At 34.5% G+C, this 54,983-nt stretch overlaps 1 protein-coding gene across 2 annotated transcripts; it reads left to right on the forward strand.

Moving 5' to 3' along the window:
• The first annotated feature begins 939 nt into the window (after positions 1 to 939).
• Positions 940 to 35,842, forward strand: cact (NF-kappa-B inhibitor cactus). 2 transcript variants are annotated; one of them, XM_073971549.1, is made up of 7 exons: positions 940 to 1,093; positions 1,680 to 2,458; positions 3,481 to 3,658; positions 5,294 to 5,498; positions 28,224 to 28,312; positions 29,998 to 30,258; positions 35,046 to 35,842. In XM_073971549.1, the coding sequence occupies exons 2-7, from the start codon at positions 1,764 to 1,766 to the stop codon at positions 35,118 to 35,120; spliced, it is 1,503 nt and encodes a 500-aa protein (XP_073827650.1). In that variant the 5' UTR covers positions 940 to 1,093; positions 1,680 to 1,763; the 3' UTR covers positions 35,121 to 35,842. The 2 variants fall into 2 exon arrangements, with proteins under 2 accessions (XP_073827650.1, XP_073827649.1); XM_073971548.1 differs by having other exon boundaries at positions 966 to 1,093; positions 1,677 to 2,458.
• Positions 35,843 to 54,983: the final 19,141 nt, after the last annotated feature.

Here is a 54,983-nt window from a genome sequence, read left to right on the forward strand (position 1 = left end):
CTGATACTGGACAAATGGTTTCCACTATTTTTGGCGAGTCGACTTTTAGGTAATATGATTAGTATTTGGAACTTTATACGAAGATGTTGATCTTTGGTTACATTAGAGTTGAAAACACCATAAACGTTTGAGTAAAGTTTTGCATCATTTCTGGTAAAAGAATAAAGACAAATTTGAACTCGTTTGACCTTTGCCTAAAGCTGAAAACACATCCAACGTTTGAGTAAAGTAAACATGAAAAGAAATCGATGATTTTCATTCATAATTTTACCACTGTTTTTGTAGTTGTCTGAAGATGTTATGAACTCAACTGTCCTGTCGTGTGTAAACGCAGGGTAACTAAAAGCATGCTTGACAGTAGAAATCGGGAGGATTTCGTAAATGTAAACTTACTATTATACAATGTTTACAATTACGAAATCCACTCGATTTCAACAGTCAATTCCATTGCTCAAACGTCAAATGAAATCGAATCGATTTCAGACGAGTTTTCATTTGACGTATACGCAAAGGAATTGAAGGCCTGGGTACATAAGCTGCCTCACCTGGTTGCCTTGCTTTCCTGCTTCATTTCTGACATAACAAAAATAAAAGAATAAAGGAGGCCGAGCAAATTTCGAACTGGGTTGCCCTTTCCTTTTTTATTCTTTTATCATAAGCAAGCAATGTAAACAGGCGAGGCAGCTTATGTACCCAGGTCTTTACAGTTGAAATCGAGTGGATTTCGTAAATGTAAACATAGTATTACAATTATTACATTAATTAGTTTTCGTAAATGTAAACATGTCGGACATGCTTTAATATTTATAGCACATTTACATCACACTTATTTATTTATAAATACACGTCAACTATGTCAACTCTTCCAATGGCATTGCCATCCACACACTACAGGAAAGAGAGAGAATGAAGGAACTTTAGAAATATTTGGGGCTGTGAGAAGAGGTTTATTGAAAACAAAATTCATTTGTAAATCAAAGTTTGCCGAGAAAAGAACGCAAAGCAAACATTTCGGGAGAAGTTTTGTGATAAAACAAATAGAAAACATATTAAGAAAATAAATTTTAACAAATGTTTTGTAAAACTTGATAAGGTATATGTTGTTGAGCGTATAAAAAACGCATTTTACATAAAATACAAATATCCGCAAAAGAAAAAAATAAAGAATAAAAATATAATAGGAAAAAATAGCAAATTAAATGTGTGCAACTAAAAAAAGAATAGCAATGGTGTATTAAAAATATTTTTATAACTTGTTGCTTACTCCACCAAACCTTGCTTTATCTCAATTTGTGTGATTTTTTTTGTATAGCAAATGTCTTGCATTTGTGTGTGTACGTGTAAATGAATAGTGAAAAGAAAAAAAACAAGTGTTTTGTTGTTTTTACGCAATTTCTTGTGGAATTAATAAAAAGCTTAGCTGGCAGTCTAAAGATTATGGGAAAGTGTTAATATATTTGTTAAGTTCGAGAAAGAAATATTGTGTTAATTTTTTATGTTTGATTTTTGTTATTTTTCACGATTTTTTAATGCCCACAAAATGCAACACTGCATTAATCATTCTCCCATTCTCAAAGTAGGGTTTTAAGTCTCTCCCTCTCTACCAGTACTCTTTATTCTGCCACTAGCTGTCAAATAGAGAGTTGCGTTATTAATTTTATGTTGTTTTCTTAAAGCAGGAATAAAACAATCATTGAACAAAAATAAAATTGCAACCAAGTAATAAACATTTATTAATAGACACAAAATAAAAATAAAACAAAATGTGGCAACCAACACCGTCAACACCATCATCAACAAGTGATCAGAAAAATAATGCCGATGATTGCAAATGCAGTGGCGATAGCCAACAAGCAACATCTCTAGAACACAAACCAACATTGTCTCCAGCAGATTCAGGAGCCGAACACAACAAAAAGTTATTGGAATCTACAACAGAGGAAGCAACAGATTCCGGATTTATATCGGGACCTCAATCGTCATCCGCCATCCACAGTAGCAGCAGCATCAGCGAAGTTGTCCCACAAAAAGGTGGTGAACAAAAATTGCAACAATCCGAAACAGTAAATTCGGATTCGGGTTACATTAACGATAACATAACTTCTGGTCCAATATCATCTGCAACAACAAACGAAGAAATGTTGCTAAAATATAATGTTGAAGCTGGAATGTCAGAGCGTTTGTGTAAGCTTAGCTTGCAAAATAATTCAAATTTAAATAATTTAGATGCACCCAGAAGTTCCACACAACAACAGAAACCAATAAATACACCTTCCTCCGCCTCATTACCATTAACATCTACACAATATGCTGCTGCAGCTGGATCATCGCAATCGTCTTCTGCTACAACAACTCAACAACACCAACAGAACACATCAAGTACATCAAGTGTACCACCCCACATAACACCGGCCAATGCATGGGAATATTATTATCAGCAAAACGATGAAGGAGATACGTAAGTACAACAAAGATAATTGGTTACTATGCTTTACTAAATGTTTTCGGTTTAGTTTAGAGTTTGTAGGGGAAACATTCGACAACTCTTGCAAATTTAATTAGCAATTATAGCAAATAGGAGGGGAGTGTATATATCAGGGTCAGTCACACAGAGCAGACAGCTATGTATTTAGGAAGAAAAACTATTTGGCTAAAAATTTCAGTTAGCAACTGTCAGAAATTTGATTTACTTAACTCCGTACTGCATACCAGTTTAAGAGCACTATTCACATTAATATTTTTAACAGCGGTATCTTTTATTGCAATGATTTCGATGTTAGTTATAGGTATGTGGACTTTTAGGGATTAAACAAGCAACGAATTTAAAAAAAGAATCAGTTTCCGTCTATTTACAATAAAATTAATTAATAATTTTGTTAAAATATTTCATAAACAAATCCATGTCGGTACCCATTAAATTAGCTTGTTCTTTTAGCTTAAGTAATATAAACCTGACCTGATCCATGATCAATTCCATACATTGGGCAAAAGCCTAATTCCTTTACATTCAAAAAGGCGGTTTTCCATTTAGATTATTTTCACGTTTCAATTCTTTCTTAGTACCTGCTTTAATGATAACCTCTAGTCAAAAATACCACAACAAGTAGACTGACTACCTGCCCAGTTTGTAATTAGACTTTGTGCCATAAATAAAATACCTGTTACATTGTAGAAATGCTGCTAAACCATAGGAATTCCCGAAAATACTTGTAAACAATAGAACAGGTCTTTAGGCACGTATTCAAATAATACACACAATTAAACTGAAACAAAAAGGGGCAAACACTAAACCACTATCATAAATCTAAAAAGGGCAGAAAGTTGTTAAAACGTGATGCACATTTGCCAAAACTGCAACAGGTGTTTTGCCTTTTGTTCTCAAATAGGCAGATGTTTTGCCTTAATGACATGACAGAAAGACTAAACCTTGACATGAGATTTAATATTTTGTTTTTGTTGTTTTTTCCTTTTTCATTTCAGACCTTTACACTTGGCATGTATTTCGGGCATGATCGAAGTTGTGGCTGCTTTAATACGTATGTCACCACATCCCTGCTTATTTAATATACAAAATGATCAAGCCCAGACACCTTTACATTTGGCCACATTAATAGCAAATCCAAAAATTATAAGAATGCTGTTAATAGCGGGAGCAGAGGTAAGAAAACACACAAATTTTCATAAAAACAATAAACAATATATTTTTTAAAAATTTAGTTTAGAATAAAAATCTTTACTCAAGTCTTTTTAGGAAATTGTGTGTATGATAAGAAGATGGGTGATGCATATAAAATAAGATCATATTCGTATAACACTAATTCGAGTTTGTACAGACAAAATTGGGGCACAGTTAAAACACATTTTAAAAAAGTCAAGTTTAAGGCTTCCTCGGGAATCTCTACCTTCGATAGATTACTCGTTGGGCCCTGATTACAACGATAACAATTTTTTGTTGGGGAATTTTCTTTGTTTTGAAAACCATCCAAGGCAATACTGTTATTATTGTAAAGCCTGTAAATAATAGACTCTTGGGCCCTGATTACAACGTTATCAATTTTTTGTTGGGGATGTCCATATCCCTAATTGAATATCATTTTTTTTGAAAGCCAACCAAGGCAATATTGGCATCATTGAAAAGCCTGTAAATAATAGATTCAAAGATCATACGCTTTCGTGGATGGGTAGTATTCGGCCGGGATTTTCTGGCGTTCCGCAACCCAAAATGTATATCTTTGTAATCAGATCCTCAAGGGTACATATGACAAGGTGATCCGCGAGGAGGCCTTAAACATTATTTATGCCCACTTTTTAGAAGCCGAAAATTGAAAAGATGTTTTTCACTCGAAACATTAGTAAGAATTGAGGAACTAAATAAAACGATGCCATTCCATTAATTTTCACTCTGATTCAAATGAAATTTAACCTTTTTCCTGGAAATTTATAATTTCCGATTAATGGACCCATCTGTACTAGCTTGTGTTAACTTTATACAAAATAACTAGGCATATGAGAATTGAAATAAATAAATAAAATAAATGTTAATTCGTAGTCGATTTTGGCATTTGTCCATAGAAGAAATTTTTATTTGGATACTTTAGTTTGAGTACGTTCCGCAGTCAGTTCCGTAGTACTGGACTCAGTTGAATTCAATTTCTATTTCTCGAGGTATAATAATAATATATGTAAATATATTTTGACGGGATCTAAACCCTAAAATATGTGAAAAGTGTTATAAATTTTAGATCGATTAAATACAAGAAGGATGACTAACTTAAGGACCAAGATTTTTTCGAAGAAATGTTCTTATCTCGAAAGTAGTATTTGCAAGTTCTCATGGTTCCAAGTCGAATACCAGCACGTATAGTATCATTGCTTTAACGGAATGATCATTGTCTGAACTACTTTCTCATCAGTCCATAGTGGATACTGAACATTTTCACCTACAACTACTAAAGTTAGGATTTTAGAACAAAAAATCATCACCTGGGCGTTAAACTTCTGATAAAAGAATAAAAAAGAAAAGGGCAACATAGTTCAAAATTTGCTCCGCCTTCTTTATTCTTTTATTTTTATTATGTCAGAAATGAAGCAGGAAAGCAAGCCAACCAGGCGAGGCAGCTTATGTACCCAGGCCTTTACTGCTGCAAACCTTTGATGATTGAATACCTTTTAACATTCTATTTTTATTACTTCAAAACTTTATTAATTTTTATTGCGGAATTCTCTCTTGCCCTGTTAATTCTTGATTTTATTATAATTATTTTTATTTTATTTGATTTGATTGTATTTACAGCCAACCATACGTGATCGTCATGGTAATACAGCTTTACATTTGGCCTGTATGTCTGGCGAAGAACAATGTGTACGGGCTTTGACCATTCCAATTGAACTGTATGAAGTTAATGAAGCTCATAGACAATACGGTCACCGTGCCAATGACAAATCCTATATCAAATGTGCCCATTTACCTTCAGGCTTGGAAATACGTAATTATGATGGTAAGTTGTTGAAATAAGAATGAAAGACCTTATCATTAATTGAAAATATATGAAAAATTATCAATTTGAAATGATGTCAGTGTACCCAATATAATAATACTATATATGCAGACGTCCCGACCGTATTATTATTATTGTCATATGTCGTTCTTGGCTAGCCATAGTCATAGACATTTTTTGCTTGCTTTTTTTCCTTCAAACAAAACAACAGCAACTGCGCTGGTATACTAGAAAATGATTTCGCCGATTTAAAAATAGCCATACATTTGTGTGTTTCGCCATAGAATTTTCCGCTTATTTGTCTGCTATTTTTTCTTGGGAAAATGTCTGCGGGTTTTCTTTTCAGGTTCTTTCTTTTGTGTGTAGTTTCTTTTTGCCAATACCACCAATACTTTTCTTTGTATATCTATTTAAATATTGTTTGTTTAATAGAGTTCATTTTGTTTATACATATTTTTTTGTTGGTGTGTATGTAAGGCCATAATACTTTGGCATTAAGATTTAATTTAGAATAAATATTTTCTTTGACGTCATTCGACTCGACATGTAGCAAGTAATTTGTATCAGTATTTTTGTATATTATTATTTTGGCACATGATTTTTAAATTGCATCAACGGGAACAAGAAAAATTTATTTTTTTCGAAGATTTTTTCTTTGTTGGTGGGGAGGCAAATTTTCCCCATTCCCAAAGCAAATCTATCTACTGACTGTTGGATGTGAAAAGTTGCCTTAGAACTAGTTATGTATAGAAAATAAATTGAGGATGAACAAGGAAATAAGAATAAGAAATAAGAAAATGAAGATTTGTAATCTGCAAATAGTGCCATGTTAGTTAGCTAAGTCAAGATTAATACGCATTTTTATAATGAAAACAAAAGTTTCTAAGTTCTGAAGCTTGCGGTTTACCCTGCCCATGAATAAAGTATTTTTAATTAATTTGTTCTTTTTTCTTCTTACTTTAAGAAACGCTTATCTTTGTTTTTTATTAAAAACACACGTTGTTTAAGTCCAGCCCTGACTTTGCTGATAAGGCAAATAATGTCTAAAAATATGATGTTGTAGGATTGAATTTGTCCATTACTTAATCTATGTTTAGAGTCGTCTAAACAGTGTTATAGGTCTTTATTTTTGTAGTCCACATTAACTTGGTCGGTTGGACATTTCTTCTTAAAAGATTAATGCAATTGAAGACCATCTGGCTTTGTTTGAAATTTTATTTCTATTGCACAAATTTTCATATTAGTCCACATTGTGCCGATTTGAATTCTAAGGGTTCCCGATATATTTGATAGCCTGAATTGCTGCATTGCTTAGGAAATCAGAGATAAAACTCGCTGATCCTGATTACGATGTTATTTTTATGTAGGAGAATTAAGTAAAAGTTTTCATAAAATTGTTAATTCAAAACAGCTTTTTGACAGCATGATTTTTTAAACTATTTGTATTTTTTTTAATTAAAGGAAGAGAAGAAGTTGATATAGGCGCCACTAATCTCAACTTCTTTTTTAATTTAACACATTTGGTGTGCTACAGAATCTGCAAGAATCTAATATTTTTTTATTTAATTTGAGTCTTTTGTTTTTTTTCGATCTCTTTTTTCCTAAATTTTATTGAAAAGTTTAACAACTTATTGTGTGTGAAAACTTACAATGCTGCTTTATTTCGGAACCTGCAAAAATTTACTTTTTTTATTTTTTTTTTATAACTTTTTTCATTATAATATAATTGCTCCACAAACGTCCCAGATGGGAAAAGGGAGTCTTCTCTCATATCAATGAGTGCAACCCGGTTCACATTAGCTCAATGATATGGGACCTACTGTTTATCACCGAGTCCAAACGGCGTGTCTCAAGACACCACTTGTAGAGAAGTTTTACATGGCTGAAATACTCAGGAAATGTCGCCAACATTACTGAGGTGTACTTTTGCCATTTTTGATGTGGGGAATCGAACCCACGTCCTTCAAATTCAAGGCCAAAGCCTTCGTATTCCCCGATAGCCGTTAGTTAGAGACCGCTCTATTCTTGAAGCCAGCAAAACTTTGGCAAATTACGATCGGTACATTACGATTTGACGTAAGGGTAAGATCTGATTGAGTTTTGACTTCCCGAGTCTAAAGCCATCTGTCAATATTGTATGTTATATGTGTGTGTAATGGGGATAACAGCAGTCCCCACATAAATTTACATTCAATTTGAGGTCTTATTTTGATTTTTATATATTATTATATATTAAGTTCGTCACTCCGTTTGTAACTACTCGAAATAATCATTGTAGACCCCACAAACTATATATTCTTGATCAGCTTGCAATTCTACATCGATATAGTCATGTCCGTCCGTCCGTCCGTCTGTCCGTCTGTGGAAATCAATCTAGCGTCCGAACGGATTGACGTAGGTGGATGAAATGTTGGGAAAATCTATTATATGTACGTAGGACTTTTGGTATTAAAATCGGGCTATGTAGGTCCACGCTTTGGTATAGCCCCCATACAAAATGACGCGTGACGCGTCGTCGTTTTAAGGAATTTTTAAGATATTTGTCCCATTTTACCACCGAATTGGTTGTAGTTTGGTATTTTGTGTCTCCAGAGGCATAAAAACATTCCTACCAAAGTTGGTTTATATAGGTCCACGTTTTGGTATAGCCCCCATATAACGCCCCATATAAAGTACGCGTCATTTTAATATATTTTGAATGTATTAGTCCCATTTGACAACAGAATCGGTTGTAACTTTGTATTTTGTGTTTCCAGAGACAAAGAAACATTTCTACCATAAATTGTTTATATAGGTCCACGTTTTTATATAGCCCCCATAGAACGGTACCTTCCGATTTTCGGTATTTTGAAGGCCACATTATTCCACCGAAATGACTGAAAATTGTGGTGGAGGGTATAAAAAGTTCGGCCCGACCGCTTTTCCTACTTGTTTTTATAAAAGTTATTTTTTCTTCATATCCTTCAAAGACCCAACATGATTGTGATTGTCAATGACTGTGGCTAATTGTTTCCCTTCCCCCCTCTCCTCTCTGCAACTATCCACAATTTTCATTTCGTTTTGTCATTACTACTACTCTCGTCGTTGTTGCTGTTGCTATTTTTGTTGACTCTTCACACAGTGTGTAAAATGTTCCGCCGTTGTCTCGTCGTTTTTCTACAGCCGTTTGTGCTGCTAAATATAAAAATATATTTTGGGTTTTTCCCAAAATACAAACATACATACACACATTAAATTCTCCCCATACATACGAACAAGTAAACATTGATGGTGGAGATGGGACCTACAAAGTAGTGGCAACAGAAGAAAGACGGGTGACGGGACGTTGATGAACGTTGGAACGAACAGTGGACAAGTCAATTCAACGATCCACTGTGAACAAGCATATTGTATACGTATGTATGTCTGACATTTATACTGTCATTATGTATGTACATTTGTTTTTAGTATTTTATCTTGTATGCAGAAATATTCCAGCAGTAACATCGGCGTCATACAAAATACCTTAAAAAAATCTTTATTTATTTTCAAAATCGTCATCATAATAATGTGTATTATAATTTGTGTGAAAACAAAAAGTGAATTTTAAAATGGGATTTATAATCGAATTGATTTGGCGATGATGATGTTTGCCTATTCAATTTTCATTTCGTTCAAACATTCAGTCGTCATTTGTATATATTTTGAGTTAATTTATTATAATGAATATATTATAAAAAATTAACTACAATGTTTGTGGAGAAATCTATTTGAAGTGGTGGGAAATTATGTGGAGTTGAGCAAAACGGCATTAAATTTTTAAATATTACACTAGTTTCCATGCCCAAAATCATCATTAATCTAATCTGTTACTATTTCCCACCCACGTCATAACATATTATCATATAAATAGAGAACAACAATTGTGGCTTTTCTACCAAATCACTCATGTATTGACACCCTTAAATAGTTGATAATACAACCAGCCCAACAACTAAGTCAGTCAGTCATTCATTTTTAACCAGTTCAGTACACCCCACACATTTTTAGCCAATTAAAATTATGTCTTATCACTGCCACTTGTTGAACGAACGAACCCCTCTAATATATATTGTTTATGGAATGCCTCTAGGGGTTTTCCTCGCACAATTTTTTATTGTACTAATAACAGCTGATTATTTCAAATTAATGTCGTCGTTGTACTTCTTTTTTTTTTGATAACGGTTACCAATGCTAATAACATTAATAATATCAAAACCATGGCCCCACTATAGGTAGTCTGTATTACCAAGGGTTTCAATCAATGTTTTTTTCCATTTTTTAATTAAATTTTCTTATCTTTTCCTTTGGCATATGTATAATTGTTATTAACATGGGTTTCCCCAAAGATAGCACCACCTTAGTAGAGTAGCAGTAATACAAAATGATAACAGCAAGTACAAATATTAGTTCATGTTGGAAACTTGGGATTTTTTGCAATAAAATATATTTGTCAAATGGTGAATTTTGGAACGTTGGAATAAATATAATAACCAATGTTATTTTTAATCTGTATTATAACCGCAAAGGGTAATTGTTGTCCAAGTAATGGGGATTTTTTTGCAATCTTATTCGCTTTTAAATTTCTTTTTATGAAACTGTACTAAAGTTTTTTCCATTTGTGGGGCCCAGTATGATGTAATATTCTATAACACATTTGCTACACATTGCTTGTTTTTTCTGTTTCATATTTTGCTCTATAATATTTCTATCTTTAGACGCGACGCCTTTTCTGAAAATTTGTACATATTTTTTCATTTGGCAATATGTATTTGAATATTTCTAAAAATATCTCAAGGAAAAAAGAGTATTGTAAATTTTTGGTTAATTACGAGCAGGTTTGTTTATACAACAAGTATATAGTTTTCATTTTAAATGGCAAAGTTAATTGAAATAGCCAGTGTTGAAAATAGTCTAGTTGAAAAATTTAAGTGTAAATGATGAACTTTGGAAATTATCTATATTGAATGTTAGCTAATAGTTTGAGTTATTTGAAATATTAATCTTAACAGGTTTAGCGGTTTAGCTCTCATTGAAATAGGGACAATCCCACGGCAAAAGATGCATATCATTAAATGCGATAACAAAGTCTACATGTGGTTACAATTTCATATTAATCCAGATGGTGCCCCTAATCTTAACACAAATAATTTGGGATCTGAAGAAGGTCAACGAATCTCAGGGTATTGAACCACAGTTTTATTCACAAACCCCATTTGCGACGTTTTTAAAATTTCATGGTAATCCATATGGTGCCCCATACTGCAGGCAGTTGAGATCTGAAAAAACGTCAGTGTGGTTGACAAAGAATCTCATTGGGTTTGGTCCATATTTTCATTCACAAACCCCACATTTCAATTCCATTTTCAAAATTTGAATTATTCCCAATTTTTTTCTCGATTATTAAGGGGTTTCTTCTTAATAAAACGAATATTGAATATTTTGTATTTCTTTTCTATAAACAATGCAAACTTAATTGCCATATAAAGTTATGGATTATTATTGCTGTTGTTGTTGTATGTATCATTGACAGTTTGGAATTTTGCGACTGTAATAGCTTTGTAATGCACAACACGAGTATTTATTTTTATATTGTTTTGTTTTTGTTTTTTTTTCTGCGATGTAAACATCTGTGTCAGTGCATGACTACTGACGTAAAGTCTTACGAAGTTATTAGTCAATTAACGGATTTCCCTACAATAACAGAAAAGATTAAAAACTGCAAAGCAAATTAAAAAAAAATAACTTTGGGGAAGATGATGATGGGCAGCAAATAATGATCAACAACAAATGATTCAGTTAGCGATGGGGGTAATCATGAATGACTGGTAAAGGTGTTTATTTGCAAAATATTTGCAATCATTGGGCCTGTTCCGACAAACCAAAAGTTTGGGCTTAAATGTCGTTTAGGGGCACCTCTCGGATCGTTCTGAAATATTTACAGTAGATAGCCCTTGGCATCCTGAATACAACGATATATAATTTTCCGGGGGAAGTCCATACTTCCCGAGACATGGGTCTTGACATTTCGGAAATTTTGGACTTTCACACCTTTACGTTGTTTATGGGCACCTCTCGGATCGGGCTGAAATTTTTATACTCGATAGCCCTTGGCATCCTTAATACAACGATATATCATTTTCCGGGGGAAAGTCCATACTTCCCGAGATATGGGTCTTGACATTCGGAAATTTCGTACTTTCACTCCTTTAGATTGTTTATGGGCACCTCTCGGATGGGGCTGAAATGTTTACTGTAGATAGCCCTTGGTGTCGTGAATACAACGATATATAATTTTCCGAGGGGGAAGTCCATCATTGCCGAGATAAGGGTCTTGACATTTTACAATTCTAACGTGGGCAATATGGGCATCGTTTTAAAGCTTATGGAGAGTACTTATATGCACGCGACCTATTTTTACACCTGTTTATAGGAGAATGTATTAAATTCCTGTTCAAAGCCGGCTTCTTTGGAAACTTTAAATTTAAAAGAAAGTTTTGTTTGCGTAGCCCACTTTTGTCATTGTCCATAGGAGAAAGTCTCAAATCCCCGGCCGAAGGCCGTCCACTTAAGAACACTTTCAATTTAAAAGAGAGTTTTGATCGCGTAGCCCACTTTTGTCCCTGTCCATAGGAGAAAGTCTTAAATCCCCGGCCGAAGGCCGGCTACTTAAGAACACTTTCAATTTAAAAGAGAGTTTTGATCGTGTAGCCCAATAATAACTTAATAAATTATTATTAGAAAATCTAATTACCATTATTAATTATTGGCGGCATTGGAAAGTACTCTTCGTGAGCTTTAAAACGAGTCCCATATTGCATAGGTTTTAAAAATAATGGTGATAAAAGTAAAAAAAGTCAAGACCCATATCTCGGGAAGTACGGACTTCCCCACGGAAAGCTAAAGGTGTTGCAAGTACGAAATCTCCGAAATGTCAAGACCCATATCTCAGGAAGTATGGACTCCCCCCCGGAATTTCGTTGTGTTCAGGGTCCCAAGGGCTACCTATGGTAAAAATTTCAGCCCGATCCCAGAGGTGCCCCTAAACGACACTTGTTCCAAAGTTTGTACAAATTTGTACAAACTTTTACAAAATGCTCAATAAAAGTGGAATAATAATTTATGGCCTGTTTCTCTAGACGATTCAATTTCAAAATAGTTCGAAATACTATCAAACTTCTGTGTTTTGAAAAATATTAGAATTCTTTCATTTTCAATCAAACGAACATTTCCTACAACAACGAGTTTGGTAGTAATTACAACGAATTTGAACTCTAAAGGCCTAGGTACATAAGCTACCCTGCCTCGCCTGCTTGCTTGCTTGCTTTTGATAAAAGAATAAAAAATAAAAGGAAAACCCAGTTCGAAATTTGCTCGTCCTTGGCAATTGTCAGTTTGTCGGCGAGAGAGGGTGTCGAGAGGGAAAGGGTTGTCATATGCCTCTCCTCTATCTCCCTCAAACTGACAATTGCCGCAAGAAAAATTGCCTAATATGAATATGGACCTACTTTATTCTTTTATTTTTATTATGTCAGAAATGAAGCAAGAAAGCAAGGCAAGCAGGCGAGGCAGCTTACATATGTACTCAGGCCTTTATAGCCTGTTTCTCTAAGACGAATCGAATTCAAATTCGTTTGAACTTCTACCAAACTCCTGTTATAGTAGAAATTATTTGTTTGATTGGAAACACAAATGAAGTAAATATTTTTCCAGAATTCGAATGAATTTGAATTCGAATCGTCTTAGTGAAACAGTAATTCTTGATTTTTTGTAGCATTTGAAACACCTTTGTTTCTAACCGTTTGTTAATTGTAAAGGTCTCATATTTCAGTTCATTGAAATCCAATTATTTATATATTTAATTTTTTTTTTGGAATAGAATATCTACTGCGTCATTTGAAATTCCAGATATGTTCTTTCATTCCTAAATTCCGTTGCAGAAAAAAAATTAATTTAAAATTTTAGCATTTTTGAAATCGTTTCTGTTATAATTTCTTTCTTCTTTTTTTTATAAATATTCTGGACCTTGCTAACAACGAGAATAATCAGGTTTATTGAGGGGTTTCCCAAATTATTGGCATTGGCATTTCGAGAATATTTTCTTCGGTTTTTTTTGTTTGTTATCTAATGGAGTTGTTTCATGAAACAAATTGGGAATTTGAAGAATAATGGAAAAAAATTCACAAATATTTTATTATTTTCTACAAAGTCATGCTACATTGTTGCACTGTGTCATTCACCACACATTGAGTAAAAATAATAATAATAATGATGACGAATATCTCTGTTCCATTCAGCCACAAATAATGATGATGTCTATAGATTTTTTACAACAATTTATTAAGAATTCATTGAGTAAAATCACTTACGTTACTTATTTGTTGTTGTTTCTTTTTTTTTTTTGCTTTCCTTGGGTTAATAGAAATTCAATATCAAAGGAAAATTACTAAATCTAAATTATATACATACCTAGATATTCGGTTGATTGGTTATGAGGATTCGGGGATGTAAAGTTTTTTATAAATTACCATCACTACCAACTATGGCTAACAATAAATTATTCCATCAAATAAAACAAACCAACAAAAAAATCATTATTGACATTTGTGGCATATTTTGGCCCATTGTTGTTTTTGTTGTTATTGTTCAGTTGTTTATGGCTCTAAATTGTTTTGTGTAGTTAATGGGGAAATCCATACGTCATGGCAAAGTTTAAAGTGTTTTATAATCATCATGGTAAACGATACGACAATGCGATATGTACAGACATACCTTTCTGTTGTCAAAGTATATGATAACAATAATGCATGTTATGAATGTTTTATTCAGGCCCCAGCCGCCGCCAGCCCCCACCAACAACTAAGTAAAAATGGTTTTGTTTTTTATGGCATGAGTTTGATAATTGTTTACGCACTTGACTTTTACTTTGATTAGCATTATGACCAGCAAAGGTTTAGGCGCCGGTTTTCTTGCACATGGCCAGCCAAACCTAAGAAGACGAAGAGGAGTCGTCTTAAACTAAATTTCCATTGCATTTTTGTTGTTTTCATCACTAAAGTTTACCAACAAAAAAAGAAAAAAACTTATGAATTGTTTGAGTGTGGTGTGATGATGATACTGGTTTTGCGGCTTAACAAAACAAAAGTTAAGCTCGAGCGTTCGCTTGCTCACACACAAAAAGACAAACGCAAATGTTTGGAAATACCCATCCAATATTAATTAAGGCACCGTCATCATCATCATCATCACCAACGCCATCATCTGCTTGATTATCATCTATATTTGATTTGATGTTTGGGTTTTTTGTTTAATTTTTATTATTATCTTCATGTCTAAAACCAAAGCAATCTTTTTTTAACATTAGCTCGTTTAAAAATATCTATCGATTGCAATAATAAATAAACAAAGAATTGCAGTTAAAGCCACAAAAATATCTAACCAGCCATGTACTAACGAACGGCCTATACAGTTTGACTTGAAAATCAAGGGTTTTACCCTTCTATATTCAACAAAAAAGTGTTCGACGACCTCCTTTCCTAACAAATCGACAAACAAAGCACTCTGGCTGGCAGTCAGTGGTGTTAACAACATATGCATGTGCTGTGTAAACTGTTTTTAGCGCGGGTTTTTTCATTGCCAAGTTTTCATTGGATTTTTACTGACTGACTGATTGGCTGGCTGACTTGTGACTGTGTGGTTGTTAGTCTCTCTGTCAGTTTGTCTGTCTATATAACAATAATAATGGGGGGAATTCACGTTGTGAAGTCACGCTTTAAATGAGCCACAGTATTTGGGAAAAATAAAAATTAAATTAAAAATGTGTAACACCTTTGGTAAACTTCAATTGACAGGTTTTCAGCTATTAAAAAACATTGAAATAAATTGAAGGTTTTAACAAGCTAATTTAAAAGCTAAAGGTGGTCCTCCCTTTAAACTAAAAAATTGATTTCAATATATTATTGATTAAAGGGTAAACACATTTGTTGGTGAATATAATGTATTGATTATTGGACCAAGGAATCCTTGGCCTTGGGTGGAGCGATTTGAACACCTTATTGGGCACTTCTCGTTTTTGATTACTGAGCAAAAAAGTCCACTAGACCCTATGTCTACGTTGAAAATCGAGCCTCCCAATTTTGATTTGAAGTTTTTTATCCACAAGGCCAAACCTGAAGAAGCATTTCAATGCTTTTGCGATGTACTAGAGAGTTCATAATTATTGTCTTGGCTACAATTTTTATACCCTCAGCCTTTAGGCTTTCATACGGGCAAAATGTGCCTCATCGAAATAATGGTTTTAGACCCCAAGTATGTTTGGACGAAATGTGTTTTAGACAATTTGGAGTCGATAGAGCAATGTCCGTCGGTTAAGTTCACTTTAAGACCTGCTCTTGAATCACTTTGATTTTTGTTGAAGCGATTTGCATTCGCTACCTCGACTACGATGGTAAAAGTTTTTTTCAGGGGCAAGTCCATATTTCTTGGGAAGACAGCCCGAAATGTGTAAAAAACCCCTATGTCACCATATGTGGCGGTCGGAGAGCACGATAATTCCCGATTTGGTCTTCGTCATATTATATCCAAACTTAGTTTCATGGGACAATACCGGTCCACAAATTCCTGTACTTCTCCCCAATATTTAAAATGTCACTAAAATGCTAGGACGATATCACTTGAATGGGGCAACCAATTTGGTGCAAACTTTGGATCTCTTAAAACTTAGTTTAACTTCTAAAATGACCCATATCGGTCCTCCCTAATGGTACCTCCCCCACAAAAGTGCAACATTTGTGTTTTAGTGCAGTTAATTCTTAATCCACATTTTTGTCGGCAAGTTCAAATGTCCAAAAAGGGCCACAATATTCTGAAGAGACCTTAAATACATTCAATCTGTCCATAGGTGAAAGTTCCACTTCACATTGGCTGAGGGTATAATCTGTCGGCAAAGCCTGACCTGACCCTTTTTACTTGTTATCTTAGTGTTTGATCGAAAATCTCAATGGTTTGACTGTTATATACCAAAATATCAAAAAAACGTGGATACTTCAAGGTGTTTTTCCTTCCATACAAATTGCATACAAATCGCCAAATTTGCATCTGTCCAAAGGCCTTCAACCCCATGAGAACTTAGTTTTATAAAATTGGGCGATATGCTTTATACCATTTGGGCTTTGTGACCATCGCCCAAAGTGAAATTGCACTTATGATTGCGGTCGAACGGTAATACGGAAAAACAATAGCGGTATTCCCTCATAGTGGTAGGTGTACTCTTGTATATATACTAGGATTTTTACAACGAAGTCTGAACCTCTTTTTTTGTGAATGTTGTAAACATCTTAACGTCGTCGTCAGTCTGTCTTTTAATTTCAGTTTTATTACACTTTTTTCATAAAAATTTGTTTTGTCTCCATTCTTTTCTTTTTATTTTTCCCATTTTTCTACCACAAAACAAAACTCCGACATGAAATAAAACTCACAACAATGTGTGGCGGCAAAACAATCAGCTGTTTTCTACACCCTTGTAAAGTACAGTGAAATGGTTACAATACTTTTAGGTCGAGTAAATTAACAACCCTGTGGTAAATTAAACATTCATGTATTTTGTTGTTGTGGTACTACAATATTAACAAGACGTACAAGATCTACAATGCCACTTTACCCCCATGAGTGAATACCGCTAATTTTTGGGTCTTATGGCCGTTCTGTCAGGTCGACTAAAAGGAGCATAGCCTACCTCTATTGCGAAGTAATACCAACTCTCTAATGCGTTCATCTCATCTTCATTCCTTTTTTATCCCTTACCAAATCTGTCATCACTGCACACTGTAATACATAAGTGTATATCAAAATACAGTGTAACACCCCTAGATTTTTTATTCCCATTTACGATGTGTCCATTTACATTGATTTCTTTATCAGTGCTGTTTCCATGGTCCAATGCCAAATAACAATTTTTGAATCCTGTTTTAATATATGGCTGACATCTTTTTTCCCCATTTCGAGTCACTGTTTCTCGATAACTTGTTGACTTAAATTTTCACTGTTATTATACTACGTGAACAGCAGCAACAACAACAACAAAAATAATACCTACAACCTCTGACAACCTGAACTCAATGAATTGTAGCTTGTTGCTTCCTTAAAACGTGATTATGCATTTCTTTTGTTTTAGTTATTATTGTTGTTGCTATTATCATTTTGGGGCCAAGTGAAAGAAAAAAAATAAGGAAAATCCCACAATATGTTTTGGCAGTTTAAACTTGAAATGTGCGAAAGTTGATGGTTTTCCCAAATGCACATACAAACCTAAAAAAAGCTAAGTAAATTTTATTGTGTGTGGCCCGGCCAACAACGACGCCAAGTGCGTTTGAAATTCCAAAAGATTCACGCAAAAACCCCCTCGTATTAAAAACAACAATGATGAGCGCGAATGAATGACCCACCACCATTAACTAGCCGCCATATGGTGTTGGACGCAAACATTTAACACTTTGGAATTTCTGCGTTTAATCATCATCGTTCATCATAGAGTTAATGGGAAGAGCTGCTGTTACACAAAACAAAGACCCATAGCAAAATTTCACTGAAAACAAAGTGGAGGGAATTAACATTTGTTTATTTTTATCTCCTATTTCAACACAAAAATGATTCTAAAATGTGTTGGAAAAAACACAATTCCGCACTTAAGTTCTAGCCGCAAACTTTTTTGTGGTTTTTATTACCCATTGAGTTTACAAAGAATTTGTCAGTATAAATGGCCTGTGGGGTTTTATGCAAAATTCGCAAATAATTTCCTTTCTATATTAGCTGATAATTCCAAGTATTTTGTTTTAGAATACCATGGGAATTTTAAAGTTATTTTCTCTTTTTTCTACAAATGTCCAATAATTGCTGAAATTAAATGGATTTATTTTGTTGTTGTGTAATAACCAAAACGCAACTTTTGTTTGATTTTAATTACTTTTATCAGCAACTAATTATATCAGCAAGTAATTATAAATCAATGAACTCAAAACTCTTTGATGAAGGACAATTTAAATATAAATATTGAAGTATAATACGCAATCACATTGTAGTGGATATTGAATTACCCACAACGAAAAACAACAACGGCAACGTAATCTTTAACAACTGTTAAAATATTATTAATAAATATCTAACTTTAGAGTTGAAAGTTCTTAATATCAATTTGGATTTTCCTTAAATATTTATTTTTGTTTGTTTTAATGTGAGTGTACGGAAATCCACACTTGACGACAACCACCTCAAATAACAAATACAGTCATCGTCGGTACATTAGCAAACAAATCACCGTGTATCAATCAAATACTTTGAAATATTTGAAATTTTTTGAAAAAGTTCAAGTGTCTTGAACCTCCTCCTGCTCAGTGTTGAGCTTTTATGGTAGTTCTTTGTTTAGATTTCTTAAAAAAAAGATTGACAGCTTGAGATAATCATAGCGATGGAATTTAATTGTTTAAGATGCTAAGATTTTTTAAGAACATTTTTTTTTTTTATTTTGAATAAAAATGATTTCCAATTCCACTCTTCTTGGAAATTATTTCCGGCTCAGTTATTTTAGGGCATTTTATTTTCAAAATTTCTTTGTTATATATCTATTATCCAATTAATGAAAAAGACGATAGGTTTTCAGTTTTATTACTCCGAACAGTGGTTCAGAATCGTTTTTATACCCTCAGCATTTATGCTAACGAGGGTATATACACTTTCATATGGGCAAAATGTGCCTCATCGAAATAATGGTTTTAGACCCTAAGTATGTTTGGACGAAATGTGTTTCAGACAATTTGGAATCGATTTAGCCATGTCCGTCCGTCTGTCTGGCTGGTGCGCACGATAACTCTCGAACGGATCAACCGATTCGGTCCAAAATTTGGCTTTCGTAATATTTTGTCCAAACTTAGTTTAAGTTCGGAAATGGGTTATATTCGTTCACTCCTTCCGGTACCTCCCCCACAAAACCACGGAAATGTTCGGAAAATTTGTGCGCACGATAACTCTTGAAGGGAGTAACCGATTTGGTCCTCTTTGCACATCGTGAAATTTCTACTGGACTTAGATAAGGTTTCAATATGGACCCAATCCGCCCACTCCTTCGGGTACCTCCCACACAAAATTTTGGAAAAGTTCACTTTAGGACCTGCTCTCGAATAATTTTGGTTTTTGTTGTAGCCACTTCTATTCACTGTCCTCTATATGACAGTACAACTTTCATCAGGGGCAAGTCCATACTTCCTGAGAAAATAGCCTGAATGGTGCAAAAAACCCCTATGACACCGTATTTAGTGGTTGGAGAGCAAGATAACTCTTGAACGAATCTGCCGACTCGGTTCAAATTTTGGCTTTCGTAATATTTTACCCAAACTTAGTTTAAGTTCGAAGATGGGATATATCGGTCCACTCCTTCCGGTACCTCCCCCACAAAAATTCCAAAATGTTCGGAAAATTTGTGTTTGCATGATAACTCTTGAAGGGAGTCACCGATTTGGTCCACTTAGATGAGGTTCCAATATGGACTCAATCGGTTCACTGCTTCGGATACATCCCACACAAAATTTCAGAAAAGGTCAGTTTAGGGCCATCTTTCGAATCGCTTTGATTTTTGTTTTAGCAACTTGTATTCACTGCCCTCCATACGACGGTACAAGTTTAATCAGGGGCAAGTCCATACTTCCTGAGAAAATAGCATGAAAGTTGCAAAAAAAAAAAAACTCTATGACACCGTGTGAGGTGGTTGGAGCGCAAGATAACTCTCGAACGGATCTGCCGATTCGGTCCAAAATATGGGCTTAGTAATATTTTGTCCAAACATAGTTTAAGTTTGAAAATAAGCCATATCGGTCCACTCCTTCCGGTACTTCCCCCACAAAAGTTCAAAAATGTTCGGAAAAATTGTGCGTACGATAACTCTTGAAGGGAGTGACCGATGTAATCCATACTTTGCACATCCTAATATATCTACCAGATATAGATCAGGTTCAAATATTCACTATATTTGTCTACTCTATCCGGTACCTCCCACACAAAATTTCGGATAAGTGCACTTTAAGACCTGCTCTCGAATCACTTTGATTTTTGTTGAAGCGATTCGCATTCGCTACCTCCATTACGACGGTAAAAGTTTTTCCAGGGGCAAGTCCATATTTCTTGGGAAAACAGCCCGAAAGGTGTAAAAAATCTCTATGTCACCATATGTGGCGGTCGGAGAGCACGATAACTCCCGATTTGGTCTTCGTCATATTATATCCAAACTTAGTTTCATGGGGCAATACCGGTCCACAACTTCCTGTACTTCTCCCCAATATTTAAAATGTCACTAAAATGCTAGGACGATATCACTTGAATGGGGCAACCAATTTGGTGCAAACTTTGGATCTCTTAATATTTTGTCAAAACTTAGTTTAAGTTCTAAAATGGCCCATATCAGTCCTCCCTAAGGGTACCTGCACTACAAAAGTTCAACATTTGTGTCTTAGTGCAGTTATTTCCTAATCCACATTTTTGCCGGCAAGTTCAAATGTCCAAAAAGGGCCACAAAATTCTGAAGAGACCTTAAATACATGCGATCTGTCCGGAGGTGAAAGTTTCGCTTCATATTGGCTGAGGGTATATATCTGTCGGCAAAGCCGACTGACTTTTTTTAATTGTTTTAATTAATTTCTCGTTGGAAATCGAGTTTAATGATCAATAATGCATCTGCGTTCGAGTTGTCGGTTTTCCTTTTTCAGATGCATTATTAATCATTAAGCTAAAAATGATCTTCGCCTAAAAAGTCAAAATTTTCAAATAAATATTTGTTATAGTTTCCGAGAAAAAGCTATTTCTTCCTCCTGAAATTTGTATAAATTAAATATTTTCCCAAATGGGGAACAATTCGTCTTAAGGAGCACGCCTCCACCCCATCTTCCAATATTTTTACCTATTTTTTTTTTTTTTTTGCTTTCCTTTGTTTTGATATGATTACTATAAAATCCCATATAGTAATTAACAATCTGTGACGATAAACAATTTTGGGTTTTTGGTCAGGAAAATCGATTTCTGAACCATTGTGCGCCCGCTTGCGTGTTTCTCACACCATGGATCTTAGAGATGGATGGAAAGGAAGAGTATCACAACAAAGAATCACTTGATTCTCTTCTTCACATAAAATGCATCAATGATGTAAGAATCTTCCCTTGTCCCTTTCGGGATATTTGCGGCAAATATTTCTGCCTTTATTGCAATCGGAGATTCAATGGGTTTCTTTTTCCACAACTGATTTATGTAATCCATAGCAATAAATCGTATGATATTTGTTTGATTTATACTTGAGTATTATTCAACTCAACTCAGTGATTGGTGGTGATGCCCTGAGTGTGCAAAATTTCTTATCAATTTGGAAAAACCAATTGGGAAAAGCCAAACTTATTGATGATATGCTTTTTTTGCAATTACTGCAACTGGCACACTAGAGATTTCTGCTTGGACTTTGTAAATTGGAAATTTTAACCAATACAAAGTAATCTATTTCTAAATCATTGAAATCCATTAAAGAGCTTAAAGTTTTTAGAAGCAAAACACTTGAAATAATAAGGAAATTCCATAGATAATTTGTTTGCGTGTTATTTTTGCAATTGCGGATGCAAACAACTGTCAATAAGCAATTGCTTTTTGAAAAGAACTCTTAAATTTTTGTACTTGAAATTCTGTTTATGCGCAATAACTACAAATACCAAACAAGCAACCTTTGCTGGGATGAAAGGTAGTAAAACCAAGTTCTGTTCTTTCAACACAAGTTCTGTTTTTTTCAACACATTTCTTTTAGATCAATACTAAAACAGATTCTTGTTTTGGCCATATTACTCACGGTTCTTTTCTCTGTTTTTTAAAGTGTGGTTCTTAGTTTTGTGTGTTTGTTTGCTGGCTATTGGGAAATCCCAAACATTGTTTTCATCTCATGAATTTCTATTGACAACAAACCTACAGACAGATCTGTAGCTTTTTGTTATTGTTTGTGGTTTGAGCAGCAGCGCTAATCTATTCATTCAAGTTTTCAAACGAATGCTATTTCTTTTCTTTTCTTCACCTCACCATCCATCCAATCATGTCATCATGTCCATCATCAAAACTTTCCAGTTTTCTATTTCTTCTACTTTGGAAATGTTATGTTTTGAATTAGTTTTAGAGAATATATTTTTATTAACATTAGTGTTTTATAAATAATTAATATGTTTCGGTTTTTATTATTGTATTCGGTATGAAATACTATATGGCATAAATATTAAACTTCATTCATGATTGTGGTGTCAATATAGAGTGGATTTGAATTTTTTAATGTTTGCCATATCATTTGCAACTCCCTTTGATTGGCTCATTAAAAATTTAAAATTTCCTATAATATTTTTAGGCTATTTTTGGCATGGTCAGAAATTTATGGAGGCTGCTTTATGGGATTTGGAGTGACCAACCAATCGTTAGCACACGTTTTACTTTTTTTTCACCAACCAGTTTTACCGTTTTGTTGTCAACACCTTTCTCAGATCTGCCTAGTTAATTGGCTAACCCAGTCATCATTCACTCACAGACAGCATCACATCTATTTTTATTATTGGTCATTGTAATTCTTATTAGTTGGCGAAACATCCACCACAACAACAACAACAATATTTGTTATAATTTGCATATAGTTATGCATACAACACGAGCCATAAATTGCTTATAGTTACCAAACGCTTATGGTAAACGTAAATCCGATCAAAACTGCAACAACAACTACAACAACACCAATAATCATCATAATGACAACATTGACTTTGCGGTTTGTTGCTGTTCGTTGTTCCACACACAAGAAAACAGGAATAACATGTAGTTGCAGTAATGCATGGCAGGCATTACAATGTCGGAGCGGCGGTATAACAGTGAGCGATCATGTTACCCGTGCTCTCCATTTATGGCACATAAAGAAATTGTGGGAAATCCCAATGTCAATGATGTATAATATTAGATTACTGGTTCATTTTAACCCTAAAATGGTAACCGTTAGATGATTTGGGACTTTATGGGGAAACAATTTTCAGATAGATTTTTTGTACTTTCAAATAAAGCGCATATACACTCTAAAACGATCGAAGGGATAGGATGCTTCTAATGATCCCTTCCAAAGGAAAGGGTGCTTCTAGAGACCCTTTCCAAAGGAAAAGGTGCTTCTAAAGACACTTTCCAAAGGAAAAGGTGCTTCTAAAGACACTTTCCAAAGGAAAAGGTGCTTCTAAAGACACTTTCCAAAGGAAAAGGCGCTTCTAAAAACACTTTCCAAAGGAAAAGGTGCTTCTAAAGACACTTTCCAAAGGAAAAGGTGCTTCTAAAGACACTTTCCAAAGGAAAAGGTGCTTCTAAAGACACTTTCCAAAGGAAAAGGCGCTTCTAAAAACACTTTCCAAAGGAAAAGGTGCTTCTAAAGACACTTTCCAAAGGAAAAGGTGCTTCTAAAGACACTTTCCAAAGGAAAAGGTGCTTCTAAATACACTTTACAAAGGAAAATGTGCATCTAAAGACACTTTCCAAAGGAAAAGGTGCTTCTAAAGACACTTTCCAAAGGAAAAGGTGCTTCTAAAGACACTTTCCAAAGGAAAAGGTGCTTCTAAAGACACTTTCCAAAGGAAAAGGTGCTTCTAAAGACACTTTCCAAAGGAAAAGGTGCTTCTAAAGACCCTCTCCAAAGGAAAAGGTGCTTCTAAATACACTTTCCAAAGGAAAAGGTGCTTCTAAAGACACTTTCCAAAGGAAAAGGTGCTTCTAAAGACACTTTCCAAAGGAAAAGGTGCTTCTAAAGGCACTTTCCAAAGGAAAAGGTGCTTCTAAAGGCACTTTCCAAAGGAAAAGGTGCTTCTAAAGACACTTTCCAAAGGAAAAGGTGCTTCTAAAAACACTTTCCAAAGGAAAAGGTGCTTCTAAAGACACTTTCCAAAGGAAAAGGTGCTTCTAAAGACACTTTCCAAAGGAAAAGGTGCTTCTAAATACACTTTACAAAGGAAAATGTGCATCTAAAGACACTTTCCAAAGGAAAAGGTGCTTCTAAAGACACTTTCCAAAGGAAAAGGTGCTTCTAAAGACACTTTCCAAAGGAAAAGGTGCTTCTAAAGACACTTTCCACAGGAAAAGGTGCTTCTATAGACACTTTCCAAAGGAAAAGGTGCCTCTAAAGACCCTCTCCAAAGGAAAAGGTGCTTCTAAAGACACTTTCCAAAGGAAAAGGTGCTTCTAAAGACACTTTCCAAAGGAAAAGGTGATTCTAAAGACACTTTCCAAAGGAAAAGGTTCTTCTAAAGACACTTTCCAAAGGAAAAGGTGCTTCTAAAGACACTTTCCAAAGGAAAAAGGTGCTTCTAAAGACACTTTCCAAAGGAAAAGGTGCTTCTAAAGACACTCTCCAAAGGAAAAGGTGCTTCTAAAGACACTTTCCAAAGGAAAAGGTGCTTCTAAAGACACTTTCCAAAGGAAAAGGTGATTCTAAAGACACTTTCCAAAGGAAAAGGTGCTTCTAAAGACACTTTCCAAAGGAAAAGGTGCTTCTAAAGACACTTTCCAAAGGAAAAGGTGCTTCTAAAGGCCCTCTCCAAAAGGAAAAGGTGATTCTAAAGACACTTTCCAAAGGAAAAGTTGCTTCTAAAGACACTTTCCAAAGGAAAAGGTGCTTCTAAAGACCCTCTCCAAAGGAAAAGGTGCTTCTAAAGACACTTTCCAAAGGAAAAGGTGCTTCTAAAGACACTTTCCAAAGGAAAAGGTGCTTCTAAAGACACTTTCCAAAGGAAAAGGTGCTTCTAAAGACACTTTCCAAAGGAAAAGGTGCTTCTAAAGACACTTTCCAAAGGAAAAGGTGCTTCTAAAGACCATTTCCAAAGGAAAAGGTGCTTCTAAAGACACTTTCCAAAGGAAAAGGTGCTTCTAAAGACACTTTCCAAGGAATAGGTGCTTCTAAAGACACTTTCCAAAGGAAAAGGCGCTTCTAAAGACATTTTCTACAGGAAAAGGTGCTTCTAAAGACACTTTCCAAAGGAAAAGGTGCTTCTAAAGACACTTTCCAAAGGAAAGGATGCTTCTAAAGTCTCTTTCCAAAGGAAAAGGTGCTTCTAAAGACACTTTCCAAAGGAAAAGGTGCTTCTAAAGACACTTTCCAAAGGAAAAGGTGCTTCTAAAGACACATAACAAATAAAAGGTGCTTCTAAAGACCCTTTCCAAAGGAAAAGGTGCTTCTAAAGACAATTTCCAAAGGAAAAGGTGCTTTTAAAGACACTTTCGAAAGGAAAAGGTGCTTCTAAAGACACTTTCGAAAGGAAAAGGTGCTTCTAAAGACACTTTCCAAAGGAAAAGGCGCTTCTAAAGACACTTTCCAAAGGAAAAGGTGCTTCTAAAGACACTTTCCAAAGGAAAATGTGCTTCTAAAGACACTTTCCAAAGGAAAAGGTGCTTCTAAAGACACTTTCCAAAGGAAAAGGTGCTTCTAAAGACACTTTACAAAGGAAAACGTGCTTCTAAAGACACTTTCCAAAGGAAAATGCGCTTCTAAAGACACTTTCCAAAGGAAAAGGTGCTTCTAAAGACACTTTCCAAAGGAAAAGGTGCTTCTAAAGACACTTTCCAAAGGAAAAGGTGCTTCTAAAGACACTTTCCAAAGGAAAAGGTGCTTCTAAAGACACTTTACAAAGGAAAATGTGCTTCTAGAGACACTTTCCAAAGGAAAATGTGCTTCTAAAGACACTTGCCAAAGGAAAAGGTGCTTCTAAAGGCCCTCTCCAAAAGGAAAAGGTGCTTCTAAAGACACTTTCCAAAGGAAAAGGTGCTTCTGAAGACACTTTTCAAGAGAAAAGGTGCTTCTAAAGACACTTTCCAAAGGAAAAGGTGCTTCTAAAGAGCCTTTCCAAAGGAAAAGGTGCTTCTAAAGAGCCTTTCCAAAGGAAAAGGTGCTTCTAAAGAGCCTTTCCAAAGGAAAAGATGCTCCTAAAGACCATTTTCATGGGAAAAGGTGCTCCTAAAGACCATTTTCATGGGAAAGGGTACTTCTGAAGACCCTTTCTTTGGAATGTTAAACAGTTTGCTTAACTGCCTTTAAAGTTTGCTCTCGTATACTTTTTTTGTCTTAGTGGTCCTGATTACAATGTTATATTTTCTATTCAGGAAGCCCATATTCTTGAGAAATGGGTGTCGAAAATTCTGAACCTTCGGGACCTCTCCCACAGCCTTGTCTTGGATTACTTTGCAATTAATGGCAACAAGAAGCCCGAAAGTTCCGGAAAACTCTTACTATCACAAATCAAAACATTGTTTTGTTTGAAGAATTTTGTGGGCTCAATCCTTATCCTTAGTCAATTCCTGCCAATACTTTCTCATTTGTTAGAACCTAAAATTTTCGAAATATTATGAAAATCAATCTCTTTGCTGTCATTAATTATGCCACTGGCTACTGTGCAGCCAGCTGCAAGACACTGTATAAAAATATCGATTACATTCTCATTAAAATATTCAAATCATTACCCTTTCCTAAATAAAAGTGCAGCAGCACATTCTTTCATTAATCATTTAACAAAATAAGAAACAGTAATTGCTACAACATGTACCTCCTCCTCTGTATGTATATTGCTGCTGGCTGGGCTGGCTGCACAGCAGACAAAGTGACTGACATACCGTAAAAGAACACTACATCTACTAAATGAGGCGAGAAGGAATGTCATTTAAATAACAAACGATTTGGATATTGGCATTTTGAGCTCTTGTTGTTTTTGTTGTGATGTTTTTGTTATTCTTTTTGTTGCTGCAGCAATTGTTGTTATTTGGTTTGTATTCAGGAGTATTGTTTTAATTTTAAGCGTCATGTATTATTGTTGTTGTAGTTTTTATACATGTTTGCTGCTGTTGTTGTTATATTCAACTCGTTTTTATATGATGGGAATTTCACGGGTTTTTCTGATATAAACAAGCCCGCCATGCAAACTCTCCAACAACGAATAAACGAACGAACGTTCGACGAAACGCTTGTCGATCGCCGTTCGACTTGGATGCCAAGTCAATATACAAAACAATTTAATTCAAACTGAGAAATCAATTCTGCCCACCCCTCTGGCTTCTCTCCCGCTAACGTAGAATGTGTGGAGAGTAAATATGTTTACCCTCCCATCACCGCACTCCAAAAATATTCCAAGCTAGGCCGCCTTTTGCTTGCTTGGACTTGGCCCTCTACCCCTGCTTCTTGGTTATCTTTTTCTTTAAACATCTAATTTAATTCAAATCATTTTTTGTTTCCAATATACTCGGCATACATACACGTACTACATACCCGACTTAAAAATTTAAAACGCGCGTCAATATGTATATTTGCCTTCATGTTTCTACTCGACTTCTCTAGTGTGAAACAACAACAACAGTCAAAAATGATAAGAAGAAATAATCAGAGCTTTTTGTGAAACGCCACTAAGCCCAACTTGATGATGATAGCTGGGGGTTTTCTGTATTAAATTTCATACAAACAAACAAATATACATACACACCCATACAAACACACATCCAAGCTGTTGTATTTTGTATTTCATTCATTTAGTTGTTTCTATTGTTCGAAATCGAAAATCAAAAGCTTAGAGTTGAAATAACATTTTACCGTTATATTTAGTCTTTGAAAATCATACAAAATGTAATTCTTTTTTCTTCTATTTCCAGGCGAAAGATGTGTTCATTTAGCTGCCCAAGCTGGTCATATTGAAATTTTACGCATTTTGGTAACATACGGTGCCGATATTAATGCCAGGGTAAGTTTCTTAAGGAAAAATTTAAAAAGTTTTTTAAAATGTTTTTCAATATTTTAGAGAAAATTATGCGAACGTATATATCAATCAATGTAAAAAATCAGAGATCTATATAAAAATTGATATTTGAACAAAGGCGTAAATATATTAAGATATGGACCAATATGGGCTCTATCGGCCCACTCCTTCGGGTACCTCCCACACAAAATTTCCGAAAAGTTCAGTTGACGACCTGCTCTCGAATCGATTTGATTTTTGTTGTAACAATTTGTATTAAGAAGAGAAAAAAGCTTGAAGGCTGTAAAAACCCCTATCGCACCATGTGTAGTGATTGGAGCGCACGATAACTCTAGAATTGATCAACCGATTCGGTCCAAAATTTGGCTTTCGTAATATTTTGCCCAAATTTAGTCTAAGTTCGAAGATGGGTTATATCGATCCACTCCTTCCGGTACCTCCCCCACAAAAGTTCGAAAATGTTGGGAAAATTTGTGCGCACGATAACTCTTGAAAAGAGTAACCAATTTTGCCCATACTTTGTAAATCGTGAAATTTCTACCAGACTTAAATGAGGTTCTTCCAATATGGACTCAATCGAACCACTCCTTCGGGTACCTCCAACACAAAATTTCGGAAAAGTTCAGTTTAGGATCTACTCTCGAATCGCTTTGATTTTTGTTGTAACAACTTGTATTCACTGTCCGCCATACGACGGTACAAGTTTCATAAAGGGGCAAGTCCATACTTCCTGAGAAAATAGCCTGAAAGGTGCAAAAAACCCCTATGACACCGTGTGTAGTGGTTGGAACGGATCGAACGGATCTGCCAATTTGGTCCAAAATTTGGTCTTCGTAATATTTTGTCCAAACATAGTTTAAGTTTGAAGATAAACCATGTCGGTCCACTCCTTCAAGTACCTCCCTCACAAAAATTCAAAAATCTTCGGAAAAAATATGCGCACGATAACTCTTGAGGGGGTGACTGATGTAATCCATACTCTGCACATCCTAATATATCTACCAGATATAGATCAGGTTCGAATATGCACCATATTTGTCCACTCCTTTGGGTACCTCCCACACAATATTTCGGATAAGTTCACTTTAAGACCTGCTCTCGAATCACTTTGATTTTTGTTGAAGCGATTTGCATTCGCTACCTCCATTACGACGGTAAAAGTTTTTTCAGGATCAGGTCCATATTTCTTGGGAAAACATCCCGAAAGGTGTAAAAAGCCCTATGTGGCTCTCGAACTGTTCTACCGATTTGGTGCAACATTTGGTCTTCGTCATATTTTATACAAACTTAGTTTCATGAGGCAATATTGGTCCCCAAATTCCGGTACTTCTCCCCAATATTTAAAAAATGTCACTAAAATCTCCTAATATTTTGTCAAAATTTAGTTTAACTTCTAAAATGGCTCATATCGGTCCTCCCTAAGGGTACCTCCCCCATAAAAGTTCAACATTTGTGTTAATTCCTAATCCACATTTTTGTCGGCAAGTTCAAATGTTGAAAAAGGGCCACACAATTCTGAAGAGACGCTAAATACATTCTAACTGTCCGTAGATGAAAGTTTCAATTCACATTGGCTGAGGGTATACCTCTGTCGGCAAAGCCGACTGACACTTTTTTACTTGTTTATTATTTAAAAACTAATCACATTTGCTTTTTATTGCAATTTACAGGAAGGTAAATCTGGACGTACCCCCCTACACATTGCCATCGAATGTTGTAATGAAGATTTGGCCAATTTCCTTTTGGATGAATGCCAGAAACTGAATTTAGAAACCGCCACATATGCCGGCTTAACAGCCTACCAGGTAGCATGCGTTTTAAATAAGTCAGAAATGCAAGATATTTTGGAAAAACGTGGCGCTGAACCTCTAACACCACCCGATAGTGATTATGATAGTAGCGACATAGAAACAGATCTTGACGATTCAAAGGTGAGCTTGTAGAAACAAATTTAAGAACAAAGAAATTCTATAAAAAAAGTACTACTACTCCCACTCCTCCCTCTTGTACCACTACTACTGAACTGGCATTCAGATTTGGAAACAACACAAATATTAGCTAATAATTTAAATTGATAAAAAAATAAGAACAAAATTATATAAAAAAATAAACAAATGTATTGTCAACCAAAAAAAATTACCCCCAAAAAATATCAAAAAATCATGTAATACAAAAAATATATATAATAAAATAATGCTCAAAATATGTTTCATTTTGTTTATTAAGTAATTAAATAGTATATATAAATTGTTATCCTGTAGTTCTATGTTTTAGTAGAGCTAATTAACTATTGTAACAAAAAAGAAAAAAAAAGAAAATGAAACAAAATTAGCCAAAATCCAAAACAAAAAACAAAATAACAAACAAAACAAATTATGTCCTTAATTACATTATTTTTTAGTATATAATTTAGAAGAACATGTTTAGCTGTATTTGTCCCCGTATCTTTGTTTATTATCCCCCGCCCGCCCCTCTGTTTGTAGTTTTATGTTTATATATTCAATGTATGTTTATAAGTTTTCTCTATTAATTAATTAATTTGTTTGTGTTGTCCAGTTTTTGAGTGAAATTTGTTTACATATACTATTCGGGCAAATTTATGGAAAATTTCATTAGGAATCTCAATAAAAAAAAATGATAAGATTTTTGAAAACAAATTATTGCGTATTGTTGTGCTCTTGGATGACACTAATGATTCTTCCAATCACTAATTTTAATTTTGTTGATGGTGATGTTGTCGCAAAAAGTCAATGATTACTTGAATGTAACCATGAGCAGTTCCGTTTGGAATTATAAACACTTAAATTTCAACATCTTTTATTTTCCAAAAAGGCTATGTGTCTTTATATTCTGGCGTTATTTCAAGCAAAATACCATGGTTTATGGGGGAATATTGTGCCAGCCATGTTGTTTTATTCCACGTGCTTTTTATAAAACCAAGCAGTGAGAATAATGACCAAACATCTACAACCAAATGCTTCTCTATAGCTCACTATCAACAATCCATGGCCAAGATTTCGTTTATTAAGGAGAGTTCTTACTGAGTATTGGTTGAACTTGGAATACATTTAAAACGCTCCAATATTTTAGGTTGTTTCTACAAGGCCTTTAACGGGAGGATTGTCATTCATATTCATGATATGACCCAGTCAGCGTAATGTTAAATATTTTTCACGGAATGTTTCTGTCGATGATCCCAAAAATGCACACAACTCCACCGGCTGTAACACTGCCTTGTGGTGGTTGTTGCTGTATACGCCCGTTTAATTGTCGTGGAAACGTTTTATTGTGGTGTGTGCTTTTCACCCAACTAACTTCGTCGGATGCTACGTCCGATTCTCTTATCTTATCATTCATCAGTCCTTGAAACCTCATGTTGTCATAATTATGACCCCCGAAGCATCTGAAGCTGTTGTCCTTCGTAGTTTTGTCCTACAAATGATGCTATCGATTGAAACTACATAGTTCAAACGTACTAGAAAAATTCCCCTCATGTTTTTTTTTGTAGAGTTGTACCAATCTACCACGGTACTATACAAAAAAAACATGAGGGGAATTTTTCTGGGGTACAGAACAGCTCAGAGCCCTTTTGTTGCCACACATGATACCTTAGGGGCCAGAAAGTCCTTTTCAATTAATAATAATGACTGACTTCCTGAATGTAACACTGCGCAACATTTTGACATTGTCATGTGTTCATAAATGCAATACATTTTTAGTCATTAACTCCTTGTGGTCATATAAAAAAGCCTAAATTCGTCAATATTAATTTTAATTTCAAAATTATTTTTAATTTACGAATGCAATTGTATAAATTCAGTAAAATAATAATAATAATAATAAGTTCAGATTAGGACCTGCTCTCGAATCGCTTTGATTTTTGTTGCAACAACTTGTATTCACTGGCCCCCATACGATGGTACAAGTTTCATTAGGGGCAAGTCTATACTTCCTGAGAAAATTGCCTGATAGATGCAAAAAGCCCCTATAACACCGTAGCTTTGTTCCAGTACTTTTTTAATGATAAAAGTGTCAAAAGAGCAAACTGTCGAAAATGAGTTTCCACATACACATTTTTCCAAAATGTACGGGAACGTAAAAATAGCAGAAACGTCAAAAAAACTGAACAAATGTCAAAGTCGGCGAATCAACCAATCTGAACCCGGCAAACATGTTGCACATTTTTGCTCGCCTAAATTTGTCGTGTAAAAAGTTTCTAAAGAGAAAGCTATTCAGCGCCATTTTTGTTCAAAGAGAAGTGAACATTTTGCAACTTTTCGGCCCAAAATTTGGCCTTCGTAATATTTTGTCGAAACATAGTTTAAATTCGAAGATAAGCCATATCGGTCCACTCCTTCAGGTACCTCCCACACAAAAGTTCAAAAATGTTCGGAAAAATTGTACGCACGATAACTCTTAAAGGGAGTGACCGATGTTATCCATACTTTGCACATCCTAATATATCTACCAGATATAGATCAGTTTCGAATATTGACTATATTTGTCTACTCCTTCTGGTACCTCTCACTCACAATTTCGGATAAGTTCACTTTAAGACCTGCTCTCGAATCACTTTGATTTTTGTTGAAGCGATTTGCATTCGCTACCTCCATTACGACGGTAAAAGTTTTTTCAGGGGCAAGTCCATATTTCTAAGGAAAACATCCCGAAAGTTGTAAAAAATCCCTATGTCACCATATGTGGCTGTCAGAGAGCACCATAATTCTCGAACTGTTCAACCGATTTGGTACAACATTTGGTCTACGTCATATTATATCCCAACTTGGTTTCATGGGGCACTTAGTTTCATGCGGTACTTCTCCCCAATATTTAAAAAATGTCACTAAAATGCTAGGACGATATCACTTGAATGGGGCAATCAATTTGTTCCAAACTTTGTATCTCCTAATATTTTGTCAAAATTTAGTTTAACTTCTAAAATGGCCCATATCGGTCCTCCCTAAGGGTACCTCCCTCACAAAGCTTCAACATTTGTGTCTTAGTGCCGTCAATTTCTAATCCACATTTTTGTTGGCAAGTTCAAATGTCCAAAAAGGGCCACAAAATTCTGAAGAGACCTTAAATACATTCGATCTTTCCGTATGTGAAAGTTTAACTTCACATTGGCTGACGGCAAAGCCGACTGACGCTTTTTACTTGTTTCTGATGCATACGTAGTTGCATTTTCGAGGAACAATGCAGTGTGCAACTGAAATATTTTGACGAAATCTAAAAATTGCACTGTGTTGCGTACCTTTCATAAGTCAGCCGTTTTTCATTGCCTTGCATGATGACAACGCAATGTTGCGTTTATGAACACTGCCGGTGTTATTTTTTTCTTTATAATTGAATTTTATTTTGGAAATCCCCAAAAAAAATTATCTGTTGCGATAACCTTTTGGGAATTTTTTAATAGATTTCGGATTCCCTTTTATAATTCCTCCTAAAAGGTTATCAAATAAATGACTTGTCATGGTGATTCACAGCATATTTTTGCTGTTCTATTATGTCTACAGAAATTTCTTCGAATTGAAACAAATTAAAGAAGAAATATGCGTTTTAGAATATACAGCAAACTTGCACAGGGTTAAAGAATTGACATAACCTAAATTGTTTTTATTCTTTTATTTATTTTGTTATAAAGCTAATTTCTTTAAATTTGTCCATAAGAACAAAATCCGAATATGTTTCTTCTTTATAACATTGACTCAAAGGCTTCAACTCGATTAAAGAAACTAATGGCCTGTTTGAAATATTCACACACAAATACTTCAAAATTTACAAATGCTGTCGTGCATGCCCACAGTCAAACTCGTCCGAATTACTACAAACTCCTGTTGTTGTAGAACATGTTTGTTTGGCAGAAAATAAAAATAATTCAAATATTTTTTAAAAAATAAATTTTGGTAGTAATTCGATTCGTTTTAGTGAAAAAGGCCATAATTTTCACCAATAAATTTAAAAAAATTAATTAGTTATTCTAGAGTTAAGTTCATGTTTTATTATATAACGTTTTAAGTTTGAAACATAAATGTCCCGTCGTTAGATATAGTATAATATTGGAAATAACCTTTGTTACATTATCAGTTGAGCTATGAACATACTAACCTCAAAAATTTATAAAGGAATAGCTACCACAAGAACAATTCATTTTAATTCATTTGTAGGTTAGAAATTAACAAAAAGAAAACAACATTATCTTCACACCTTAAACATTAACAATTTTGACTGAATTTTTATTATATACAACAAAAACAACAAATTATAACAACAACCAAAAAAAAAAATCGTTTAAGAATAAATAAATAGTTTGTATTAAAACATAAATCAAATATTTTGTTATTTTTTAATTTGTTTTCTAAAACAAGACTTGAAGGTATGTAATTCTTGACTACAAAATGTATGTATGTATTAGTTTGTTGGTTTTGCAAGTACTATTTTATTTTGCCAATGTTATGTATTTTAATTAAATGTTAATAATTTGTAATAACAACAAGAATTGTTTTAAACATTGTTTCTTAAATGCCATTCAGTATGTTCGTTCGTTGACCCCCATTTACGATCTTTTTTTTAACAATTTATTTTCGAACTGTAATAACATTTGGTGTATGGTTTATTTATTTTTTTTTTTTCACTACCTTTTATAATTTAGTATTTGCATTACAAACCAACTAAACAACAAATCCCCCAAAAATTATCATTTTCTTTTTAATTGCAGTTATACGATCGCTTTGGTGATCCAGGTTACTTTGTTGGTGGTTACAAAGGCGGCAATGCCATGACGGTGGTCTAAATTGACCAAATCATAAAAACAAAAACGTTAAAACGAACCAACAACAAAACGCTTCCATGTCCTCTCTACAACATATGCGCCAACTGCAAACCTCTCCCATCAATAACCGATAATGATGAACAACAAGGCAAATCAACTCAACGCAAAAAAGTTGAGTTCTATTGAAAAATTGTTTTGTGTTGTATAGAATATAAGAATACCAACGAATTACCACGAATCCCTATAACTATACATATATATAAAAATACATATGTATTTTTTCGATATTTTTTGTTTACATGTATATTTTTTATATAATAATATTGATACTTTTTTATTTGACCATTTTGATTGTTTTTGTGTATGTGTCTGTGTGTATATAAAACGAAACAAAATATTTTTGTATTGCCACCAATAAATAATATCGGGCAATTTTCTTTTTCTTTCTTTATTCTGAATGTATAAATGTGTAAAATCCTTTCTTTCACTTTTCCAAAACTACGTGTTTTTTTTTTTTTTTTTTTGCTTTTTAAACTTTTCGCAAACTTTCGTTTCGATATATTTTTGTAATTCATTTCGAATTAAACATTGAAATATCCCCTCTTATTAATTGTGTGTAATGATGTGATGTATGTATGTATGTTGATAAATCTTTAAGTTTAAAAACTTTTTTTTTTGAGAAACAAAACATTTTCAAAGAAATAATAATTTAAATATTATATTCGTAAAAATAATAATAAAAATTATAAAATAATTGAAGAACTATTATGTGTTTATTCTTTGTTAATCAATAGGTGGGTGGGATAAATTATTTGAAATTATTTTATCCCAAACAGCTTTAGAGAACTTATAGTACGTTTATATATAACCGAATTTAATAAAGCCACTGTGTTTTAAATGTCAATTCCATTGTGTATACGTTAAACAAATCCTCGTAAAGGAGGTTAACCCTAGGCTATTACACCCATGTTGATGGTCACTTATACTGAAACAAATTCTTTGGGAAAGTTTTGTAGCCCCAAAGAAGATTCAATACCAATTTAGTCTAATAATTCAAATATACATATTTAAGAGATCAATTTAACAATTTTCTACGTAAACATTAATGTTCTTATTTATGTTGTATTCATACATAAGGGAAAAATATCAAAAGTTAGGGAGAAAACTTTCAGGTATGTGATGAAAAAAGTTTAAATAAACTAAACATAAACACCTCTAAAACGAAAGCAATGAAATTTGGTTTGGGTGATCATTTTGATGTAAGTGTTATATACGATTTCAGATCTATTGAATTCGTTGATCAAATTAAATGTCTTGGGCTGATGTTAGATAGACATCTTAAATTCGAAGTTCATGTCAATTCTGTTGTTTCCGAAATTAATTTTATTCTTAGAAAATTATATAATGTGGAAATAAAATTTCCGCAGTTTATCAGGAAAAAACTGGCCCATGCTCTTATAATGCCATTAATAATATATTGTTTAGAAGTTTATTCTGGTGCTTGTGGTTCTGACATGAAAAGGGTTCAGCTGGCGTTCAATAGAGTCATTAGATATGTATATGGCATATGCATCCGGCAGCATGTAACACCGTACATACATAATTTTCTCGGCTGTAGCTTTCGTAATTTTGTGAGCCTACGTAATATGATCCATTTCTATAAAGTTGTTAAGCTGCAGTATCCTTGTTTCCTAGTTCGTTTCTTTCATTTTTCTAAATCACTGAGAAACCCCCAACTAATTATTCCAAGATTAACTCCGATTTTAGAGCATTCTTTTCACGTTAGGGTGGCCAGGATATATAATTCCTTGCCACTTTCTTTAAGACTTTCTATACGATTTTTTAATGTAACGCAACGTACATTTCGTGAAAATCTCCTGCGGCACCTTCAATAGCCTGAGTAAACATATGCATGTATATGCTTGTATATATGTATACATAATTGCATCTTTTTAGCAAACTTGTGTTTTTATTTTTCTCCATGTTTTATTCTGCCTATGTTCACTTATGTCCAAAAATTTCACTTTCATTATAAAATATGGATGTTGCCACTCGGTCGTTATTTACTTGATTTGTTTAAGTACATCACGTTTTGGGTGGCTAGATTCAAATTCATATGTTAATGCAGTTTTCATTTTAGTAGTTAAAAATTCATCGTGTGCTTGCCCTTTCTTCATAATCTTTGTTTTCTTGCTAAATTTAAATTTTCAAAAATTATAGTTTTTTTTTACCAATTAGTTATGTTTATAATATATCATTGTATATTTTTGTTAAACGAGTAGTTGAACATCCCATCCATTTCCTGGAGTACTTTAAATCTCTATTAGTCGAAATGTTATAAGTTTATATCGTTTTTTTTTTTTTTATAATTACTACCCCTACTTTTACAGATAGTAATTATTTTTGTTTGAGTAGTTTAAATATTCCTTACTTATTACTTTATTTTATATTAATTTTGTTATATAAACATTATAATGTAGTATACAGCTTAAGGTCGAAAGACTAGGCAAATATGAATTGAAATAAATAAAAAAAAAAAAAAAAATAAAACCGAATCGACTCGTTTTGCAGAATCGAAATGGTATATAATCGGAGTGCCTTTGATGATATATATACAGCCCTATTCTGAACGCAGCGGAGTTGGGAATTTTTTCCCATTCCCACATTTTCGTATTCTGAATAAAATTTTGTGGGAGTTTTTTACCCATTTCGAATTGGGAATTTTTTCCCATGGGAAAAAAGTATACATTCTCTATATTGAATTGTGGGAGAATTTTGTGTCTTTTTGTGGGAAAAATCTCCCCAGCAAACAGTGTGGGAGTTTGAAAAAAAATTTAAGAAATTTCATATTTTTATGACATTTCAAATTAAAACACCTACACGACTAAATTATTGCAAATATTTACAATCGCCATGTGTTTGCTTAATAAAAGTATACAAAATGTACTGTAAAATATGTCATTAGTAGACTTCGGATTTCGAATATTCTTATATGATACAAAACCCTGCATGAATCTAACATGTTTTACACCGATAAAAAAAAAAGTAAAAATTTGTAGATTTTTGCAAGATTTCTATTGAAATACGAGAAAAAGAGTCATGGTTGATTCTATTAACGCAGCAAAGCAAGTAAAAACAAATCAATTTCAAAAGAATTTTTGGCAATAATTATTAAAATATATTGGAAAATAACCATAATATATACAATCTTTACAACTTTTATTCATTTTCGTAATATAACCTTCAGGTTTTTTAAATCAGACGACTAACGTTCTATTGAAAACGTGTTAGTCTCCTCAACGACAAGACAACGATCACACAAACGTACATACATATATGCCAAATTATTGCAATGCTATTCCATTTTCCGAAATGCCTTTTCTTGAATAGGATTGTTATTTTTAAACGTAGAAGCAAGGGCATGTTTTTTTAGTTTTAGATTCAATCAAAAACGTATTTTATTTTAATTTTTTTTCTTTTTTTTTTTTGAGATACGTCTTAGGAAATGTATGGTGACGATATGTAATAACACGCAAAAATATGTAATAATCGAGAAAAATATCCGAATTTATCTTTTGAAATTTTTTTAAAAATATGCAAAATACGATTTCTAGCTATCTCTAGGAATAAGTAAAACTGGCGATATACTGGTTAAATCCCTAACTAAAATTATTCCGAATCAACATACAATTTTTAAATTCGTTACAAACTTAAAATGTTCCTATTACTTTATACACAAAAATTATGTTTGCCTACTAATTAACAAGTAAAAAAGTATCTGTCGGCTTTGCCGACAGAGATATACCCTCAGCCTGTATATATTGAAACATTTTTTCCCAAAAATCGTATGTATTTAGGGGTTTTTAAAAATTTTTTGGGAATTTGAACCTACAAAAATGTTCATTAGGGTTAGAGATCAAAAGTTTTGCGGAGGAGATACTAAAATGAATGGATCTACATTGACCATTATGGAAGTGGATGTCCAGCCACTACATATGGTAGCATAGGGGGTTTTTACACCCTTCGGGATGTTTGCTCAAAAAGTATGGACTTGTCCCTGAAAAAACGTTTATCATCGTAATTGAGGCAGCGAATGCAAGTTGCTTCAACAAAAATCAAAGTGATTCGATAGCAGTTCTTAAAGTGAACTTATCCGAAATTTTGTGTGGGAGCTACCGGATAGAGTGAACAAATGTAGTCCATATTTAAACCTGATCTATATCTAGTAGATATATTAGGATGTGTAAAGTATGGACCAATGCGGCCACTACCTTCAAGAGTTACCGTATGAACAAATTTTCCGAACATTTTTGAACTTAAGTGGGGGAGGTACCTGAAGGAGTGGACCGATATGGCTTATGTTCAAACTTAAACTATGTTTGGACAAAATTTTACTAAGGCCAAATGGTGGACCGAATCGGCAGATCCGTTCTAGAGTTATATTGCGCTCCAACCACCTCTCACGGTGTCATAGGGGATTTTTGCAACTTTCAGGCTATTTTCTCAGGAGGTATGGACTTGCCCCTAATGAAACTTGCACCGTCGTATGGAGGGTAGTGAATAAAAGTTGCTAAAACAAAAATCAGAGCGATTCGATAGATGGCCCTAAACTGAACTTTTCCAAAATTTTGTGTGGGAGGTACCCGGAGGAGTGGGCCGATTGAGTCTATATTGAAATATTATCTAAGTCTGGTTAAAATTTACGATGTGCAAAGTATGGACCAAATTGGTTACTCCCTTCAAGAGTTATCGTGCGCATAAATGTTCCGAACTTTTGTGGGGGAGGTACCGGAAGGAGTGGACCGATATAGCCCATCTTCGAACTTAAACTAAGTTTGGACAAAATATTGCGAAAGCCAAAATTTGAACCGAAACGGTTCATCCGTTCGAGAGTTATCGTGCGCACCAGCCAGCCAGACAGACGTACGGACGGACATTGCTCAATCGACTCCAAATTGTCTGAAACACATTTCTTTCAAACATACTTGGGGTCTAAAACCAAGTGTATATACCCTCGTTAGAGGGTATAAAAAAATGCTCACACCAATTCGCACATTCTGAAGAAAATGTGCTTATTAGGACAACACAACACATCGTTGACTCCATTCACTTAAAAAATCTATAAATCAATGCACGGATGTTGAATTAAGTGAGTTGTGCTTTGCTAATCTAATTCAAAAACCGCGAATTCAATGCAAACAAAAAAAAACAACAAAAATTACAGCCCCCAAAAGTATGCTATAATAATTTGGTGTAACTAATTTCGAATTTTCAGCTCCCATGTTTTGCTGTTCCCACGTCGTTGAGAATATGGAAAACGTGGGAATGGGAAATTTCGCTCCCATGGGAAACAGTTCCCATGGGAATGTTCAGAATAGGGCTGTATATAAAAACCCTTAGATCATGAATGTAAACTCCCCGTGAGTTTTGTCTCTGTGCCCTTGCAAGTAAAAGGAGAAAGTGAGAAAACTCACGGGTAGTTGGTATTCATGGTGCGGCTGAATAATAATAAATGGAGCCCTATCATTAGGTGTGTTCGTTTACTCAACAATTTGTACAAATTTGTACAAGTTCAGTAACTTCTTGTAATCGGCTAAAGTCTTTTCCATTATACTGTAGAGTAAACGAATAACATCCAGTAACAATTTGTAAAAATTTTGAGTAAACGAACACACATAATATGTGGAATCGTGAAGCTGCATTTTATCGGCTTATAATTGGGGTTTTTAAATTTTTCGCAGATAGATTTTGCTAGCGCGAACGATTTATATGTCAGTGTGGCGATACATTTATTCTTTGCCTTTGATACTGCTTTGTGTTGCATGGTGACAATGTAGTGTTGTATTTATCAAGTCAGTCGGTGTTTGTTTTTTATTGAATTCAATTTAATTTGGAAAAACCCCGAAAAACAATATAGCATTTTAAACCGATAACCTTCTTTCGGGATGTTCCAGATTCTTTAATAATTCTTCGAAAATGGTTTGTTAATTTCTGCTGGCTTGTTAAAGAAATGACGTGACGTGTTGAAAATGAATCACAAAAAAACAAAATTTGCTGTTCTATTGTAAAACAAACCAAAGTGCGCAAATATATAAAATAAGAAATTAGAATATACAAACAACCAGCACTGGGTTAAAGTTAAAGGTTCGAGGTGTGACGAGGTCGCCATCTATTACGTCTTAACTTAAAGCATAAGGGGTCAATTATGGATAGCAATTCAATCGTAGTTGCGTTGCTGTTAACAACGCAACTGGAGTTGGGTTGCTATCCATAATCGACCCTAAAATACATCCAACGTTCCAGTAAAGTTGGGAGTAATTTCTGATAAAATAATAAAGAAAAATTCGATCCATGTTTTCCTCGCTCTTTTATTCTTTAATCAGAAATTACGTCCAACTTTACCGCAACGTTGGATTTGTTTTCGACTTCACTTAAAAATGTTTTTATTCATTTACTCGGTCGGTAAAGAATGAGGCTCTTCCATGGCAATCATTAATAAAAGTTTGGTACGGAATTTGTTCCCTTTCCCGAATTTCACAACTTTTTGGGGGTTATCATGAATGAAATTTCCCCGTGAGTTGTGTCTTTTCGCCGTTGCAACTTAAGGGAGAAAGTGAAAAAAATTCACGGCGAATTGCCGTTCACGATAACCCCTGTTTATTTCCATATTTATGTCCAAAAAGGGAATATTTTTGTCGATTCGGCGAGAATATTCCATAATTAAGTGATTCTAGTAGTTTTCAATGGTTTAAAATATTGATTTTTCAGTTTGATTTTGTGCATTATTTATTTATTTATAATGTGTATTGCGATGAAGAAGCTAGCAAGCCTATATGTATCGCAACGCTCAAACTACTACAAAATCATATTTCATAGCATTACAAAACAGTCTTAAATTCATTATTAACACTTAAATAATATTACTAAACAGAACTAAGATGAAAAAAGGCAAAAAGGCTCCCCAGCCAAATGTATAAGTTATTCTGTTTGTAACCTATTGTTGATAATATCAAGACATTAAAATCAATACAGATCGACCATTATTCAAGTCAGGCTTCTACCGATTGCATAATGTTCAAACTTCTCACGAAATACTTTACGCGAAAAAGAAGATTGGCGCAGCTCAGGGGGAAGATGATTCCATAAACGTACAGAGCGAACAATAAATGATCTTTCGTACATCGATGAGGAAAAACGCGGAAAAATTAACTGTACATTCCTCGTATATCTGGAAAAAGATAGTCGTTCTCGTAACAAGCCAGGCAGGTCTAAAAGGACAGATTTATAGAGGAATGAAATAACACGCTGTTCTACAAATATCTTAAAAGGCACTCCTAAAAAATTGGTAGCATGAACAGAAATATGTTGTGACCTACGCAGATTATAAACGAATCGGACTATCATATTAAAAAGTTTCTCTAATTTAATAATATTTTCGTCTGTTGTTCCTGATATGACTTCTATACCATAAGAAATTAATGATATTAGCATAGAATACGCTAGATTTCTTTTCAGAAAGAAGGGCAAACAAATATTTGTAGCATACAATTTGCGAAGCATATTTATCACTCTAGGATATAAAGCATCAATATGTGCAGAAAAATCAAGTTTAGAATCAATAATAACTCCTAAACACTTTATTTGATCAATAAAATCAATTGCCAAACCATCAATATGTAAAAGAATTTCACATGTGAAAAAATGAGAAAAATTCCGAAGGAAATATTCATGATTGCACCGTTAATAGGTCTGTACGATAACCCAAATGTTTGTACAAATTTGCACAAACTTTTACAAAATGCTGTTCGATAACAAAGAGAGCAAATTTGGAGAATTTTGTTTACACGTTTTTGCAAGGAAAATTTTTCTTCTAAGAACTTGCAAGTTGGATCAGCTGATTTAAATTTGAATGTTTTTTGGCGGAATTCTTGGCAACAACATAAACAAACGTTTGATTATTAAAATAAATAGAAATAAAAAAGGGAAAAATTATTAAATAAATTATGGAAAACGATAATGTACATAAAATATCTTATTTTGTAGTTTGTGGTGACTACTTTTTTATTTTATTATTTATTTATTTAATCTTTCCCGCCAACTTCTTCTTCTTCAAATCACCTGACTTCTTGCAAGTTTTTGCAAATTGCTGTTCGATAACAATCTGCAAATTTTTAGCTTCAAGAGAGCAAAATTGGCGCAGAGACGTTACTGAGAACTTGATGAGTACTTGCAAGTACTTTTCACTTGCGAAGTTATCGTACAGAACTAATCTCTTAAACTGAAAACACATCCAACGTTTGAGTAAAATTTTGTGTCATTTCTGATAAAAGAATAAAGAAAAAATGAAACTTGGCAGCACTTTGTCTTTTATTCATCTACTAGTAATGACACAAAACTTTACTCAAACGTTGGATGTGTTTTCAGCTTTACAGCCCGATCATTAATGTAAACTTCTCGTGAGTTTTGTTTCTATGCCCTTGCAACATAAATGAGAGAGTGAGAAAATTCATGATGGGGCTATTAGTCTCACGGTCGTTGGTTCAAGCCCCACGTTGGGCGCCATATTGTCACATTCCGCCTACAGTTTCGCTATAGAGGGGTTCACCTAACTCCGTCGGTGGCCACATTCAGGGGATTCTCAACCCTGCCGTCACTAAGCACAAAGGGGAAGAACAATCAAATGATAACGTGGATGGTGGCACCAAGTCTCAGTCAGGGTTGTTTTTCTGCTGAGGCCAAGGACATTTTATTCGATGACGAACATGAGACCACAGTCGTCCCAGCAACGGTAGTCGCCAATAAACAGGTCTCAATAGAAAGCGCCAGCCCTTTGCATCCAGGACCGACCGCCGAAACCCTGGATATATTGTCCCTTCGGTTGATGCCAATAGAACTAGCCCTTAAGGGCTCGGCACATTCTGTCCATTGAGTTTCGCGTTGCAACAACCATATGAAAAAAGGATTTTGCTCAAACGTTTAAGGGCCAAATACATACGCTCCGTTGTGTGACGCCTTGCGCGTTGAAAACAACAACCACATGAAAAATGTGTAAGTGATGCCAAGTTTGTTCTTGAAGTTTTCATGTGGTTGTTGTAACGCGATGCTCAACGGACCTATGTGTCGCGGCCTTTATTGTGTTTTCGATAACGAACATATTGCCCTTTTCACAAATCTTAGAAATTATGACTACACATTGTACGACTTCCAATTGTGTTGCTGGGTTATATTTTAACCCACTTAGGGCCATTATTACATGTGTTCTTTTACTATCTGATGGATTTGAAAATGCAAAATAAACTAATTTTGGAGGCATTAAAAATATAATTTTCACATTGAAAGTTAATGACTTGAAGCTCCTCCTTGAAATTCAATTATCACTTTTAACTTTAAGTTAACCGGAACGCTATAAATCTGTTCGGTAAATCCAAACTATAACAAAAGAAGACGCATAATAATGGGGGTTAGCGTCGAGAATTTTGTTTGCGAGAAAACTTAAAATGTTTTATGAAAATTATATTTTTGAGATTTTTTAAGCATTTTTTAAAAATAACTTTTTTCTCTAAAACGTATAGTTTTCCTGCAATCGGGCCTTCTTTTAAAAGTTCCAAAAACTTTGGAGGGTAATATAGGTGTATCCTTATATGCCAGTCCCTTGGTTTTTGATTGAGAAAATACTCTTACTATATTCCTAACAAATGCCTGACTTTATATGATTCTAACATTTTTGATTAAATTTTTATCGCATGTTTAAATTTTTCATCAAAAGTCGAAAATTACAAAAAAGTCGATTTTTTTGAATAGCTTGGGTTTTTGGTCAATTGCGTGGAAATGCGTAGGTCAAATGAAGCGTTATCAGCTTGAAATTACAGATAACAGACAATACTATAACAAAATGCAAAAAACCCCACAAAAATATTGGAAAACCCCAGAGTTTTACGTCAATTTTGCAACCATTTTTTGTGGTGTTTAAACGACCAGTGGCTTTATTTGGGTTAAACTATCATCAAGCCAATTTTAGATGTTGTGGAACTGTTTTTTTTTTTTTCAAAACAAACATTTGATTTATTTAATCGTAATGTGGTGGTCGTAGGTCTGATTTAATTATGTAGATTTTTTAATTAGTAATCTTTTGCCATATTTCATTGGGATTACCCAGAAAAAAACGATCTTCAAAATTTCCAAATGTGGTTCTCGCAGTTCCTACGGGATCATTGCTGATAACATGACATAATGAATAACGGTGAATCACAATATAATTTTGCAATAGAAGTACATAATTAAAAATTCTCAAGGCACTCATGACAATTGGTCTGTTCCAGAACTGCAAGAATCTACTAATTTTTACTATTTTTTCCGATAACATAAAGGGAAAAATGCTATCGTAGTAAAGAATAGTAGCTTCTTGCAGGTTCTGGAACAGAGCAATTGTTTTTATTGTTATAAGTTAGAACTTTGAATTTGAAGTAATTACCCCCACACTTGCCCACCCTTCCATGGATTTCTATGTCCTTCGTCCTTAATTTTGTAGAAATGCCCACAACCACACAAATCACCTCTTCACCTGCTAGAAGAACCCTGCTTAAAGACAATTAGAACATGTTTTGAATTTGGACAAAATCAATACCTGGCAACGCCTTTCGAGATGGTAACGCCTTTCATCTCCTCTCAGTCATTCCCACTTTGTGGTAGTTCGCGGTTCACCTGCGTACCATGGTGCGTCCGATAAAAAATATATATTTTTAAACCGCGCGTAGAACCTGTCCAAATTCCTATTGTCATTGTTCGTGAATGATTTATCGGTAAGTTTTATTTTACAATGCCGAAGAATTATATGGGATTATAAGTGGAAACGCCGCCCTGGCACTTCGTCATCAGCGCCGCCTACTTATCCCTCCCTCTGTTCCACGCAACAAATTATGAAAATTCTTCATTGAATTCAATCGCAACCATGCGTGTTTCCTCCTCTCTCCATTCAATCCAAGCTGAACTGTTGTTCCTTCATCTGCTAAATGAGTTTGATATTGTCTTCCCATCACCAGTTATGATTTCGACATGTACTCCAACAGCACTCCATTGGGAAATTTTCTTACAGAAAAATGTTCTCAAATAAAATTTTAGGTGTGTTGGTTTACTCAATAATTTGTACAAGTCCAGTAACTTCTTGTAAACGACTAAAGGCCTAGGTACATAAGCTGCTTTGCCTGGTTGTCTTGCTTTCCTGCTTCATTTTTGACATAATAAAAATAAAAGAATAAAGGAGGCCGAGCAAATTTCGAACTGGGTTGCCCTTTTCTTTTTTATTCTTTTATCAGAAGCAAGCAAGGTAAGCAGGCGAGGCAGCTTATGTACGCAGGCCTTTAAGGTCTTTTGCATTGTACTGAAGAGTAAACGAACAGTATCCAGTAACAATTTGTACAAATTGTGAGTAAACGAACACACAAATATTTTTATTTTATATTAACAAATTTTTGGAAATATTAACACGCTTATCTCATTTCGGAAAATGTATGCTGTTGCCTGTAGAGATGTATAAACTGATTTGTACTTGTAGGGATCCCTAATAACTGCTAATAAAATGTAGCGAATGGAGTACCTTTTTCACGACTCCGTTTGGACTGCATCCGGATGCTGTTAAATAGTGAGGAAATGCAGTGCCTTTTTCACGACTCCGTTGAATTCCATACGGATGTGGTTAAAATGTAACAAGTGGTTGTGATTTTTTGGATTTCGTAAATGTAAACTTACTATTATACAGAGGCTGAATTCTTGTTCTATGAAATTTTGAAATGAAAAATATTTCCTTTATATTTTTGCATTTGACAGTATTTTCCTTTATAAAAGTTTTCATTTCACATTTTCATAGAAACAGAAATTACGTTACGTGACAGCCCGTCATTTCTCTTGGATATGGCCATCTCCTCATAATTATCTCCATTAGCAGACCGCCCGATTTCATCACCTCTGAACGCAGGACAGCATTTATTTACAGCCTGTTTCACTATGTCGAACGAAAATGAAAACGAAAGAAAAACAACTAAACTCGTGTATGATTTTAAAATTTTGTAGTTGTTTTAAAGCAGGCCTGCTCAAGGTGCGCACCTGAGCTGTCGGTGTGTGTCAATTTAAAAAGAGAGCTTTTGTTTTTGTTTTGAATATTTTCAAAATTAAAAATCAGTCTCTATTGAACATTCAATGAGGAAGGTTCTGTTTTCGAATTTGTCTATGAATTTATATGCGTACACTGAAAAAATGAATGAAGATACTGAATACGAATTTTTATTTGCCTAAAATTTTTACGGCAAATTAGAGTGTTTGGTTTGTCAACGCACTTTGGTTTGTCACGAACTTGATTTGCAACAAATTATAACATCAACAGTCACATTTGGTCAAAATAAAATAATTATTCTACTCTATATTTTGAAATATAAAATAAAAAAAAACTGTTACGATATTTCTCACAGTATACAGAGAGACAAAGGAAAATTGAAATTTGTGTATTTCAAAACCAACACAATTACAAAATGTGTTTGTATGTGTCTGAGCAGGCCTGTTTTAAAGCAAACACAAACAGCCTGTTTCTGTATGTCGAAAGAAGAATGTGTGCGAAAGAAACACGTCCAAACTCTTGTGTGCTTTTCAAATTTGTTTTTTTTTGTTTTGAAGCAAAAGCAAAGGTAAAAGTATTTCGAAAACTAAAGTTCGGGCGTGTTTCATTCGCACACATTCACCCTTATTACGGTTGGCGTAGTCGTACACGTTCAAGTGACGTAGACATTGTCGTAGGCGTAGTCGTAAGTTACATTTTTTATGTGATGAAAAATTATATACAACGACAATTTTTGACTTTTATAGCATGTTATATCCTTAACATATCGAAAGAAACACATTTGTAATTCCCAGAACGGATTTCTCGTTTTAAATATAACATTTATTTTTTTGATACGACAAATCGGTATTACGTATGGCGTTGAAATACGAGGAAAGAGTCGTGACCGATTTTGTAAACGACAGCATATAAAAATAGAAACAAATCAATTTCAAAAGATTTTTTGGCAATAATTATTAAAATATATTGGAAAATAACTATAATAAATACAAACTTTACTACTTTTATTAATTTGCATAAGATAAATTTTGTGTTTTTTATCAGATGAAAAAATTTCTATTGAAAATCTGTTAGAGTTCTCATATAACAATTCATGCAATGCGAATTTCTTAGATGATTTCAAACGAATTATTTTACAATTAAAAAAATAAGTATTTTTTAATTTTGTATGAGAAAAAACTAAACAGCTAAGACAAGATCCCCATTCCTCTCTATTTGATGCTTCGCACTCTGGAATACCGCGCCTTTTTATACCCTCAGCATTTATGCTAACGAGAGTATATACACTTTCATACGGGCAAAATGTGCCTCATCGAAATAATGGTTTTAGACCCCAAGTATGTTTGGACGAAATGTGTTTCAGACAATTTTGAGTCGATTGAGCAATGTCCGTCCGTCTGTCTGGCTGGAGCGCACGATAACTCTCGAACGGATGTTCCGAAAATTTGTACGTACGATAACTCTTGAAGGGAGTAACCGATTTGGTCCATACTTTGCAAATCGTGAAATGTCTACCAGACTTAGATGAGTTTCCACTATGGACTCAATCGGTAAACTCCTTCAGGTACCTCCCACACAAAATTTGGGATAAGTTCAGTTTAGGACCTGCTCTCGAATCGCTTCGATTTTTGGTTTAGCAACTTGTATTTACTGCCCCCTATATGACGGTACAAGTTTAATCAGGGGCAAGTCCACCTTTGCTGAGAAAATAACCCCAAAGTTACAAAAAAAAACCATATGACACCGTGTGAGGTGGTTGAAGCGCAAGATAACTCTTGAATGGATCTGCCAATTCGGTCCAAAATTTGGCCTTAGTAATATTTTGTCCAAACATAGTTTAAGTTCGAAGATAAGCCAAATCGGTCCACTCCTTCAGGTACATCCCCCACAAAAGTTCAAAAATGGTCGGAAAAATTTTTCGTACGGTAACTCTTTAAGGGAGTGGCCGAATTGGTCCATTCTTTACACATCCTATTATATCTACCAGATATAGATCAGGCTCAAATATGGACTATATTTGTACACTCCATCCGGTACCTCCCACACAAAATTTCGGATAAGTTCACTTTAAGACCAGCAATCGAATCACATTGATTTTTGGTGAAGCAACCTGCATTCGCTGTCTCAAATACGATGGTAAATTTTTTTTCAGGGGCAAGTCCATAATTCTTGAGCAAATAGCCCGAAGGGTGTATAATAAAAAGGGCACCGTATGTAGTGGCTGGAGATCCACTTCCATAATGGTCAATGTCGATCCATTCCTTTAAGTATCTCCTCCGCAAAACTTTTGATCTTTAATCCTAATCAACATTTTTGTCGGTTCAAACATCCAAAATTTTTAAAACCCCCTAAATACATACGTTTTTGGGAAAACATTGTTTCAATATACACAAGCTGAGGGTATATCTCTGTCAGCAAAGCTGACAGACACTTTACTTGTTATCTCATCATCCACTTGTTTGCGCCATCTATTCCTTGGCCTGCCAATTCTGCGTGCATCGCCAAGCGGTCCGTATTTATACGCCTTTGTAGCGGGTTCATCATCGCTCATTCTTATGATATGGCCTAACCAACGCAATCGCTGCATCTCGATACGTTTAACAATATTGGTGTCGTTGTATAGCAGATACAGTTCGTGGTTCATGCGACGTCGATATTCACCGTCAACGCAGATTGGTCCGTAGATCTTTCGAAGAATTTTTCTCTCAAACACACCAAGCACTGCCATGTCTTCTTGCCCAGGCTTCAGAGCCATACATCAGCACGGGTAGTATCAGTGTTTTGTAGAGCGTTATTTTTGTTTGACGAGATGTGGCTTTGTTTTTAAACTGCTTATTTAAACCAAAGTAGCATCTGTTAGCCAATACAATTCTTCTTTTTATTTCACAACTGATGTCGTAAATGTTACGTGGTACCAAAAAATATCCCTACGACAACGACTACGCCAACGACCATAAAAACGTCTACGCCGTAAAAACTGTGGGATTAGTCGTTCTTCTGAATTAATAGTTTAAAAATGATCTACTAATAAATCTATTAATTTTTTCATCAAAAGAATTCTTTAAAAATTAAAATTTTTGTTTTTGTACAAATACATACATAATACCAATTAGACGTTACGACACGTCAGTTTGTAATTTTGGATACGACAACGCCAACCGTAATAAGGGTGATTATTCATTCGACATACAAAAACTGGCTGAAAGTTAATATTGCCATGAAAACCAAAGTTTAGATGTTTTTCATTCGTAATCATTAGCTTCGTTCCAGTACTTTTTTAATGGTAAAATGTTCAAAAGAGAAAACTGTCAAAAATAAGTTCAGCGCACACATTTTTCCAAAATGTACGGGAACGGAAAAATGGCAGAAACGTCAAAAAATCTGGAACAAATGTCAAAGTCGGCTTGTCAGCCAATCGGAAGCCGGCAAACATGTTGCACATTTTTGCTCGCTCAAATTTGTCGTGTAAAAAGTTTCTAAAGAGAAAGCCATTCAGCGCCATTTTTGTTCAAAGAGAAGTGAACATTTTGCAACTTTTTTGGTGTACGGGAACGCATTTCGGGGAAAGATGTCCAAAATGTGTTAAATGTGTAAAAACTTTTTAGTTCTGGAACGAAGCTATTATCTTTCGACATATATAAACGGGGTATAGTACCCCGTTTATATATAACCGGATTTAACAAACCGACTGGGTTTTAAATGTCAATTCCATTGCTTATATTTCAAACAAATCCTCACAAAGAAGGTTAACCCTGCAAAAAGCTCTGATATAAACAGCATATTAATGTTTGTTGATTCAACTAATTTTCTGCAATACTTAGAATACTTTTAGGTGTTATGTTAAGTGTTATTATTTGTCTAATTTCATTTGTCTCCTAACAGTATGCTTTAAAATGCTGCAATTATATTAAACCACATTGAAAGGCGTAGAATTGAGATGTGGCAACATTGTTTTTTACATGAAATATATGGCCGAGTTCTGAGACGTCAGTTGCTTTGTAAAGTCTATTAACGCCATAAGCACATCACAGTGATACACAATTAATGCCAAATATTGCACCCCAAAACTGTAGCATATAACCATTGGCTATTTTCGTAGGGTTCACAACGAGACCCTCAACTCACTTCTGGCATAGACAAATGGCGATGGCATGCTTACTCCCGAAGCCTTATTGCTCGTCGGTGGGGTGGGATCTTGCCACCGTCTATCGAAGATTATCTACATTAAATCAATTTGAAAGGTTTTGTTTAAAGCATGCTTAGTAGAGAAGAAGACAGACTTAGAGACTAGATTGATGCAAGGACTTTATTTCCCTTTATTTAAGCCGAAGGGGTATGCTGGTGTTATTGCATGACCCTTTGAAGCCCTCCCATCCATGTTACCCAGTATCCACCGATAAATCACTGGTAACCCATACGATCACCACCCCTTACCTTCACCTCAGATGCCGATTAAGTCAAACAATTGTTTTCAATTCAAGACATAGTAAATTTTACCAACATTTTAATAAAGAAATTATTCAACATCTTAAACCAGAAAAATCTTAAATAAAGTTAGTTACATCCTAAGACAATTCAGTGAATGTACTTATAACTATTATTTTTGTTTTACTTTAACTAAAGTTAATACAAAATGATGATTTTTTTTTTTTAGTTCAGCACAAAGATTTAAATTTATAACCAAAAGAAAGCGTATGTGTGTATAAATGTAACAAGCGATTCATTGGTGATTTTCAAACTATAACAGCTGGTCATGCATTTGAGGTCGTTGACCGCATTATTAAATTTTGTAAGAATATACGAAAACGGACAGACGAGAAAAACCAATGACCAAGACACAGATCAAAATAATAGAGATCAGTTATATTGAGAGAGCCCCATAGCTACACTCTCAGTAACAAAACATAAATGTAAAAAATCAGTATACCAGTTTTGGATTGAATGTGGGCAGGTTTAGCAATGACTTTAAAACTGTAACAAAGAAACATCACCAGATTGGTAATGCCACAAAATACGTACTGCCAACATTCAAACTCCAAATTGTGGCAACTTCCAGGAAATAGAAAATTTAGATGGTTTCCGCAGTAAACAAAATATATAAAAAACCAAATAATTTAAAAATACTTGGAATTCTGGACAGACTTGTCTCACCCTGAGAGTAACGGTACTGATAAAAACAAATGAGAGCAGCTCTAGTGCCGCTCCACAAATAAGAGCGAGGTGTGACTTTAGTTTCTCCAAAATTCCAAGAAATAATAGGAGACAAATAATAATATAGGTTTAATAAAAAAAACAACTTACATTACAGATTATCCAGCGACGAAAGGCCTTTCGATTCTAGACGCCTGTATATGATGATTTGTTGATGACGATGATATGAGGTTATGTTGAATTAGGCTGTACTGCAGGTTTCCAATTGTTTCACTTGCAACAAGTAATAAGGGGTTTGCATATATATTATCTTTACTGGCGGTTTTGTTATGGATGATATGGTTGCAACAAACATAGCTAATTACTGTTGTAGCTTAATATTGAAATCGTTGTATACTTATACACACACTTGCACATTCCATATATAAAAAATGTAGTAAAGCCAAATTTAGTCTCAAATGAAAAGTTTTAAATTCTTTAAATGAAGGTTCTTAAATGAATTCTGGAGAACGATTTTTTTTGCCTAAATATATCTGGTATTCACTTAGAATTTTTTTTCTTTTTCCGAAATATGAACGTGGTTTCTATCAATTATTTATATGAGGGAGAACATTCGGCAACTGCTCACTAGACACCGAACAACAAAACTAATGACTGCTTGATTCTCTCTGTCCACCGATAGGTGGTTAGAATGTAACACTGGTTGTAGAGTGTTTTATGGAACCTATGGAAGAAAAAGAAGAAGAACACCACCCTAATAAGAGTTTGCTTCCTTAAGAGAACCAGAAAAGCACAAAAAGGTCTTACCCAATAACTGGAACTCCAAGACATATGAAATTGTGAAGAAATCTTTTAAACAAAGATGACATGCATACGTAGGTATGTTGTATAAATGATTCCTTGGTTTTTGTCAGACGATCAACAATTTAGACACCATTTAGATAAGGGCAATAAATAATAAGGAAATCATTTCGGTGTTCCAACAGAAGATCCAACACTTAAATTCGAAAGAAATGGATTCATTCATTTAATTGACCATCAACGAATATTTTCGCCTTAATTACTTACACACGGTTTTATTAAGAGCAAATAATTAACAAAGAAAAATGTTGATATGTTTTCACTCGGATCAACTAGAACATTCATTAACTTTAAAGGAAATGTTACAATCTTTAATATGTTCCTTCAACCGAATAAAGCCAATGTGCACCAATCTAATGTCGAACAAAAATGAGGAGGCTGCTAGCTCAACTACTCCCTTTTCTAACTTCGGCTTAATGCAAAAATAAGTATGACTGCCACAAATACAAATTCATGAATTTTTAAAATGTCTGTCGCAGAAAAGAACAGATCTATTTCTATGCTAATTTAGACTCAATTATCTATGGGGTAAAGCCATCTTTTTATTGAGCATACTTTAAGGGTGAATTTAGTTTGCAACACTGCATTATCCGCATATCTGTGAATGTATTGGCATCAGTTGAGCACAATAAAATGGGAAACGGAAATGCCATCACAAGCACCACTACATTTACCCCCCAACCAAAATCAGATTTCGGGGTTTCAAGAGCACGAAAGCTGATAACGCTTGTGATGGGCTATTGGCGTATATCCTTTGCGTGATAATTACCTATAGATCTACCTTGGAGATCCTCTAATTCGTAATAGGAATTACCTAGCTTTTTCCTAATACGGGCTTTCACAAACGTTGGTGCTAATTTCGCATTGAATCCCTGTTCGAAATTGCTTTGGCGAAAATTCCTTCGAAAGACCTCCTGCCCAACGTCGTAAGAAACCAAACGGGATCGGAGATTATATGCCCTCTCATTGCGATCGAATTGCTTTTTCATTATTTCGCCAGCCCTACGACGTATGATTTCAAATGAGTCATTCCTATTAAATTGTACCGATCTGTCCTCCAACATGCCTAAATTTTTGAGTAACCTGTACGTCGAGCCATGGGTTACCATATGCTGCCCGAAAGCCATGAAATATGGTGATGTACCAATAGACGAATGTACTGTCGACCTCAGTGCACAAGAAATTCTACTAAGATTTTCATCCCAGTCTTTCTGGTCTTCCTTAACGTAGGACTTTATTGCCGAAATAACGGATCTGTTCACTCTCTCAGACGCGTTGGCCTGAGGAGAGTGGACAGCCGTGTATACGTGAGAGACACCATAACTTTTCAATAGATCATTGAATTTGTTAGCTTTGAACTGAGTCCCGTTGTCCGAAACTATAATCTCTGGCACCCCATATGTGTGAAATAATGTTTCCTCAAGATATTTGATGACTATGTCAGCTGTGAATTTCTTTACAGGGTGTAAGAAACAAAACTTTGAAAAATGGTCTAATACTACAAAAATTCCTATGGAACCCGATCTTGACCTTGGATACGGACCCAAGAAATCCACATAGAGCTTTTGAAAAAATCTGTGAGTTTCACCAGTTTTGCCCATGGGTGGTCTCATTATGTAGTTAGGATGCTTGGTAGCTTTGCAAGTGTCGCATGAATTTATATAGTCCCGAACATCAGTTACCATGTTGGGCCAAAAATAATACCTCCTTAAACGCTCTAAAGTTTTGTTAATACCGGAATGCGAAGAAAGAGGGTCATCGTGGTG

Source organism: Musca autumnalis, unplaced genomic scaffold (assembly GCF_047663935.1).
Source record: "Musca autumnalis isolate F117 unplaced genomic scaffold, ASM4766393v1 scaffold_2, whole genome shotgun sequence".
Taxonomy (NCBI): domain Eukaryota; kingdom Metazoa; phylum Arthropoda; class Insecta; order Diptera; family Muscidae; genus Musca; species Musca autumnalis.

What these genes read in the sequence shown, in the direction of transcription:
- cact (XM_073971549.1), top strand. Translation starts at nt 1,764, where the DNA reads ATGTGGCAACCAACACCGTCAACACCATCATCAACAAGTGATCAGAAA. An exon ending in CAAAACGATGAAGGAGATAC is followed by an intron (nt 2,459 to 3,480) that starts GTAAGTACAACA and finishes TTTTCATTTCAG; the next exon opens with ACCTTTACACTTGGCATGTA. An exon ending in TGTTAATAGCGGGAGCAGAG is followed by an intron (nt 3,659 to 5,293) that starts GTAAGAAAACAC and finishes TTGTATTTACAG; the next exon opens with CCAACCATACGTGATCGTCA.